This window comes from Mesoplodon bidens, assembly GCF_964165515.1.
Source record: "Mesoplodon bidens genome assembly, contig: HAP1_SCAFFOLD_822, whole genome shotgun sequence".
Classification (NCBI taxonomy): domain Eukaryota; kingdom Metazoa; phylum Chordata; class Mammalia; order Artiodactyla; family Ziphiidae; genus Mesoplodon; species Mesoplodon bidens.
Genome location: NW_027671532.1, coordinates 68492 through 140580, shown reverse-complemented (window position 1 = coordinate 140580; position 72089 = coordinate 68492). Strand labels below are relative to the sequence as shown.

The window sequence follows — 72089 nt, the reverse complement described above, 5'->3', positions numbered from 1 at the left end:
AAGCCAAATTGTTTTGCAATGTTAAGAAAAAAATTGGTTTATGCTTATAAAAATGGCTGAAGTTATCTAAATGATCCATTGAGTGCCCATTTTAATTACATAGATGGAAGGATTACAAGAGGACAGTATTTTATGTCTACCCGCTGCTTACTGTGAGGTCAATTCTTCAAATTTTTATTACTAGAATCTTCCATAAACCTTTTGAGTTAAATTTCATTTCCAAATATACAAAGGGAAGTTTGTGGGCCATGGTCGTCTTTATTCACTGTGCATTTGTTTTCTTTTCTGTTGTGTTTTTGTTTCGCTTTCTTTGCGTTGTGTTTTTGTTTTGTTTTATTTACCTTCGAAAGAGAATGTCTGTCTGTATGCCACAGTGTATGTATGGCTATATATACACACCACATATATCTCTACATACGTATGGCTTTACGAATAAAGAGTGTGTGACTAGTTACACATAGACACTCTTACGTTTTATCGTTCAATTTTAAAATATCTCAGTTGTATCATAAATTGTGGTTGGTTTTGGGCAAACTTTTCTTTGAAGATACTTTCCTTTAAGGTAAGGGCAGTGAAATAGCTTTGGTGGTAAGGTGTGTCTTTTTTCCATCTCCGTTCTCTTTGTAGCGTGCAGTGATGCGCTTCTCAGAGTTGGAGATGAAAGAGCGAGAAGGTGGCCACCCCACGACCAAAGACTCCGAGGTGCGCAAATTCAGCCCCGCTGACTGGGAAAGGCTGAAAGGAAGTCAGGACAAAAAGCCAAAGTCGGTCACCCCGGAGGAGGCCATTGCCGACCAGAACGACAGTGAGAGATGTAAGTGAACCCAGGCGGCTCGCGTGTGGTACCACGTCGGTGGGAACGGGGCGGTTCCGCTCCCAGTGCCGAGGGAGGTGAGAGGAAGCTGTGTGCTTCCGACGGCCCAGCGTCTGGGTGCTGGCTGTTCGGAGAACGGGCTGCTCTGGCCACCCTTCCCAGCTGTGGATTGCAAGGCTGGCTGTCCTTTTGAGCGTTGCGGCATCCAGGAGTGAAGCACCTATGAAATGCTGTTCCCTGGCACGCGTCTCCTTTTTCCGGAGCAATGCTAGTCCTGTAGTTAGTAATAGTCTGATACAGTAGAGCAGAGGAATGGCAGTGCAGGACCTCCGGCGTAGCAGGTATGTGTTCTGTTTTGTAGCAGGTACGGACACGGGTTTTTGGTAGCAGTGGAATGGCACTTGCAGCCAGAGCCAGACCCTCCAGAGTGACAGTCTCCTGTGGGAGGGAGTGGAGGGTACTCGGATTCTCCCTCCAGAGGCAGAGGTTTCGTTCACGTGCGATGAGGGCTGATGAAGGCCCCAGAGAGATGAGCATCATTGTGTTCTGTGGAGGCTCGTTTGCAGTCAGGAGGAGCTGACACCACGCTCCGAGGCCGTGGGATCAACGAGGCCGTTCTTCCCACCAGACGGGTGTGTTCTGTTCTGGAGGCCGAACTGGAGAGAAAGCTAGTGTTGGCCTCGAGTCACACTCTGCGGTCCCATCAGCTGCTTCCCCACTGGGGTTGACTTCAGGCTTGGCCCTCGAGACTTCCTGGGCTAATGAGATGCGTTGGCAGCAAGTGGAGGTCTTTCTCCCGCTTTCTTCTGTGTGCGTGCTTGTGGCCTGCAGCCTGCTCTGGACCCCAGAAATCTCACCGGTGAAGGTGAGTGAGGGCACCTCGGTGAACGTCGAGGACAGGGTGGGCATGCAATCCTCCTGAGACGGGACAGTCGGGGGTGGTGGGCACGTTTGGGAGGCCCAGGCCCTTGGACCCAGTCGTAGGGTCGGCGTTCGCCCGCACGCTTAGGTCATGGGTGCCTGATGCAGTTCGGGCAAATTGTGGTCAGCAGCAGCGTGTGCTTCTCTCTGCTGCTTGGAGCACTGCCCTCCCCCAGCTCATCTTTGGGGTCAGAGAAAGGCCTGTGGCCAGGGTTCTGGGTAAGCCACACCGGGACCGGTTTGTCCTACGTGGCTCCCGTAGAAGGGGATTTCTGGGGCTAGTCAGTGGCGGCCTTACCCGAGGGATGGGGCTCTTGATGTGCCTGGAGTAGACGATTCCGAGCTCCTCCCCCTCGGGATTGGAATGAAAAACGGAGGGTCCAGGCCACCCTGGAGCGAAGCAGCAAGAAGGCCTCCCTCCTTGCCTGTGCTCACAGCTGACACGCAGCCCTTACCCTCCTGAGTGGCCTCATAACTCAGCTCCTGGGGAAGTTTCTCAGAGAGATGTGGTAAAAGTGGGCAAGGCCAAGTTCACGGGGATGCACTTTTCTGAGGAGGGGATCTGCCTGTTGGGGGTGGACGGTGTGGGAGGCTGGAGGAAGGCAGCGGGCAGTTAACCGGCCTCGAGTCTTCTCGCCCTTTTCTCCAGCAACGTGGCCAAACCCAGGGTGGCCGCTGCCCTTCATGTCTCAGTGGCCTCACCCGCCCTTCTTCCCAGAGACGTTAGTGTGCGTCCTTCCCAGTCTTTCCTGCTGAGCGTGGAGACGAGAACTCGGTGTGGCTGATGGGGAGCAGGGCCTGAGCCCCAGATGATTCCAAAAGCCCCCTCCCCCCACCGCCTGCCTCCAATCTCAGACCGACCGACGGGTCTCTTCCTGGAGCACCCGGGACGTGGCCCAGTGAGCCATGAATCGCCACCATGGGAGGGCAGGAGAAGGGTTGGGGAAGGTGAGGGGCTCCGTTTGAAAGGTTGGGGCAATGGAGGTGGGTTCCCCACCCACCCTCTGTCTTGTAGAGACGTGGGGTTTGTAAATAGCTGGTCAGGAAAGGTCACCTGAAGGGGCCACTGTTCTTACTGCGGCCTCCACGTCCAAGGCCCAGCAGGTGTTCATTCCATTCAGCTGGATATGAACGGGCCTTCTTGTTCTTGGGCCATCACGTCTTCAGCTGATATGGGCTCAGGCCCTTCTCATGGGTGTCGGTGTGGCCGAGAGCCGAGCTGTGAGCACATGGGAGCTGGGGCGGGGATTTGGGGCGGGCAGGGGTCCCAGAGAGGGTCCAGGACGCCTTCAAGATGCCTTCCCCCTTCTGAGGCAGCCCCTACCCATGGAGGGCCCAGGAGCTTCTAAGGTGGTGGGTGCTGTTTGCACGGCCCTGGTTGTCCTGGTGCGGGTGCATCTTGTTGCTAGGGGTTGTTTCAAAAAAGGAATTAACTTGAAAACACAGTGGCCGAGATACTCATTTATTCTTTATGATCACATGGGTGGCTGAGTGAAATTTTTATTTTGGAAGTTCACCAAATGAGTTTGGAGGTTCCTCAGACTTGGAAGTTCATCACTAGGAACCCTCAGTGGCATTTGAAGATGGGGCGGGGCAAGGAGGCATTGGTCCCTTCCTTCTCAAACTTGGAGTAACCATCTCCCTTGTGAACCACTTGGCTGGGACAGGCCTAGGTCCTGCTCAGTGGCAGTGCCTGGCCAGGAGCTGGAGGAAGGCTCAGTCAAGGGGCTTCATGAAACTTCTTTGCTCAGGGAACTTCTCTTCCAGCTGAGCACTTGCACGTTTGTAAACTACTTTGGAACAGAGATCCCCTGCACTCCTTGTGTAGCGGGTGTAACTTTGAACAAGGTTAGCCCTGACTGGAGGTGCTATTATAGTTAAGCTACAGAGAAGGGGATTTTAATCCTGGGGAGCCTTGCAGCGACTCAGAACCCTCTCACCTTGTTTAGGCCTCACTGGGCATGGCTCAACAGTGGTGAGGGTGCTTTGTTGCCACAGTGACTTGTAAATGTTGCTGTGGTGATGCTTCTGTGAGGTGATGCTATGGTACAACCATAATGAATTTGGGATATATGTGCTGTGAGTCATAGGACCATGCTGCAGGGACCACGTTCACATCTTGCTTAGACTGGGTGACCAAGGGCACATGGCTTCCCACTTTTAGAAGGGCCAAAAGTAGCAATGATGGCAAAGCCTGATGGTTAGGATCCCCGTGCATCTATTTATCTCCCCATCTCCTTTGCCCTCAAGGGTCATCCTCCTGTGGGTCGTGGTTAGAACAGTCTTTGAGAAGCTCCAAGTGACACGGAGCCTCTACCCCATAGCTGGTGGCCATGGGCATCTTGGGCAGTCGGGGTGGGTGTCCTTCAGGGTTATTACTGGCCTGGGTAAGGTCACACTAGCGTAAGGTCTTGGGGGGCCTTAGCTGAGGGGAATTGAGATCTTTGCCCTAAAAGGCTCCGGGGTTGGGGGAAGGGTGGATGGACCTAGTTTGGAAAAAGAAACTTTCAACTTGGACATGGGGGTTCTTAAGGTAGCCCTTCCATTCCTCCATGGATCCCCTCCCACGGAGCTTTTAGGGAAGGCTGATTGGACCAGAGAAGTCCAATGGTGTAACCAGCAGGGCTCACCTCTTAAAATTTCCTACATTTCAGGCCTGAGATTCAGGCTGGTCTGAAAGTCTTGGCATCTTTTGGTTAAAGGGATTTTTCCAGCCTTTCTCTGTGCTGAGCCCGGCCCGTGATTATGAAGCCCACCCTGGAGGGAGGCTAGCAGTAACATTCCCACTTTACAAGTGAAGGGGGCCGAGTTGTAAAGCGGCGCCATTCCTGCCCGAGTGTTTAAGAGGGTCACAGAGCAGCCCGAGTGAGAGTTGCAGCACGCCGTCTTCACCGGGCCTGTGGTAGCCTGGGCTGCATCACCTGTAAGCACAGGCCAGGAGTTTGGGGTTTCTCCTGCTGCCATGACAGGAGACCCTCGCGGTTGGGGTGATTCCACCATTCCGGCAAGAGTAGATGGGGATCTCTCCCACCTTGGGATACCCTTGGAGAAAAGCTAAGTGTGTTCCACCATTGAGAACACAGGTCAGGCTAGCCCAGGCCAGGGTGAGGTTCATCCCCACAACTGGCTGCCATTAAATGCTGGGAATGCCCCCCAAGAGAGGCTGATCAGGGGACCAGCCGGCTGGGCAGAAGTGGGAGTGATACTTGAAGTGGTCTAGGGAGAGGAGGAGGAATGTGAGCAGCATGTGAGGGGTGTGTCCATGATTTCATCTAGAAAAATGGGCTGTGGGAGCTTAGCTCAGGTGTTAATGAAATACCAAACTCATACACCCACCCCCACCCCCGGCCGGTGATGGACACAGGGTCATCTTCGGGGAACTCTTTAACAGCACAGTGATCATTATGGAATTATTTGTGTGTTAGAAACAATGTGACTAGCAAAGCAGTTGAACTGTTTCTTTGGCTAGAGCAAAAGTGAGGAGTGTTGTTAGGCTGGGGTGATTGGAGGAAAAGCCCCAAGTGGATGCTAGATTGAGCAGGGGGGCAGGAGCAACACAGGCGGAGCTGGGGTGTGAGCAGTTCAGCCCTGCCCGCCACCCCCCCACCCCCCACCCCCCACCCCCAACCCCCCATGAAGGGGGTTGGAGTCTTGTCTTTGAAATGTCCTTAGATGCTTGTTGCCTGGGAAGGAAGGCGTGGAGACGTGCCAGGTGGGTGACTGGTGTCACTGAGGGCCTTCTTCCTAGACAGGAAATAGGAGCAGCCCCTCGATGGCAGTGAAATGCTTTTCCCCCCACGGGTGTGGAAAGAGGACAGACGGACTTGTAGCAATCTGGTTGAGTTCTTTGAAATTGCCCTTGACCCTTGTGTGTGCACCAGGAAGCCTTTCCTTTCCCTTTGCCAGGCTCCTCTTGCCTTGGTCTCCCCAGCTTCCCAGCTTCCCAGCCTCCCACCATTCTTTCCCTACCCTTTTTCTTCACCCTCGCCCCTGCTGACCCAAGTGAACATTGGTGCTATGTCTGTGTAGATGGCAGTTGGGGGCTATTTGGTCTCTTGATGACATCAGCCTTTTTTGTTGACTAGCAGCTGTTTCCATAGTCATTTGTAGCTCTGCCCTGATTGGTTGGATCTTACTGTGAGGTCACTCACCCCCCGTTGTAGCTCTGCCCTGATTGGTTGGATCTTACTGTGAGGTCACTCACCCCCCCTTTAAAAGTAAGCCACCTTGGAGAGTTAAGCAGTTAGGGAGTGATCTCACATGCCTATAGACGGATGGTGTAGATGCCTCACCTTGACCCTTGAAGGATGGATTGTGAGTGGGCTACGCGCCTCATTTTCTGCTTTCTTTGCTGGTTGTGTTCAGCTGTCCTTCCTTTGGGACGTCTTTCTGAGGGTTTTGTGCTTCCGGCGTGTGAGGCCCCTGGTCTCCAAAGGGGGGTGGTCTGTTGGTAGCAGATTGCCTTGGGCGTGGGGGTCCTGCCTGCTCCTGGTGACCTTTGTTCCCTCCTTTCCGGGTTGTCTCCCCTCCCCTAGGGGAGTGTTATGATGGAAGCAAACCTGACCGCTTTGAAGCCCCAGAAGACAGTGATCTTCCTGAGGACATGGACACGGAGCCCCCCAGAGAGTCCCCCGCCGACCAGGCGGCCCCGGACGCGTCACGCAGCCCCACCCTCCGGCTGAACAGAAAGCGCCAGGTGTCTGGCAATAGGAACCACACTGAGACCACTGTGCTCCCGGAGGACTCTCTGCTGAAAGCCAAGCGGAGACGGGTCTCCAAAGGTGAGCTCGGTTTGGCTTCGGGCCCGCAGGGCACCCTACGGAAGTCCTGGAGCGGAGCAGTGGAAAGTTCCAGTCCCACCCTGGATCCCTGGGGGGAGCCACTCACACCTCCCCACCCCCCAACCCCATCCCACTCCCCACCCCCACAAAGCCAGGTGGCGGGGCTGGAGCCCAAAGGTGGCCAAAGGCAAATAGGCCCCCTCCCGAGACTTGGTGACAAGTTCCAGCCAACACAGTGACCACACCCCTCCCCTCCCCCACCCCTGTTAGTGATGTGTAAGACAGTTTGTTCCCCCCCACCGCCCTGGGGGGCTTCTTCATTAATTTGTAGTTATTTCTCCATTAGCTGACTGGCCTGAGAGGGAAATGACAAACAGTTCCTCTAACCACTTAGAAGAGCCACATTATAGTGAGCTGACCAACCTGAGGTGTGCATTGAATTAACAGGGCTCCATCCCAGAAAGCAGCGCCGCTTGCTGCACCTTAGAGAACGGCGGGAGCAGAGAGCAAACCTGGCCGGCAGGGCAGGAAGGAAGTGACCCAGGCGGTTCAGCCTGCGGTCACCGCCCAGGGCAATAGCATCTCCGAAGAGAAACCTGGCAGGAAAAGGGCAGAGGCCAAAAGCAACAGCAGCTGGTTGGAGGAGTCCCTTAAATGCAGTGACAATGAACAAGGCACGCACGGGGCGGGGGGCGCTCCTGGAGGGTGGATCACCCGCCCTCTGTGGGAAACGGCCCTGGAGGGGACCTGAGCGCCATCCAAGTTGACAAGAGTAGCGTGTGGCGAGCGGGGAGTTTTCTTCCTGAGGTCCTTTCAGCCTGCACACTTCCTTATGGAATGGACAGTGAGGCGGGAGCTCGACTTCCTGGGCTGCTCCTCATCACCCAGCCCGCGGCTGGGCAGGAAGGGAAGTCTTGGGTGACCCCGGGCGCTTGTCAGTGCCCTCATTCCAGCCTCAGGCTGTCCGCAGTCGCCCTGTCCCGAGCACCCAGGCCCCCCACGGGTGGGGACGGGAGCGCACGAAGGGCTGGCTTCTGCCCTGTCTTGCGGCCCTTTGAAGCGACTTGCCATTTGGCGTTTCGTGGGTTAGCCTATTTGCCGGTTGAATGTGGGATGATTAACATATTAGCGCTTTGAAAACATAATTGGTATATCTTTAAAAACTGAAGCTGCTCCAACGATCAGTGCTAACAATGGGCTTTTCTTTCCTCACCGGCTACAACTGTGTAACGCCCGCTGCTTCTCCCCCTGACAGATGTGCTGTGCATGGACGAAGAAATGGATCGGCAGCCTTCGCCCCTGCCGCAGCAATACACCGACAACAGCGAGAAACCATCCGGGAAGCGACCGTGCAAAACCAAGCATTTGATCCCTCAGGAGCCCAGGCGGGGCTTGCCGCTGCCAGGGGACTCCTAGGTGGACAATGCGGATGGCAAGGTACCTCTTGCCCCTGGCTCTCCCCCGCCCCCCGGGCCCGTGCAGGCACATCCCGCCTGCCTGCTTCTCTGCTTCTGGGGACAAAGCTTTCCTTTTCCTGAACCCCTCCCCCCAAAACGTCCCTGCCCCTTCCTAGGGGACGTGTCTCCTGGGTGGTGGTGAAGTTTCCAGCTAGTAAAAATGCAACCCCTTCCTCGCGCCCCGTCTCCCCCAGACTGAGAGGAGGAAAAGTGCTTTCCTCCACTCAGGTTTGTAACTCAGGGAGGAGGCGAACCAGGCGGGTGGAGGAAGGACAGCCTGAAATGTGTGCGCTGCCTGGTTTCGTGATAGGTGACCGTCCGGAGATTTTGAAAGCGGCCTGAGCCCAGTTCCGGCTATGATCTTTCGCCGGCCAAGCAGGACCAGAAGCCCTTGGACCGTTTGCAGCAATTGTTACCAGCTTCCCAGGCCTCGCAGCTGACATGGTCAAGCTCCCCTCCAGAGACCACCCAGTCCCGCCCGATGCCACCGGAAGCGCGGAGACTTATTGTCAATAAGAACGCGGGCGAGACCCTCCTACAGCAGGCCTCCCGGCTTGGCTACGAGGTGAGCATCCTTGTGGGTGCCCCGGATCAGGATCCACCGGCTGCTGCTCCTTGGGTGGGGGACACACTGGCTGGGGATGGGGGGCGTGTCTCAGAGCCCAGCCCCCTCCACGTGGCGGGCTGGGCTGGGTGTTCCAGCAGGGTGTTTGCGTTGGCTCCCGCTCACACTGCGGGCTCTTTGGTGGCTTGTTCAGTCGTGGTGTGAAAAGAAAGGCAGGCCTCTCTGATGTTCCGTTCCCGTTCAGGCAGGCAGGCTGCTTCGGCCAGTCTGGCTCACTTATCTCTGATATAAAATCTGACCTAACCCAGGGCTTGGCGACCAGGGGAATTTTAATGAGCCCTTTTGGATTCTGAATAGCAAGAAGGAGAGTAGGAGAGTAGTTATTAGCTCTACTAACTTGTGCTGTTTGGGGCAGAGTGATGCCCCTGTGGGGTAGCGGGTGGGAAGTGTCTGTGCAGAGTAGGGGTGGGAGTGGGGCAGACCTGAGCAGTCTCTTTCTGAGAGGGCACGGGAGCCGAGGGCTGATGGGCGGGGAGCAGGGCTTGAGCCTTGCACAAAACTCCCTGTCCACACTGCTGTATCCCAACCCAGCACGGCTGATGACAGTGATGGCCTCTATTGCTAGAGCAACATAGAAAGATAGCTGATATCTGCCTAAGCCCGTGTGATCTGTAGTAACTCCTTTCACCCTGTTAACATCTTCACTTGGGAGTAACGCGTACTAGCCCACTCTCGGATGAGGAAACTGAGCCTCAGAGGGGTTAGCTGATACCCGTACAGGTAGCAATCCAGCAGTGCTCCACAGCCCACCACGCTCCTCAGCAAGACTGGCTCACACTGGAATTGCCCTTTTTACAGTTCAAAACCTCTGTGAGACAGATGACTCTCCATGCCCTGTGCAGTTCCCCCACCATACTTGTCAGTAGCAATTGTGATGTAATAGCCCACAGGGCAAAGGCATTTTTCTGTGCTGGCATCAGCCCTCTGGGAGTTGAATGGTGACAGTAAAACGCGGTGCAGCAGGCTGAGCGTGGAGGTGTGGATGAGCACTGGGGTGGCAGGACCCAGGCTGGCCCGGAGCCCTGGCGCCCACACCCTCAGCCAGCTCTGTGCCCCTGTCCCCCGTCTCCCGTCGTGTCCCCCCACCCCGGTCCATAGTGCCGTGAGCCCTTGGAAGTGTGCCTGCCTTGGCCTTAAGGCATGACTGTGGGTGGGAAGTTGGAAGCACTAGGGCTATGCTTAGTTTGGGGTGTTTTGTTGTTGTTGTTGTGGGTTGAATGTGCTGTTGTTTATATCTACACGTCTCTTGGAGACCTCTCCATTAGCTAGAGAGCACTTTCTGGTAGTTAGCGCAGTTACTTGCAGGTGAAGTCCAAGGAGCACCCAGTTGGTTTCCCAAGAGCTGAGAGCGGGCGCCTAGGAGGACAGAGCAGATGTTGCACATAGTGTTGAGCTAGACCCCCCCGTGGTTGAGAAGATAGTCTCCTTGCTTCCAGCAAACGCTGGAGGTGGGGGGGAGACCCCTAACCCCAACTTTTGGGTTAGGGTTGAGAAAGTAGACTCCCGCTTCCAGCAAATGCTGGAGATGGGGGGGCGGGGTGCTGCTGCACCCGCCGTGGAGGGCGGGGCTCCGAGCCCCACCTGTGAACTTGGCATCATTTCCAGCAGCCTCCCTTTGGGACCAGAGAGGTCAAAAGACCCTCGTTGGTCCTCTAAGACAGTTTCCATTTTGGTTTGGTGGCTCTGAGGCCTGGACCAAGGGGCACTTGATCCATCCTTTTTTAGGCTACCTGGCCTTTGATTGCACAGGAAGCCTTGGGAATGTTTAGGGTCGGATTTGTTTTTTTCTTCAAATGTAAATTTCAATATGTAGATTCCACACATCACCAGTGTTGATGCTGAACATTGTGACAAGTAGATGAACGCTTTCAACTTTGAATCCAACTTTCTGGGATTTCTCTGGGCAGAATTTTAAATGTTGGGATGATGGCCCAGTTGGGAGATGTGGCAGCTTCAACCTTTTCAAATTGAAGGACAGTTTGCTTAAGCAGATAAGGGTGTGGTTTGGGAGGGTTTTCCTGAAGTTTTGTCTTCAGCATTCTTGGTTATTTTCTTCTGCTTAGCCAAAGATACCATGTGCAGTATAAAGGCTGTCTGAGCTTTATGTCATGATAATGTGGTTCTGGAAGTTTAGAAACACACTCTGGCTTCAGATCCGTGTTAAATAGATCACTTGCGTGGCCAAAGACCTCAAACCTTTCCCTCCTGGGAAAAAGGCTTCTATTTCTTAGGCTAAAACGCTAGTGTGCAACCACATGCTTGTGCCTTTAGCGGTGATGGTTAAATTTTCTATGAATTGAATAAGTCATGTTTTTAAAAAAGTTAATGAGGCATTTAATTAACTAACAACGTCGGGCTTATGGCCTTTATGGTTACATTTTGCGGGTAGTGGCATTCGGCTTATAGCCGCTGAACAGAGAGCTGTCTGACAAAAGCAGTTTGACTTTGCTCTGGAATGGCTGGGCTGCCCTTTAGACACTCCCGTTTATTTCTAGCGGAGAAAATAAACCAAGGAATGTGTTGCGTAGACAGACTCGCCCCGCCTCTTCACCTTTCAGTTAGAGAAAGTGCTGGTGGCGACGGTTGCCATCCATTTAGAGGCCATCACCCTCTTAGCTAGGAGAGTGTAGTTAGCCCACTTGACCCCCAACAGAGAAGGCCTGTGGGGTGCTCGTCACAGCTGGATTGCATCCCTCTAACTGGGGCCCTCTTGGGCCTTTTGAATCTTCCCAGCTGACCAGGTACCAAAGACCTGAGTTTTAGGTCTAGTACTTCATGTTAATTGAACTTGGGGTTTAATATCTCTGGGCCTCAGTTTCCAAGTGTTGAATGAGGATAGTACTACCTTCCTTTCCTGGTAGCTCCTGGGTTCCTGTGGGTGACAGAAGACGTCCTCATCTGGGGAAATGAGAAGCACTGTGTAAACAGTGGGATCAACGTGGTTGAGTTAGGACAGCCCGTGGCAAAAAGTCTGACCTGGCCGTGGGGCTACTGCTGCCTTTGCTGCCATCTTCCAGGAGAAGAGAGTTGACTTACCCACCAGCTTGGACGGCCTTTCATTTCTAGGTACCCTTGAATCTGCCCTAGTAGTGATGAAGGTTTCCAGGTGAAGGCCATGATTGTCACAGCAAATAAACCCTGGGTTGAGTAAATTGATGTGTGCACAGCAGTTGGTGGCGTTCAGACCTGATCCCAGAGCCACGTGACAGGGCCTCTCCGTGGCTGGCGCACACAACTCATTAGCTTGCAGCCGTCCACTCAAGTCTGGCTAGTGAGGGCCTGCTAAAAGAGCAGCAGCTTCATGCGGTATCCTGGATACCAGGGCTCGGGGCAGGTGGCCTGGGAGCCCAGAGGATTGTGGGCTTTCTGGCAGGTTGGGATGTAAACGGAGAAACGCATTCGTGGGCGTGCCTTTTCTCTTCCTCCTCTTGTTTTGGAAGGGAGCTGCTGCAGTGACCTGAAGTAACAGGGCACCAATGGCCAGGTTTACCAGCATGCCCCATTAGGTTCACGTGGTAAGCAAATGGAACATTCTAGTTCGCTCCCAAGTGAGTGGTCACCTTTGATTGGCGTGTCCTCCAAAGGGCATAAAAGGTCTTACAGAACCCATCTCGCACTTATGGGCGGCTAGAATGACCCCCGTTTTAGGTTTAACAGATGAGTTACCTGAGAGATGTCACAAGGAGGCCTGTTCTGACCCCATCCCATCCCCCCTTACCCAGCAGACCATGTGTTGGGCCACATGCACGTTCTGCCTACTCCCAGCTCTCAGAACCTGACGGCTCTCTGCTGGGCACGACTTACCTAGTATAAATAGTATAATGTGTTTTCTGGTGGCAAATGCTTTCGATGTGTCTGAAAACTTTCTTAAGGTAATAAAACATTGAATAAGTTCCTGCTCTGCTTACTGGGAGTGGTTCATATTAATATTTTAACAAGCCAAAGAAATAAGGTTAATAACAGTGATTCTAATGCACAGTGTTGACACAGAACATCTCCGGGGGCGGGGGTGAATGTTTTATTTGATTCTTGAAATGTGGAGGTTGCAGCCTGTGGTGTATCAGGTTCCTGTCATTAACTTGAGTAAATATGAGAATATTAGACTGATTCTGCCCCGAGAGGGTGGAGTGAGGCAAAATAGAGGGTGGGGTTATTGGAGGCATTTTGTGTCATTCCTCGAGGATGGAGGGAGAGAGCTTCTCTTTAACTCTACTTAACGTACAGACAAGAGCATCTGAGGCCCAGGTTCTGATTTGGGGTCTTAACAGGGGGCGCGAGGATGTAGCTGACCTGGGTGTCCCTGCTTCTCTAAGCTGGGGAATGTTCTCTGGCTGATTGAAGCTCTCTTTAAGTGTTGGTCATCCATACTTTTATCTAAACTTGTGTTATCGTCCACTGCCACTGACTGAACAGACCCATCAAGTGAGAATGGTCTGTGCTTGGCAATGTGTCATCTAAGATGTTAGCAGCCGTGACACCTCTGTACTGGTCACGTCGGCCCCTGGGCTGAGGGCTTTCATCGCTATCCGAATGCGTCCTCTCAGCAGCCCTGTGGAAGCTTGGAGAAGTTCAAGGGTAACTTGCCCATGGCCAGGCCACTGGTGCAGCAGAGCCTTAGACAACACTGTCTGCATCTCCAAGCCCTTCTCACGCACTCTCGCCCACCACCAGGGTGCCTGCCGCCTGCCCGCGCCATGGTGGGCTTTTGGCCCCAAGGATGTATGCCTTTGAAAGTGGGCACCGCCAAGCTATGGGGAGGTCACCCTTACAAGGTTCACTGTATGGTTGTCTGATGGTATCTCCTCTCCTCTCCTCTCCTCTCCTCTCCCCGTAGGAAGCGGTCTTGTACTGCCTGGAGAACAAGATTTGTGATGTGAACCACCGCGACAATGCGGGTTACTGTGCCCTGCACGAGGCTTGTGCAAGAGGTTGGCTCAACATCGTACGACACCTCCTTGAATATGGCGCCGATGTCAACTGCAGTGCCCAGGATGGAACCGGGTCAGTGGCGGTCTTGCTCTTGGCCTGGCCCTGCTGGGGCATAGGCAGTGGTTCTCATGGTGTGCGGGGAACCCCAGAAGGAAAGATGGAGAGTGAGTGCCATGTAAGCACACTGGTGGTGGAGTCCTCTAGAATGGAATCGGACAGATCTTTCTGGCAAATTTACATAGAACTTTAAAACTCTGTGACACTCTTATGGACAGAGGTCCCTGAAAATGTTGAGCCTGCATGAATAATCAGGGGTGTTCTCTTTTAAGACCCTGGACTCTTCACCAGCGTCTGTTGAATCTCACTCTTGAACATATATGTGAGTTGAAAGTTGCAGGAGTACAGACAGGTCCAGTGGCAACTGGCTTGATAGGACCTGCCGTGTCCACCCACATCCCCGGGCCTGGCCCCCACTCTGTCCTTGACCTCGGTTTATTGGCCAGAGGCCCAGGTCTGAGTCAGCCCAAGCATCTTCCTGGTTGGACCTGGGATGCCACCACGAGGCAGGGCACTGGGGCTTTCCTGACGGTCATAACATTAGCAAAACTGTAAGGTATTTGGTGGTTCGTGGTTTCCAAATCGCATCCTTTCTGGATGGGACTGCGGACAGTGTTCCTGACCCCAGCGGACACGGGCAGGAGGACTCTGTATCCTCCTGAGAACTCGCCCTGCCTGTCGACTGCTTCTGGGCGAGAGGGTTGATCACTCATCTCCAAGTTGGTTTCAGGAGAGGTTCCACTTTGCCCCCAGTTTCTTTGACAAACTGCACTTTTTGGGTTTTGTTTGTAATGGTATAACAATGGCTTGTCGTATGTGCTTCCGTGATGCTGGGATTCTTCCCCCCACCCCTCCGTACGTTACCTTCTTACAGTCTGTCACTATTTAAGTTCATTGGAAACGTTTTCATCTAGGCCTGAGTTCCTCCTTGGGCCATGCATTAAGAGAGATTTGCATTGAAGAATTAGGCCTGAGATGGTCCCTTCACCTGTCCCGTAAAGGGTTATGTGTTGAAATAACAGAGTGATTTGTCGCAGCGACCGTACACTCACCTCCTCGGTGAAATAGCGCGCCTACGAGGCTTGGCCGCACACGCTCGATTTTGCCCCGTGTCCTTAGAAGCAAGCGTCGCGTGCACGGGTGTAATCCCCCGCACCTCTCCTAGGCCTCTCCACGATGCTGTCAAGAATGATCATCTCGAAATTGTCCGCTTGCTCCTCTCCTACGGTGCTGTTCCTACCCTGGCTACATACTCAGGTAGAACCATCAAGAAAGTGAACCACAGCGAACTTCTGGAGAAGTTCTTAACAGGTACGGCAGAGGTCAAGACACGGTCTTGTTCAAGCATCTAGACGGTGACTTCACAGCCTTTCACCTGGGTTCCCCCTACCCCCACCCCCCCGTTTACTCTAAGTGACCCTTTACTGGGAAAAGCGGCCCAACGTTAGTCTGTCCAAGAAGAGATACATACTTTGAGTTTTGCGAGGTGGGGGGCTGGAAAACTCTTAGCTAGCCAGGCTAGCTTTTGTTTGGCAGGCTGGGGCGGTGAGGCGGGCAGTCCCTCAGGAAGGCGGGTGGACGCGTGGGGAGGTTTCAGTCAGATACCTGGAGGCGTGTGCAGTGGGACTTGTCAGGAGGTGACACCAGCCCCAGCGTGAGATGTTCCCGAACTCCAGCAGCATTTGCCTCTTACCAGCAGGCGTTATCTTGTTTCTCTCTCTCTCTCTCTCTCTCCCCCTCTCTCTCCACACTGTTGAAATAACCTGCAGGCTCCTGACGACGGTAACCCCGGTTGCTCTTCGGAGTTCTCTGGCAGCTGTGTGTGTGGTGAGCAGCCTTGTTCGTTTCAGTTGGGCTTGTGGGGGTGGGGGTGGGGGTGGGGGTGGTGCTGTGAGCAGGGCTTGCTTGGGAAAGAATTTTTCCAGGGTCCTTTTTGGAGAACAGCTGGAATCTTGCTCCAGCTTACTGACCTCTCTCTTGTTTGCCCCCCCGGTTAGAACCAGATGATGAAAGTGGTTACGATGTTTTAGCAAATCCCCCAGGACCGGAGGACCAGGATGACAGCAACGAGGCCTATGGTGACCTATTGGAATCTGAATTTTCCGAAGACCCCGTTTTGCCGTGTTATAACGTCCAGGTGTCCGTCGCTCAGGGGTGAGCGTGGCCAGCGTGTGGTCGAGAGCCAGCCCAGCTGCTCTGTGGGGTGGCAGGAGTTAGAAATCCCCTTCAGCAGATGAGGGTGGATGGGTTGGGGGGTGAGTGAATTCCTCACCAAGTGTCCACCGACCTCACATAATGCAGTGGAACTTTTCCAGAAAAGTTTGGGGGGTGGGAGGGCTCCCCAGCCAACTGCCCTCATTGGAACACACCCCTAGAGCCCAAAGGACACGGGAGTCAGCGACTGCAATTGCACAGTTTCAGTCACTAAACTCTTGGGGAAGGGATCCTCCCCAAACGGCTACCATAGGGGCCTTCCAAGGCGCGTGAGGTCCACGGGACAATACTGATGTGTACCCTCTTCTCGTATAAGATTAGAGAAAGCCGTATGTGGCACCTGGGATCTTATGTGTCTTCAGATTTGCTTAGATCGAGTCTTGTCCCCACAGTCGGGCCACTGTGCCCCATGACCAACCCTTCGGAGTGAACACATCAGGAAACCTTGCTCTGCTGTGTGTTGACCCCGGTGCTTAAGGAGTAGCATCCTCCTTGGACTCTGAGGCTGGGACCGTGTCTGCCTTTGTGGTGACATTGTATTCGGGATAGAGATGATAAAGCGTGGCAGGGTATCAGGAAGGATTGTACCACCTCCCTTCTCGAAAAAGCCTCACTCCCGGCAGCATTGAGGGGCGGGTTGGAGGTGTGGGAAAGGCAAGGAAAGCCAGGTGACCTCGAGTGTTTCTCATGCTCTCTCCGTGAGGGCCGGAGGAGAGGAGAGGTCAAAGAGGTGTTTGCCATCTCCCTTGGGTTGGCATACAGACTGGTTTTCCCCAGTGACTAGAACGGGGTGCACTTACTTGGAGAGGGGTGACCTGAGTTGTGGCCAGAGCCAAGGCAGCACTGGGGTGGCCTGCAACGAGGCTGGTTCAGGGGCGCTGCTCCTGCTTTTGTCTAAGTTGGCTGATCTGCCCTAGGTGGTCTCTTAACACATGCACATGAGTCCAGAGTTCCCCCGCTAGAAGTAGATCTTCCGGGCTTCCCTGGTGGCACAGTGGTTAAGAATCCGCCTGCCATTTCAGGGGACACAGGTTCGAGCCCTGGTCCGGGAAGATCCCACATGCCACGGAGCAACTAAGCCCGTGCGCCACAGCTAATGAGCCTGCACTCTAGAGCCCGCGAGCCACAACTAGAGAAAGCCCGTGCACAGCAACAGGCCCAATGCAGCCAAAAATAAATAAATAAATTAAATTAAAAAAAAAAAAGTAGTAGATCTTCTAAGGACAGTGAGAAGTGGGGTGGGGGTGGGGTAATCAAAGTGGAAGTAGCAGGCCCTTTCACCGCCAGGAGACGGGTAGTTTATAGTTGGGAGCGCCTCTAATTTTGCCGGAAACTCAAACCACTGTCCTTTCTCTGGTGTAGGCCTCGTAACTGGCTGTTGCTCTCAGACCTGCTCAAGAAACTGCAAATGTCCTCCTGCATATTCCGCTGCAATTTTCCAAATGTGGAAATTGTCACCATCGCGGAGGCCGAGTTCTACCGGCAAGTGTCAGCAAGTCTCTTATTCTCTTGCCCCAAAGACCTGGAGTCCTTTAATCCGGAAAGTAAGGAGCTCTTAGATGTGGTGGAGTTCACGAACGAGCTTCAGACTCTGCTGGGCTCATCCGTGGAGTGGATCCTCCCCAGAGACCTGGACTCAGACGACGCCTGGTGAGCTCGCCGGGGCCCGCCGTGTACAGTGTGTCATGGTGTTAATCCTTGTGCATATGTGTCCTAATACGACTATTTCTGTAAAGAAAGGACACGATGAGACACGACTCCAGTCGGAAGGACTTTGAAACATGTTTCTTTCTTTTTAAAATTTTAAGTCAGTTTTTATGAAGTTGTTAATAAAGTTTCTTTACTTTTCAATGTACACATGCTTCGGAATATGTTTGTTTTTACTCGGAACAATTGTTTCTTTTCTTTTTTAAGGAGAAAAAAAAAAAGGCAAAGGAGCTCCACACTTTGACTTAATTTCATACAAAGCTCCGACGACAGAGGCCATAACTGTTGAGAGTTGCTTTGGGGGCAAATTAAACCAGTAAAATTTTAAACTCTTCCTCCATATTAAAGGGATTGAATAAATTGGCCACTTTGGTGCACCTGTGTCCTGCGAATTGTCCAGTTGGAGATGGAGGTTTAGGAAGTGAGTTTCAGTCTTGTTTAAGTCTCTTCCTATCAGACTGGTCTCGTGATTTCCTACACACCATGTTACTTCCTGTCTACCTTTCCTTGGTGTTGTTCATGCCTGGATTGTCTCCTGTACCTGCTCAAACCTTGGTCCATTCTCATTTGTACCATGGAAGTTTGTCATGCTGGATACTGTCAGAACTAATTTTACTTAAGTTTGTGTTAAGGTGCAAAGCACACGTTTTGTATATTTTCTGTTTTTTGTGTTTGTCTATATTTTATGGTTTCGCTTCAAGAAATATTATGGGAAGGGAAATAGCAAGATGTAAAGAGCAAAAAAGTCATCATTCTCTTTCAATTGTTAGAACATCTATCTGCAATCATAATTATGATGCACTGTGGTATGTGTTAAAATAGTAAATACATGTAACGTCCCGTAGGAGCAGCAAACTCTGGTGTTGGTGAGGGTGTGTCATGGAAGTAATCACAAAGCAGGTGACTGTTGGTTGGGGTCCTGAAACATTAGTGTGCCTTCCCTGTGTCCAGTAGTGGTCTGGAGGGGTCAGGAAGCCTGCCTTTGAATTTGAGGGAACAGAGGGTTTGAGGTCCTCTCTCTTCTATTGCTCTAGTACACTGCATAGCAGCAGTATACTGGGTTTACAGTGGACGTTTAAATCGCTGATTGATCATTAAGATTGGGATGTATCTTTGGAAATGAACATAGGAAGAATCGTATGCTTTTTCTTTTTTTTCTTTTTTTTCCTATATCTGAAAAGGTATGTAGTACTTTGCTGAGTGGTTGGGAATAAAGTTTGCAGTATTCAGTGTATTCAGTTTTAGTATCTAAATAGAATTAAACTGTTGCTGTAAAGTGGAATAGCACTTTGTTACTGACAAGTTTTAGAATGCATCTGTTCGTCAATTACCTGTTTGGGAAGATTGTAGTTAATGATTTTGAGAATGTGGCTATAAACCTCCAACTGACTCAAGAAAAGCAAATAAGTCAAGATTGACAAATGTATAGGCTCTTCATCTTTTGTGTGTGTGGGTTTTTTTTTTCCTTTTAGTTATTTGTCAAGGTATAAAGAATTCTATCACACTTAAGACAAGTTAAGTAAACGTCACGGGGTGTATTCTGACATGGCATGGAGCAGATCACATGGCCTAGATCTTAAAGGTGATTTTATGTTTAAACTTTCATGAAAACATATGTGATTGAAACACATTAATATATTGATACAGAGGGCAGTTAATTTTTGTCTTTTTTTGTGTGTGTGTGTGGTACTGTTGTGGCCTCTCCCGTTGCGGAGCACAGGCTCTGGACGCGCAGGCTCAGCGGCCATGGCTCACGGACCTAGCCGCTCCGTGGCATGTGGGATCTTCCCGGACCGGGGCACGAACCCATGTCCCCTGCATTGGCAGGTGGACTCTCAACCAATGCGCCACCAGGGAAGCCCTAATTTTTGCCTTTTGATACATGTGAGCGCAGCTTTCATTTTGCTGAAAGAATATGACGAGTTTTCAGTTTGGGATTCTACCATTTAGGAAAGATAGTCCACTTAATTTTAGAAATAAGAGATTTAATATATAATACCTAATAATACTTTTATGTATTTTTTTACTGAAAACATTTATTGTAATACTGTGAAGAAACTATGCCATTCTAGTCTTCAAGACTTAAATGAATCAAGTGTTTATTAGCTGTTGTAGTTTTTAAACTAATAAAAGTCAGTACATCAGCAATTTGTAAATACAGTTTTTGAAATAATGCCTTAACAACTTTACAGTGGTTATAATGACTGTATTTAGGCCTAAAGTTAGTTAATAATTTGACATGAAGGCTTTTTAATAGTTTGATGGTGCAGATCAGGGATAGGTAAACTCTGGCTGGTGGGCCAGATCCAGCCCGTCGCCTGGCTTTGTAAAGGAAGTTTTTCTGGAACATAGTCGCACCCATTGTTTACGTGGTAGTTATGGCTCCTTTCACCCTACACCAGTGGGGCCGAGTAGTTGCAACAGAAACTGTATAGCCCACAAATCTGGAAATGTTTAAATTTAGATTTTAAAAATTGAAAACTTCTTTGAGCTTATACAGGGCAAGTCCATTGACCCCTGAGGTAGAAAACAGTCAGGAACTTGGGTGCGGAAGCCAAATGGCCTAGGTTCAAATCCCCTTTCTCCCATTTCATAGCTAGTGACCATGGGCAAATCACTTAACCTCTATGCCTCATTATGAGGTTTAAATGCACTTATTTGTATAAATAGTGCCTGGCACATACTAAGCGCTGTGTAAGTGATTGCTGTTGTTTCTGCTTGGAGCTTTAATAAGTTATTGTTAATAGAAAAATGACACTAATGATTTTCCTTATAGAGTAACAAAGGCACTTTGAGTCTTTTACATTTTCAGGAATGTAATAAGACTTTTTTCATTGACAGTCAGTGTTCCCTGTTACCAAAATTTACTTTATGAATATAAAGAATTGAATATCTTCAAGACAGTACTTTTGCTTAAATGTCAAACCATTATTTTCCCAAGGCACATCAAACTGGCTCTGCATAGTCCAGGCCTCTAAAGCTTGTGTGCACACCCTAAGTAGCATGTGAGATACATTTTGTAAATATAGTTTTTAAAATAATGCTTGAGACTTCCCTGGCGGTCCAGCAGTTAACACTATGTGCTCCCAATGTAGGGGGCTTGGGTTCGATCCCTGCTCAAGGAACTAGATCCCACATGCCTGCCATAACTAAGAGCCCACATGCCACAACTAAAAGATCCGGCATGCTGCAACTAAAGACCCGGCACAGCCAAACAAACAAACAAGCAAATAAATAAATAAATCTTTATAAAAAAATAAGTAAAATAAAATAATGCCTTAGAGTTAGGAAAAGAAAATATTAGAACATTTTTACCTTTGTATTATTTTTAAAAATCTGTGTAGTTTATCATGTACATAAATTATATGTATGGAACTTTGTGTATATAATGTGTTAATAAATAAGATGCATATTAGAAAGTTTTTTTATGGTTTGCCCAGTCAGGTGTTTGGAGGCCATTGGAGGACAGGATGATGAAATATAGGGCCTCAGCAAAGATAGAATTTAGAACCAATTCCCTGACTTAGAAGATAAGGAAAATAATTCATAGACTGTAATTGAGTTGTCCAACTTTGCATAAGTGTTCAGAAACAGGAAATGCAGTGGCTAGAATCCAATCACTGACCGAGCAGAATCTGGGTCACTGGACTCGTAAACCAGAAGTGACTGTTGAATTTCTCAGGTTGATGCTCCTGGCATATATGCTTGATCTGTGTGTGTGTGTAACTCTCTGACAGAATAAGCCATACTCAGGCACACCCTGTTTCCTTATTCAAGCATCTTAATTTCATCCCATTAAATCTTTGAAGTATCCGACTACCAGAAGGCATGAAGAAACCTGGGCTGAGAGTCTTCATTCCAGGAGACGTGATCTTGACTGCATGGCTGGTTTGAGGCGCATCACTCTGAACTGCAACCCGCTCATTGGTGACCTGGGTGCAAGTGCTTTGGCAGAATCTCTTAGTGAGGATTTATGGCTTAGAGGGAAATTCTAAAATTGAAAATATTGAATTTTTAATATGAAATATGCTTAGCTTTTGGCATGATACTATTGTGATAGGATGTTTTAAAGCCTCATTTTACTGATAGCTTTTATTTTGCTTTTCAATTTTCTCTAAGAGTTGCATATATCCTTTACAGAAAATACAGAGTTACAAGAGAACCTATAATTTTAATACCCAGATATAATCACTGTTCATTTTGGCGTATATACTTTCAGTCTTTTTTTCTTCTACAAATATATATGTACACTTAGGGATTCCAAAAATAGAATTGTAGTATACTTGCTATTTCACATTCCTGCTTTTTTCACTTAAAGATGTATCATGTAGTATTGCGTCGTATTGATGTCCCATAGTTTAATCAATTCTTTGCAATTCTATTTAGACAGTTTGTTTGCTTTTCCCTGTCAGAAACAATGTGAATACGTTGTATATACATCTCTGTGTCCATCGGGATTACTTCTGTAGAATAAGGTACTACAAGTGGAATGACTAAGTGTGACCTATTTTTAAGACATTTGATACACATGGCCAAATTACCACCCAGAAAGGCTATGCCAATTTGTAGTCCACCCCAACAGTAGATGGGAAGCCTGCCTCTCACAAACACTGGCCTGTAGCACTTGTAAAAAAATGTGAAACTACAAAAATGAGTACCTCTCCATTTTCTATGCAAGTGGGATTACTCCAAATTTTATAACTTTTTTCAATTAATTTAGTATGAGCATTTTAGCAAGTCAGTAAATTTGCATCTCCTACATCATTTTTTGTGATTGTTCAGTATTCCATTATATGAATATGCCACAGTGCACATAGCTTATCCATTCTTGTATATAAGCTTTGTCCAGTTTTTCAGTTACAAATAGTACTCTGATATATATCCTTACCTATATCTCTGACTATTTCTTTTGGTTAAATTCTTAGAAAGAGAGTTGTTGGATCCAAAGGGTATAGACATTATTTAAAGGCTTTTCTTACAGAATCTTGGCTTCATCTGATAGGACAATAACCACATTTTGTTTTATTTTGTATTCATTTGATTGACTGGTGAGGTTTACTGGCTGTTTGTATTACTTTGGCTATTTGGTTAATTATACCCTGTGTCCATTCTTCTGTAGTGAGAGTTTGTAAGGGTTGTATCATATCCTGTCAGATCCGTATGTCTGACTTGCTATTTCTATGTGTCATGGGGGTGTTGAAAGACTCCAGTTATTTTAATGTGATGGTCCACACAACACTTAAACAAAAGACTCATGATAGTTTCCTTTCATGTAATATTTTTTAATACCTGTGCTTTAGTGATGATCCCTTTGGTTTAAATGAGTAGGTTGTTCAGCCCCAGAACTACTAGAATTCATGATCAGTTTTTCTGGGTTTTGTCTGACCTTTTACTGCGAGGGTTCTTGACCATCCTACTTTCATGATAGGTTTTCAGTATGTATTCTCTATTCACACATTGTTGAAAGTTTTTATTATTTGTATCCTCTTAGATTTGTCTTTTTTTCCTCTAAAACTAACAGTTATTACATTTCTTCTATTTTGTTTTCCCCTTTGAACTAGTTTCAAGTGTGATTTGGAGCTGAAGATCATGATCAAAAGAATGCAGTGCATTTCTGAGCTCCACCAGGTTTTGCTTGTGAGGTTTACATGCCCCTGCCGCCCTTGCTAATTATGAACTGAGATTCATTTTGTGATGCTTTTTGCTCATAGGTTATATACAGTTATTTTTCAGTTCTGTAATTGTAAAATACGTTGTATGATTTATTGGTACTAAAGCCAGGGTTATCACTGCACATCCAAGAAGAGGTTTTTAAATTGGATTATGCATTATGTGTGTGCGTATATGTTTCTGTTTTTTTCCATACCCAAAATTACAAACCTGCCATGACTTGTCTTGTGCAGGACTCTTCCACACGTGAGAAAATGAGAGTTGTCTATATGTTAAATCTGTAGAGTTAGCAAGTGACCTTTTGTCTTTCATCGAAAGCACTTGACCTGCAGCAGTGCGGCCTCACCAGTGAAGGAGCAAAGGCTTTACTAAAGGCCCCTGAAACCAACAGAACTCTGCTCGTTCTGGATATAAGAAAAAATCTGCTTGTTGGTATGTGGTCACTTTTTTAAAATTGATGAACACATAGCAAAACAAAAAGAATTTGTTCAGGTATTGACAGTTTTTTAAAACTTAATGTGTTTAACTTTCCTCATCATATCCAGTTGGCCCGTGAACAACGTGGGGTTAGGGGTGTCGACCCCTACACAGTTCAAGATCTGGGTATAAGTTTATAGTCAGTGGTTCCACATCTGTGGATTCAACCAACCTTGGATCATGTAGGACGATAGTACATATGTATTGAAAACTATGCGTGTGTCAGTGGACCCGCGAGGTTCAAACCCATGTTGTTCAAGCTTCAACTGTACTTTTCTAGTGTTGCACTTCCCTTATGTTTTTAGCAGCTACTGTACTAACTAAAGTGAATTATACTTGTCAATTTTTCTTATCTCTACTCTGAATAGAGGTGAACCTAGATACTAAGCCTGCTTCCACCAAGAGCATTCTTTCTTTCCTGTGCAGCCTCTGAATTCTTGCCAGGAGTACTTTATTCATTTGTCAGATTCACAAGTAATTTTGTAATCATCTTCTGTGTGCCAGATACGGGTTTAGGGACTAGGGATAAAGCAGTGAACCAGACAGACAAAAGTCTTGCCCTCATGGAACTTACATTCTAGTGAAGGACATCAGATAGAAATGAGTAAACAGATAAGTCATATAATTTTAGAGAGTAGGAAGTGCAAAAATATCTTAATGTAAGGAGAGTGAGGGAGAGCAGGTAGGACTCCATTGGATAGGTTTGTTAGGGGACAGCTTCACTGGAGAAGTGGCATTTGAACGGAGACCTGAATGAAGAGAGGAGCAAGCCATGGAAGATGTGGAGTAAGCACATTCCAGGACAAGGAGGCAATGAGTATGTAGGCATGTAGGTGGGTGAAGTATTTAAGGAAAAGCAAGGAGGCCAATCTGGGCAGAGTACTGAGTGAAGAAGAGTGTGGTATGACATGAGGTCAAGGAGCTAGCCAGGGGTCTGCTCTTGTAAAGTCTTGAAGGCCAGAGTAAAGATGTGGATTATTCTAAATGAGTAGAGGGGTTTGAACTGGAAAAAGGCATGATCCAAATCGTATCTGAATAAGGTGACCTGGTATAGAGAAGGGACTTGGGAGGATAAAGAAGAGGAACAGGGGGCTTCCCTGGTGCCGCAGTGGTTGAGAATCCGCCTGCCGATGCAGGGGACGCGGGTTCGTGCCCCGGTCCGGGAAGATCCCACATGCCGCGGAGCGACTGGGCCCATGAGCCATGGCCGCTGAGCCTGCGCGTCCGGAGCCTGTGCTCCGCAACGAGAGAGGCCACAACAGTGAGAGGCCCGTGTACAGCAAAAAAAAAAAAAAAAAAGAGGAACAGGGAGACCAGTTAGGAGACTATCACAGTGCTCCAAATAAGAGATGTTTATGGCCTAGGTTAGGTTGGAAGTTTGCAGCAAATGAAAAGTGGTTGAATTCAGGTTGTGTTTTGAGGGTGTAGCTCTCAAGACCTGCAGATAGATGAGGTATGAAGGAAATAGTAACAAGGAGACAAGTCGTTGATGATTATGTGTGCAACTGGGTAGTATCACTTAGAAGAAGGGAGCTGATGGGAGGAGCAGCTTTTGAGGGAATATCAGGACTTGGTTTGTTATCTTGGATGTCCTGGTTTGATATCTTAGATGCTCTTTAGGTATCTAAGCGTCTGGACGGTGCTCAGACTGTACTTTGTATCCAAAGGTATCCAAAGCCACTTCAGATGCAAAATGTTTCAAGTTGACCTTTGCTGCTGCCAAAATAGTAGCCACTGTGGGCAGTCTGCAAGATGGCATCTTAGGTTTCTGAGGAAGAAATTAGAATACACAAAGGGGGAAATAAGTGTATAATTATATAATGTAGATTTCATATTTAAATGTCTGGGAAAAGCAATAATTAGTTGGCTTTTGGTTTTAAATGGAAATAGCCACTCATTGGAAAATAATTACTCTAATTTCAATTCATTTTACTTTAGATCATTCTGTGATGAAAACAGTTACCAAACAAGTTCTCCAGATAGAAGGAGTGCCAAGTCAGAGGTATATAGCATGTTTCAGTTCTCTTGGAAGAATTTCTCTTTAATGGCTTGGTTTTCTTTCTTTCTTAAAAGAAAATTATCAAGGTACTTTCTGCCATCTTAAAACTAAGATTTTAGTCAAATCAAATGGCTTTTCTGTTTTTGAAAATGTTGTGTGATGCTTTAATTTAGGTTCCCAGATATGCAGATTGAAAACCTTTTAACTTTTTATTTTCTGTAACATATTATCGTTAGTCACAAATAGTCTTTTTTTTTTTGGTGATAAGAATGAATAGCAAGAGCAGCATTTGTGAAACCAAATCTAATATGAAACTGACTCTTTCTTGTGAGTAAATTTGAATATTGAAACAGCAAAACAATAAGGTTTAATAAAAAGCAAAATAAATTTTTTATGTTTATGATCTGCCAATTTCCCAGAAAGGGTTTTGTGGTGACTTCAGTTATATACCAGATACATTAAAATCACCAGTGGACAACACATCTTTTATTCAGGTGCCCTCTGAAAGTTTTAAAAATTTGTTGACTTCATATCAATGAACGGTCCACTTTAAAATGGTTAAAATTATAAATTTTCTGTTTTGTGTCGTTTACCACAATTTTTAAAAAATGTGTTGTTTGAAGATTTTGGGGATTTATAAAGGTATTAGCATAAAAATGAAAAATTTAAAAGACCACCTCTAATCCCATTATCCTATCAAGCAATATTTACATTTTAATTTTCTCTTCCTGCTGTCTATAAACATAATTCCACATAGCTTCAATATAATTTGCCATTCTTATCTTTTCATACTAAATTTAAATTCTGTGATCATAGTTATACTTTTTAACATTGCATTCACAAGGTTTCATTGAGTAGGTCAATTTTTTAAATTGGTGAAAAATTGGAAATAACCTCAAATAAACTATTGTAAACATCTTCATAAATACAGCTTTTTTTTTTCTACTTCAAGTTGTATGTTTTTGATTCTCTATTAATCAACTTGCTTGGACAATAGTGTATTAAATAAGTTGTTAAGAGTGTTTATGAAGTCAAAAAAAAGCTTATGATCGTCTGCCAATTGTTATTTCAAGAGTGATATTTTATTTTATTTTTTTAAGGTGAAAATTACTTGCTTTTATTTATTGTTAAAACAACTTTATGAAATGATTTGCAATGCAAAATGTGGAAAACTGCTTTGAATAACTGGGAAATAGCTACAGCATGGGAAAATGTATGTAAACAAACTTCACTGCCACCAAACTAGAATCTACTAATTTATCTCAGATGGCATCACAGAGTAGCAATGGCAGCTTCTGGTAAACGGAGAAACAGCAGCAAAGTCCTGCAGAGAAGCTGTGATTAATTACCAAACTGAACTGTTCACTCCACTAATCCTACAACTTCCCTACATTTATCTGTCTATACATTCCTACTTACTACAGGACAAACACCCACCGAAGTGGTTCCAAAAAACAAATGAGATAGAAATTCACAATTATAAAACAAATCCAATAGAAGGCAGTGGAGGAAACTGGGAACTACTGCAAAGTTTTACTATCTAGTCCAGGTGATGAAAACAAAGTTTTTCTTTCAAGGCTGACCACTGTCAGGAATGAAATTAAGTATCAAAACTCTCCTCACTTCTCTAGGAGTGATTCTAGCTCTTCTTGCAAAGAGCTGAGCTGCTCCTTTTCTCGGTCTTCCTTTTGTTTCAGTTCATCCAGCACAGCCTGAAATCTGTTCTTGAGAGCCAGGTTCTCCACTTTCATGATGAGATCCTCCTGTCGCTTTGCCCTGTCCTGGGTCTCTTGGAGCTTGCCTTTCATGTTATCAATCTGTTTCTGAATTCCCATAACCAGCTGATTAGTTCCCTCGTTTTCTTGGTGGTGTTCATCTGACTCATTTAGCTTGTGCTGTAGCTGCCTTTCCAGATCTTCCTCAGTGTCAATGATGTTTATATCTTCTTCATCTTGATGCTGTGTCTCATCTTCATCTTCACTGCTGCTGCTGAGGTCATTGAATATCTCCCGAAGCTCATCATGTTCTAATGAGTCATGGCCCTGCCTGTGGCCAGACATTCCTGGGGAAGAGATATCAAGGCCTTGACTTTCTGCTTCTTTTGTTTCATCTTCAGCAATTATTTCCCAACGGGTACTGACAGCTTCAGCATCTGTGCTCAGCAACCGCTTTACTTCTTTTTCCACATCTGGAGACTCAATATATTTCTTCTTTGCTGTCTTACGGAACCTTCTCTTTCTGACATTTTTTAGAGGCAGAGTAATTCCATGGTTCCATATAAACTTTTTCTCTTTGTCCTTATCCTTTTTCTTGCTTGCTTTGGGATCAGCAGTGGCAACTGGTTCCTCAACAGGAGGATAGAGATCACCATCAGCTGTACAGACAAGCATCTGAGAGATATCAGCTGTCTTGTAAAAGGTTTTTTTATCAATGGTTTTCAAACTTTCCATAACACATGGCAGATCTACCAATTTTGACGCCAATGGGACCTGGTCCACTCTGACAATTCCATGACGCCCATCAGGGTGTAACTCAATTGTCAGTCTGTCCTTCAGGTTGACATGACCAGACTGTATCGCCCGCCTCACAGTAGAGGCATACTCCGGAGGTAGGCGTAAGATAAACTGGCTCTCTACTTCGTGAGGAGCATCATCTTTGCTCTTACTCATCTTTACTTCTTTGTGACTCAGTTTTTCTCTAATAACCACTTGTTGCACTAAAAAATTTCAGCTATTTCAACAGAAAGACCAGTTCTTTATAAATTGACGTCTTTAATTACAAAGAGTTCTAGGTAGAAGAGCAACTAAGCGTCTATTCGGAATTAAGTTCCAAGTCTTTCTAAATATGCTGTGACAATACCAGTCGTTAATGACGCATTGCCTTACTCAGGTCCATTTAAATCTGTTAGCTGCAATGCCAAGTTCCAACCTCTAGATAAGAGGTTGTCCTGCCGCTGCAGGACAACGCAGGGAAAGCAAATGGCGGCTCCTACGGAATGATTTTCGGCACAGAAAGTAAGGCTCAGCAGATACTCCCAATCCACAAACTCTCCCGGAACAAAGATACGCAAAAAGCGGGGCGTAGTGAGCTCTCTTCGCCTCGGGTACTTACAATCCAGTGACGATTATAAGTCCAGTTTCTCCGGACAGGCGCGAGCGGGAAACGAAGCCACTCAGAGAAAGGCGGCCGGGAGCCGAGAGTCTCCTTCCGAATTCCTTTGTTCTTCCCGGCACTTGGCAAAGCGATCCGCTGATTATCAGTGAAACGGCTGAGGACGGGCAACGCGAAATCTCGCCAAGAACCGCAGCTCCGAACGCCAGATTCTGCAACTCCGCAGCTCAGGCGGCCTCCGTCCGTTACAGCAGACCTAGCCGAGAAAAAACAGCTGCGTCAACACGCGAGACCGGCAGCTGCTGTGAGTCGCAACACGCCTCGGGCGGAAGTGCGAGCTGCCCCAGCGCGCGCAGGCACAACGTGCGATTAAGCTATCCGGCGTCTTGTCGTCTCGCGAGAACTTAGCCTTAAAGGGATGAAGACTTTCGCCAAGAGCTGTTGGTTTAAAAGTATTTAGAGGAAACGGTTCTAAGAAGGACATGGATTCTCCCGCGCGCCTCCGCTACCCCCTCCGCTAAAGAGAGTGATATTTTAATAATCAAATAGTACATTCAAAGAAGTTAAGATTTGTGATATCACACTAATTAGATATTATTATTAAAAATTTATATCCTATGTAAAGCATTCTTAAAATAGCTACATTGACTTTTGCTATGATGTTAGAAATGGAAGGATATATAAATAAAACATGTATATGTACAACATATTTGGAATTCTGTAAAATTAGTACAGAATAATAGGGCATCATGGAATGAGAACAGTTAAACATTTTTTTTTAGTTAGCATGATTAAACAAAGTGGAAATGTAACTGAAGTATACAAGCTCATTGAGCTCTTTTAAGAGTAATTTTATTTCTTGGGCTTTTTTTTTTGTATTTGCCTCAGTTATTTGGAGACATAGAGGTAAGCCAAATCAGTATCTGGGTATATACCTAGATCCAGGGGAGTATAGGGGTGAAATAATGGTGTGAATTGTGTCACATTTATATTGTACTTATGTATGCCTAATAAAAGATGGGAACTTTTATTAGAAATTTTTTAATCTCCTAACAAGAAAAGTGTAATTTTAAAAAATTTTAATACATATATATATATATATATATATATATATATATATATATTTGTGTGTGTGTGTGTGCGTGTGTGGTACGCGGGCCTCTCACTTTTGTGGCCTCTCCCGTTGCGGAGCACAGGCTCAGCGGCCATGGCTCACGGGCCCAGTTTCTCCGCAGCATGTGGGATCTTCCTGGACCGGGGCACGAACCCGTGTCCCCTGCATCGGCAGGTGGACTCTCAACCACTGCGCCACCAGGGAAGCCCTCCTATATATTTTTAAGAGGCATGTAAATCACAGAGGATCGTGTGGTGATTATCAATAAGCTACACTCTATGAAATATTTGTCCTATATTACCGAATACACTCCATTTTACCCTGCATCCTAATGCTGCTAAAATATAGTAGAAAGCAGCAGCATAGCACAGGGAGATCAGCTTGGTGCTTTGCGATGACCTAGAGGGGTGGGATAGGGAGGGTGGGAGGGAGGCTCAAGAGGGTGGGATATGGGGACATGTGTATGCATATGGCTGATTCGCTTTGTTGTGTAACAGAAACTAACACAGAATTGTGAAGCAATTATACTCCAATCAAGATCTATTAAAATAAATAAATAAAATAACATAAAATATAGTAGCTTTGAAGGATAAATATAACCATTTTAACCTATGATGTTTGTTTTCAGTAAATTCAAATTAAATATTTAAATGTGAATTTTAATATATGGCTTGTTCTAAGTAAAATATTAACACGTAGGTCTAGTTTTTGCAACCAAATGTTTCATATAAAGATACTTGCCTCTTTACTACTGAAATATAGGGTAAGTCTCCACATTTCACTCTTTCATCCAGTGGGTTTCATTTGTTTTTTTGTGCGTTTTCTATATGAAATCAAAGGAGCAGTGAAGGTTGACAGGCTTATAGGAGGGTAAAATTGACTCACCTACCCCCCAGCAACTTGCAGCCTTATAACTTGTATTGTTTTTCCATAGAAAAATTCATCTTAAATTTAACTTTTGGTCTACTTCTGAAGATTCTGTTTGGCAGAAGTCATGGGTGTATCTGTGTTTCTGTGTCCTTGAGATTCAGAAATGCCAAAGGTGTTCTAAGATTCAGGAAACTTGAGTGTTTCTGCATGATACATAAAATGTATCATACTTTGGGATTTTTTTTAAACTTTTATTTTTGCATTTCTGCACATCTCAATACTTTTGTTTTAGTTAAAATAACTTGTTACTGTAGAGAACTTATGTTTTTTAAAAATGCTGGCTTATGGAAAACCTTTGTACAAAACCGATCCTCTTTTTAATGGGCTTGGCATCGTTGTCAAGTGCCTTTTTGATTCCTTTCGACGTGTGCACGTGTGACATTTGCTCTGTAGACCTTTGGTGCATCTTGATTCCTTCTTTTCATGCTTTGTCAAACGTAGTCTTGGCCGCAAAGAAGCCTGTAAGTAATGGAAGGAAATACTCTGCTGGTAAAGAATGTTACCCTCCTGAAGCGCTACCACCTGGAGTGTCTGGTTTCCGGCCATTGTGTCCTGCAGAAAGTGCAAAAAGCAACAGGTAACCTGTTTGCATTCCCTGTCTTTTTCAGTCATTTAGAGTTCTTTATTTTGGAACTTGTATTATGTGGGTGGTCTCTGGTGCTTTGTGTAGAGGAAAAAAGGTAACTCACACATGGCTTCTGCCTAATGAGCCCTCTAAGGAAGAAAAATTAAAAGTAATTGGGAGTTTCAAGTTGTTTCTCAAGTGTCACAACAGAGGTAACTCCGTGGGAGTCTTGAGGAGACTAAAATGATCACCAATTGTGCATGTGAGAGAAGTTTGATTAAAGGCAGGTGTAGTTGAGCGAAGCCCTACAGCACAGAAGTAGGAATTTGGATACGTATGAATGGGAAAAAAGACATTTTAGGCATGGGAAATAGTTTAATGCAGAATGGATGAAAAATGTGCATTAGACCTATTCTAAATCAACTGGCTTATTAACTCAGTAAATCAGATTTAGTGAGTCAAACTAGCATTACCTGATTTCTTATCCAGGGGATAGCTGTTCATAGTAATTTTTGTCACAGAACAGTAAATAAAATGGTTGAATTATAGCTTTAGGCTTGCTAAGTGAAATAGATGGCTCTAGATGATCTTCAGGTGACTTACTTGGTAGTAATCAGGAAATTGGGGATTAACAATTGCTTAAGAAAACAAAGAGAATTGATTTTAAATAGTACTTGAAGTAGTTCCTGTGTAAAATATCTGTTCAGTTGCTCATGTTAAATGGATGTTTCTAATCCCCACTGGACAACCGACTACTTTTTTGCAAATGGTAATGTGAATTGCTGTTGCATAAACTATAGTGTTGAATCCCCAGTGTTTGCACTTGAGTTTCACAGCTCTGTGGTTTCCTGTCTTCTTCCTGAGACACTTAATCGCAGGTCCATCCTCCTCACACAGGGGGGTAAATTAGAGAACGATTAATATCACCATTTAAAGAAGTGAGACTGAAATCTCAACCATCCTGAACATAGGAGCTGAAGGGGCCTCTCAGCAGTTCAGAGAGTGATTACCAAGCCAGTAGGCTGAATTCTGTTGTGTTTTCTCCGTAGCAGAGCCCTCCAGGTCCTTGTTTTGAGCTTATTTATTTTTATACACAATTCTGTATGGATACTGTTCATACTACTAAATAGTTGTATTAACTGGGTTTAACTGGTGATGTATTTACATGAAGATCTAACTTCGTTTTGTTGCTATCTTTTTAGGGGCTTTCTATTCATCAAAGCTCGTGATGTATGTAACCAGTTGGTGGTGTGTAGCTATCATATTTATGATATATAGGGCTTGAATTGGGAAAGGTGGATGGTCATTCTTCTTGCTTTTTAAACTGACAGAGCCTTACATGAAGCATTTCCCTCTCTGAAATAAATCCATATAAAACATGTTTGGTCGCTCTCCCAATGCAACTGTGTATTTGTGTGGATTTAGCGCACACCTGGCAGCCTTGTGGTTATGTCTGTAAACAAGGAAGCCTGTTTTCCAGTCCGCAAATCAGCTGTTACCCAGTGAAACGAACTTGACTGCCATTTCTGACCCCTCACATGGAGCTGTCATACTCAAGAATGTTCACGTTTTCAAGAAACGTTGTTTGCAGGCTATATGTACAAATTCCTGATCTGAAAGCCAATATAAAGCAACATCTCCCAAACCTCTGCTCTCTCACCAAGACCACACACATTCCCTCGCTTATGGCCTCGTGGCAAGCTAATACTGTCAGTATCAGACTCTCCTTCCCAGTGGTCTTGGGAGACTGCATAGTTGCTCTGTGAAAGGCACCACTGCTGAGGTTGAGAGAAGAGCATCTTGGGTGTCAGTCCTGGCCTTGCATTCCCAGAGAGAGGGGTGTGCACCTCGTTCTCCTGTTAGGGTTTTCCTATGCTGCAGGGTTTGCTGCTTGTTGTCAAAATGATGTCCTAGTGACTTGTCTTCTGCGTGGTTTATAATCCCAGCACAGTTCTTTATGATCTGTAGACTTTTATGGGGTTGTGGCCAGGTCAGTTTTTAAATGTTTGGAAATGTCCTATTGAACAACATTGCAGTGGCAGTGAAGCTTGCTGGGAGAATTGTTGCCCTAGTTTTGGCTTAAGGGTGGTGAGAAGATGAAATTTTTGATGGGTCAGTTTTAGTTGTGTATGTGTATGTGATTTATTTTTTTAAATTCTAATGTCTATTATTCACAGCTTAGATATGTTGACTTCCTGATTATTCATCAGTCCCTTTACTGATGTATTTTCCTCTGAAAAACTACATTTTCTTCCAGACTGTTTTTGTCTGATGGTGAAGAATAAATTTTTCATTTGCAGTATAAAGTTGATCTGAGAAAAAATGTTTACCTTGGATCTTCACTTGGCTTCTGTGAAAGAAACTTAATAAAATAATATGGGCAATTCCCATTACTAATCCTAACCACGTACAACAGAGGTCTGTACAGTAACATAGCAAAAATAAGTTCCTGTACTTTTACTTAGTCATTGCCTGTTTTACACTAAAGAGCAGTGAGAGACATTTATAAAGAATGATACCTCAGATCACTTTTGTTAAATGTCCTCTAATATTTGGATATTTGGTATCTGGCTTGTGTTGTCTTTTATACAATCTTGTCTTCTTTCTTTGCACTTTAGTGTAAGAACTCTGTGGTTTCCTATCTTCTTCTTGTGACACTCAGGTCCATCAGAATTTCCTGTGACGGTGACAGTAGAGAGTCCTTCCTCCTCAGAAATCGAAGAGGTCGATGATTCCTCAGAACGTGTTCAGGAGGAGCCAGAGAAAATCCGTTTGAAACAAGAAGCATTGCAGGTACAAAGTTATCACTTTAAAGCTATAGAGAAGATTATTTTTCAAACGGAAGGCTGATTGCAACACAGCACAGCTTGTGTGAGGTTTCTGTTTTCTCCTCCCATCTGCGTTGTATCCTCTTGAATGGTTCCTTAAGCTTAGACCAAGGTGAATGGTGGACATTTGAACTCTAAGAAACTAAAATCAAAACATGTCGTTAGTAATATATTTTCCTTTGCTTAGAAGCTTAGTATTTTAGATTTAGGGAGAAGCTTAGTGATCATAAGATAAGGAAATTGAGTTCTGAATGAATACAGTCAGCTGATTCAGTGCTCTTGTTTTACAGATGAGAAAATAGACGGTTCTAGTTGAACTCTCTTTTTATAAGAGGAAAATATGGCCTCATTTTAAATAAAAGTAAAGTTGAAAAAAGTTTTGATGTTGATATTCTCCTTTCCTAAAATCAAAAATATCAAGAAGCTACATTCTATTACCAAATAAACCTGACCTCTAATGTCATTCCATACTTTTGTTTGTATGGACAGAAAACAAAAATTGATTTTTATAAGAAATTTTTGCACCTCAAAATTAATATATTTATTTTATTTCAACTTTAATGCAGAGCTGAACATTTCTAGTAAATAAAGGAACACCATTTGGGGGGGACCTTGTCTTTGTGCTACAAAGTCCATGTTTAATTTTTTCAAATTATTTAATATGATTTTCTCTTCGTATGAGACATGACACTTGACAGGTTTCAGAACTAATTATCCCATTATTGTAGGACTACGGGAACTACTCTTTGATTTTCAAAAGAGAAAGTTAGATTTTTATTTTTTAATTAAAATTAATGATAATATAGAGAAATTTTAAGAAAAGAACTTAGAAAATTATGAAATGTTAGAGTAGGAGAAATCTATAGTTCATGTAGAGTTACTCCCTTTCGTTTTATAAAATGCGCACCTACAATTTGTAGAACGTAAGTGGTTTATTAGTAAATGGCAGAGTATGACTAGACCCTAGAGCATGTAACCCGCATTCCTTGTTATTTTAGATGTGGTGTATTCATTTCCTTCACGAATAGACCATGAGATTGTATTTGTAAAAGCAGTAATAGACAGTGGGGAAGTCCAAGAAGTTTAAACACTGGGACCACAGAATAGCAGATTCAGAATGCACTGAGAACCCTTTTAGCTCTTCTCTGTTTTGACAAGACACTACAATGATGGTATCAAAGTGTTTAAGTATATATGCACACAACTATCAAGACATTTCAACATAGTTTTGAAAGAAGACAGGTGGAAAAGTGTGAAACTGAAGCAGTAGAACAGAGGAAAAGCATCACCTAGAATATGCACAGGGACCACGTGCAACTGAGGAGGATTCTGACCCCACCTGAAAAAGTAGCCCCATGCTCAGGTGCGCATATAGGAGAGAGGGTGGAGTTAGTTAAAAGTGTGACCAATAGGGGAGCTCATTGAAGGGATGTGTTTGGAGGAGTGGACTCCCTGCCCCGCCCTAACCCTCCTGAAATGAGATGATTTCATTTTGAAGACAGTGAAACTGGCGAGAACTGGGGCAGCTACTGTGAGTTTTTACACCCTAGAAAACTGTTTTTGGGGGAGATCCTGTTACAGTTACTCCCCGCTTCTTCCTGCATAAGAAGCCAATCAATCGTTGACTTCAGGGAGCTTTCTGCGCTCATTCTTAAATAGAAAATAAGTGTCATTTGCCTGTTAGTTGAGTAAAGCTTACAACATGAGAGAGGGGGAAAGAGTGCAAACATATCCTAGTAGGACCAGGGACAATTTAGGGCACAGAATAATTTAAGAAAAAACCCTAATTAGCATCCTGAGAGAGGTTTAAAAAGAGCTAGCAACTATAAAATAAGACTAGGGTATTAATGAAAAGGAGAATGGTCAGAAAGCAAGAGAGGTCTCCTGGAAATGAAAATATGGTTGCTGAAATAAATTCAGTAGGAATTTAAAAAATTTCTCAGTATATAAAAAAGAAAGACACAATGGAAAATGTGATAGAAATATGTTAGAGAGGCTGCATCTGGGAGATCCCACATGTTACTATTAGAAAGTCCAGACCCAGAAAAAAAATGGAGGGAAGCTGTCAAAGGGCAACAAAATTCCCCACAGCTGAAAGTAGACATCAGGCCTCAGATTGAAAATAGTTATGCAAGATGAGTAAGAATAGACTCATACCTAGGCACCCTTCATTGTGAAACTTTCAAATACTTAAAAAACTAAATTAAAATAGAATAAAATACTGAGAGGATACATCCATTCCAGAGAGAAAAATACTGGTCACCTAAAAAAAAAGGTTACAATCTGACTTTATCATACTTGTCATGAGCACCATGGATCCTGGAAGGCATTAGAAAGATACCTCCAAAGTTTTTCAGGCACATAATTTTCACCCTAGGGGTTTGTATCCAGCCAAACTATCAGTCATAAGTGGAGGCTGAAGAAGATATTTTGTACCCAAAGAAATTTGAAAAATTGACCTCCTGTGCTACACCTTAAGCTATTTATAGACATAATCCAGCAAAATGAGGCAATAAACCAAGAAGGAAGGTAATAGGGGATTCAGTACAGATTGCAGCTAGTCTAGAGTGGAGAAGCTTCTATTGATTGTGTGATTGAGAGCTTAGAAACACCTTGAGGCATATCGTACTTACTAGGTGTTAGGCACTGTTGGAAGGGAGGAGGGAGAGGAAGAGGAGAAGGAACTTGAACTCCAGAGGAGAAAAGGCTATACGGACATAAAGCTGAAGCACACTGAACTATGGTTGATTTTTAACCTACTATTGGTGAGGAAGGGAAGAATCCACTTCAACTTGACACTATAGATGTCCCCCTTTTCAGTGACACACAGGGGTAATGACCACCTATCTAATTTGTTGTCCAAACCGGAACTTGTCCAAACTCCTTACACTTCAATAGTGTAAGGAGGCATTCTAATGCTGTAACATCAGGACAACAGGTATAAACTGGAACAGCCCAAGGCGGCTTGGGGTATGTGGTCACCCTGCACAAGGGCAGTGACACTGGCACAGTATGGAACGAGGTATAGTCTATACACAGAGACACAGTACATATGCAGTGGGCAATATTAATTTCATTGTAATAATGGCAATACTGTCTTGGTTTGCAGCTTTTATTGCCAACTTGCATGTAATCACAAATAACTAAAGTAAACTATACTTAGTATGTATTAGTATTAACTTGGTATGTACTGAAATGTATTGTGTACTAGTATGTACTTAGCATATATTAGGCTCTAAGTGTTTTTGCATATATTAACTCATTTAATCCTCTGAATAGCCTTATGAGGTTGGTGCTAATATCATTCCCACTTTTGAGAGCAGGAAGCTAAGTCAGGGAAGGAACTTGCCCAGGCTGTACCTAATTTAAGGTTGGATCGAGGCTTTGAGTTTAGGCTCTCTGCCTGTTCTCTTAAACCTTACTCCGTACTGACTCTCAAGTAACAGAAGACTTAACTGCACATAGAACAGAATATAAATTTCAACTTTGACAACGTAACAGCTGGGTTTGGAAGGTAGACAGGAGGTAGAAAAAAGGGAAGATGGTAAGAATGTCCTCATTTTACAAAGCGTGACATTGAGAGAGCTTCTAGTTGATCAACAATGTAGGTTTTTAAGTATATGACTACAAGTCAAAGAGATCATGAGCAGTGGAATAACTCATGATGACATAACTTTACTGAGCAGTGTGGACATAGGAAAGAGTGTAGAGGAACTAAACCCTTACTTATTAGTAAGTTAGAAAGTGAACTGATAACGCCTCCAATTTAGTGAGAAAATAGTCATGTAAGAGTATTACTTGGACATGGAGAAGAATTCAAAATAACAATAGTTGGACCTCCCTGATGGCGCAGTGGTTAAGAAACTGCCTGCCAAGGCAGGGGACACGGGTTCGAGCCCTGGTCCGGGAAGATCCCACATGCCACGGAGCAGCGAAGCCCGTGCACCAGAACTACGGAGCCTGTGCTCTAGAGCCCGTGAGCCACAACTACTGAGCCCACGTGCCACAACTACTGAAGCCTGCGCGCCTAGATCCTGTGCTTCATAACAAGAGAAGCCACCGCAATGAAGAGTAGCCCCCGCTCGCCGCAACTAGAGAAAACCTGCACGCAGCAACGAAGACCCAATACAGCCAAAAGTAAATAATAATAATAAAATAATAAAAAATAACAATATTTGATGTAAACCTCATAAAAAAGGAAATCCATACAGCCAGTAAACACAGAAAAGTGTACGACTTCATGAAGTAATAAGTGAAAAGTGAGTCAAAACCAAGGAAACTACATGTCAATCAGATTGACAAATACATAAATAAAAAGTCTGGTAGTATCAGGTATTGTAGACCTGAAGTACTATGGGAATCTTCTACCCTGTTTATACTGGAGTATAAATCGACACAACTACTTTGGAAAGCATTTAGCACTCTCCATCAACTGAAGGTATATAAATAGCCTGTGAGCCAGCAGCCCTCACCCCCGCCCTGTGTAAATGCACCAGAATAACGGGTACAGCAGGATTCCTGTCCATGATTTGCATTAGCACAAACTGAAAACAAACCAAATGTCCATTAAGAGTCAAAAATTAAATAAATGATGTGTATTTGTACAGTGGGAAAACTATCCAGCAATAAAATTGAATGAACTAGAGCTACAGGCAGCAATGTGGATGAATTTTTTAAACCAACGTTGAGAGAAAGAAATAAGATAGAAAAGACTTCATATACTATGATCCTGTACATAAAGTTAGATGTTGACACAACTAAACTCTTTTGTTAGGGATGCATGCAGGTTAAAGGAAATGACTGTCAAGAAGTGAGGTTGGTGTTTAACCGGGAAGAGGGAAGGAGCTTGTGATGAGAAAAGGATATGGGGGGTTTTTGCGATGCTGACAAGTATCAATACTTTCAGCTTCGAGTAGTGCTTATGTAAGTATTCTCTTTTTATTTGTCACATTGACAGTTTTGTTCTGTGCACTTCTCAGTACACATATCGTATTTTACAATTAAAAACTGCATAAAGAATCGGTCGCTTCTTGAGTGCTGGATGTGGGAGTGGGATGAGACCGTTTCATTTGAAGCCCTTCACTACTGTTTGCATTCACATGTTCATTCATTCAGCATTAATTGCACATATTCTATGTACCAAGCACTCTTCTAATTTTATATGTGTTTTAACTCATGTAATTCTCACAAGAGCTCTGTAATATGGGAGCTTATCTCCATTTTATAGATGAGGAAGTTGAGGCCTAGAGTTATAGAACTTGTCCAAGGTTATGTAGCTAATGGGTAGTGCCAGGCCCATTTGCCTCAGAGAATCTGAATATTTACAATATAATCTAAAAGAGAAATTTAATGACTAATTATAAGCAAAAAAATTGCACATTAAAGAAGATGACAAGTTTTCATCTATCCTGTTAGAGAAAAACACACAGTCTGTCTTTCACACACGTACATCTTATATGTACGTGTGTGGCAGGGATTTTCCTTATTAAGCAATTATTTATTGACCGTCTACGTTGTGCTAGGCACAGGTGCTGGGGATAAACACTTAATAAAATACACCCCCTATCTTCAAATAACTTGCACTCTAAGTGAGGAAGTAAGCCAACAGTTATAGTAGAGGTTATATACCAAGTGATACATCGCTGATGGCAGTGTAAAATCTCAGAAATCTTTTGGAAAGAAGTCTGGAGATAGGTAGCTCAGAGCCTTAAAAATGTTCATTTGCTTTGATCTCAAACTCATTTTTATGGATTTATTGTAAGAATGTTATTCTCAATATGGAAAAAAGCCTTCATGCATAAAAACGGTTATTTTGTCTGATAATACTGAAAAGTTGGAAAGAATTTAAATGTGTAAAATGGTTAACCAGTAAACCCACTCAGTGGAATATTTTGTAGCCCGCACAAAAAAATCAAGGTTATGAATCCCCTGATTATATGAGAAATGATTGATTTCAATGTTAAATGGAGAAAAGTTGAACATAAAATTTGATATCCAATATGATGGGAGCTTTGCCCCAGAAAAATCACCCTAGCCGGTGTACAGAAGGGTGGAATGGAGAGCAGATGGAAGGAAGGAAAATTATTCCAAAGCCTTATCATTAGTCTTACTTAAGTAATAGAATATCAAGCAATTTTACTTTCTAACTTTTTTGGTTCCGTATTTCCATGTAAGGGACATGAATTCTGAATATTTTGTAGGAGGAGGGTACACTTTTTCACAAAAATTGAACACTGTGTTCTAATTCCCTCCATTAGAGGGAGAAACTGTTGCATGTAATTGCACTTTGATGTGCTATTTAGAACCAGTCAGGAATTTTAGTCTACTTTCCTCTGACCGTGCTGAGGGTTTTTTGTTTTTTTGTTTATTTGTTTAGAATTTCTTTGAAATCAGTTTTAGAAGATTGACTAAACCATTATATTAAAAGTAGAGGAATTTTGCAATTTTTTTCCCCTTTTTCCCCATTGAAAACTTGACTGGCTTTAGTAATGAAACATTAAAGAATTTGAAGTTCTTAGACTGTCAATTTTTTAAACATGTTCTGAATATAAAAATATATGTTCATTGAGCAAATGTTTGAAAACAATGAATAACTTCTTGAAGGAAATAAAAGCCACCTCTGCATGTACACACACCTAATCTGATCTTTTGTCTTAAAAAAGTATCAGAGGGCCTCCCTGATGGTGCAGTGGTTGAGAGTCCGCCTGCCGATGCAGGGGATGCGGGTTCGTGCCCCGGTCTGGGAGGATCCCATATGCCGCGGAGCGGCTGGGCCCGTGAGCCATGGCTGCTGAGCCTGCGCGTCCGGAGCCTGTGCTCCGCAACGGGAGAGGCCACAGCGGTGAGAGGCCCGCGTACCACACAAAAAAAAAAAAAAAAAAAAAAAGTATCAGAAATATTTTGCCATGTCACTAACTACTCTTCTACATCAGAGAATTTGATTAAGCTTATGCATCATCTCCCAGGAAAAACGCACAGATATATTTTGAATGTAGCACTCCTGAAGCCCATTCATGAACTCTGGTTGAGACCTCTTGTCATTCTTAGTGGCTTCATAGAGCATTCCTTCAGACGATGAGCTGTTTTTATTTAAACCAGTCCCAATTCGGAGGCTCTTAGCTTTCTTCTAGGGTTTGGTTATCAACAATCTTATGACATCATGTTGGTAGATAAATCTTTGCCCACATCTTTGATTTCCTTAGGGTAAACTCCTGATGTAGGATTGTTGTTAGGTACCAAAAGCTACTCTCCAGAAAGTGATACCAGCTCCTCTCCCAATGATGGCAGGTAATAGAGTTCCTCATTCTTTAAGTGATTGTTCAAAGCAGTTAACATGTATAAATATACCTTACTGTTTTCATAAGTATAGGTATTATGATTGTTTATCACTGCATAAGAAACCACCCCAAAACAGTGGCCTATAACAATGACAATCATTTATTTTGTTCACGAACCTGGAGGTTGAGTAGAATATTAATTCTTTTACTACACTCTTACTGACTGAAAACAATACCTATTTGACTAGCTCAGAGTTCTGTAGGTCAGAAGTCCAGGCACAGCGTGACTGGGCTTCCTGCTCAGATACACACGGGAACATGTGGGTTCCCTCCTGAGAGTGTTAAAGCACGTGAAATTTAAGTGTAAGATATTGAGCCCCAAACGTTGGATGTTCACCATAGTTTGTGTGGGCCACAGAGCTGAAATCAAGATGTCAGTCTGGCTGTGTTAGCGTCCAGAGGCTCTGGGAAAGAATGCCTACAGGCTTCTTCCGGCTTGTTGGCATAATTCAGATTCTGGAGTTGCAGGACAGAGGTCCCCATTTCCTTGCTGGCTGTCAGTCGGGGGAGAGTTTCAGCTCCTAGAGGCCTCTCGCTTGCCTTCTCTGCCGCAGCATTGGACTTCTTCAGAGCCAGCAATGGAGAGTCTCCCTCTTGTCCATTTTGTACTTCAATCCAGGAAGAGTTCAGGTCCTTTTCGTGGGGTGCCTGAGTAGGCCACATCCACCTAAAGTAATCTCCCTATCTTAAAAGATCAACTGATTTTGAACCTTAATTCCATGTGCAAAATCCCTTCACTACAGCACCTACATTTAGAGTTTGATTGGATAAGTGGAAGGTTTGTGTACTTCAGTAAGTGGTCATCTTGGAGGCTCTGTCAGAATTCTGCCTATTGCAAGCAGTGTCCCCACTTCAAGGACCGAAGTGTCTTAGCTCCTAAAACTCCTAAGATAGTTTATCAGTGTTCATTTTATTTCAGTGACCTTGGTGAAGGGAAGACTACCACCGCCGTGAGCAGGAATGGCAGCCAGCTTCCTGAGTCCACAGTGTGGCTCTGCTACTTAGTGGTGTGACCTTGGCTGTGCTGCTCTACTTACTCTACTTCTCTGCCTCTGTTTCCCTCATCTGTAAAATAACATGGAGTTAGTGATCGTTCTTTCCTCGTAGGGTTTTTTGTTTTATAAATTTATTTTTGGCCGCGTTGGGTCTTCGTTGCTGCTCGCCAGCTTTCTCCAGTTGCGTCGAGCGGGGGGCTACTCTTCGTTGCGGTGCGGTGGCTTCTCTTATTGCGGAGCACAGGCTCTAGGCGCGCAGGCTTCAGGAGTTGTGGCACGTGGGTTCTAGAGCGTAGGCTCGGTAGTCGTGACGCACAGGCTTAGTTGCTCTGCGGCATGTGGGTTCTTCCTGGACTAGGGCTCGAACCCGTGTCCCCTGCACTGGCAGGCGGATTCTTAACCACTGTGCCAGTAGGGAAGCCCCCTCTTAGGGTTTTGATGATTCGATTATTTAATACCCAGGGAACTCCAGGAACAGTGCTTGACTGTAAATTGCTTTAAAAGTGATTACTTTTTTAAAACATGCTTTTGAATCTGCAATTATGCAATTCAGGTATGCTAAGCAGGTTCGTTAATAGGACTTCCTGCTATAAAGAGACCCACAAATAAAAATAGAATTTTTCTTTCTTGGTCGTAACTTCTTATTTCTGACTTACTATGTTATATGCATATGCCTTTTATGGTGGGCTGCCACAAATTTATGTTGGAAAGAGTGGAATTTAAATAAATCTTTGCAAATTTGATAGATTTTGATCATTCATTTCACTGGCATGGTATAATATGACCAGTAGCAGACTAAAATCTGAGTTCACTTCTGGCTCTGCCCCTAAATCCTGATGAGACCAATAGCTGGAAAGGCTTTTGGATATTATACTATGAATTACTTATAATATTGACTCTGTTTGTTTAGGAAACCCTGGAGGAGTGCCTAAAGCAGTTAAAGGAGGAAAGAGTAATAAGACTGAAGGCTGATAGACGAGTCAGTGAGGTAAACACGTTTCATCTGCTTTTGAGAGTGTTTTGGTTTTATTTTGATTTGATTTTAAGCCATATACACATATTTTGTAAGCTTTAAAACTGTAATATGTTGCAAATCGGTGGTATCATATGGACTTTTGCATTTACTGGTATTTAGTGATCATATGATCTATATTCCAGAAAGCATGTTTTTAAAGATGTGAAAATCTGGTTTTGTGTATGTGTGTGTGTGTGTGTGCTTTTATATGACATTAGCTTATTTCCTGTTCATGATTCTTTGATTCAAGAAGGCACTTTCTGTGCATGTATTGTATATACAGTAACATAAAAGACATGATGAGACTCTCCTGGCAATGAATTAGGAAAGTGAATCATTTAAATAAATTTAAGATATTGGAAAACTTCTAAGAATGCAATGAAAGATAAAAATATATACTATGAGAATTACATTAGGTAATGTGCATGAAAGCAGGGCATAATCTAAAAAGTTCTATCTAAATATAATTTATCACAGGGTGAGTGTAGGGAGGAATTTTTAAAAGTGCATCCAGTGGATTGGCAGACACTCATTCAATAAATGTTGAGTACCTGCTCATGTAAGGCAAAAGGGGCATCATGAACATTAACGGCCTTTCTGAGAAATACGAGAGTTGAGCTTACAGGGGGTTTTAAGTGCGTAGATGCTGAGCGGAAGGGGAAGAGTGCACGGGGGTGAATATGTTCAAGAAGCCAAAGAAAATATTGGTGATCGTACATTTAATAAATTGGGTTGGGTATGATTTAGGACTTTTAAACGTAAGCATTAGATATTTTACTCACTAAAGTTAATTCTTAACATTCATCAGAGTTGTAATATGTTTTGTTCAAATCAGATTCTATAATTCACTTTCTAATTTAAGGGAAACTTAAAGCAGGTCATTTTCTAATGTGGAATGAGGCTCCATTATGAATTGAACCAGTTAGAAATGTGATCTTTTGTGAAAGATCATTAATAAAACGGTAACTTGGGTTTATTTATATACCACCTAAGTGTTATATAGGAAACTTTGTTGGGTGCCTGTGGGCTTTGGTTATTATGTGATATGGTCTCTGTCTTTACTGGCGGAGGGTTACATTAATTATAAAATAATTACATTTTGAGTGTTTTAGTTTTGTTCCTTGAAACTAGGCAAGACTACTTTTTCTTTGTTTGTTGTTTTTGGGGTTTTTTTTGCGGTATGTGAGCCTCTTACTGTTGTGGCCTCTCCCGTTGCGGAGCTCAGACTCCGGACGCACAGGCTCAGCGGCCATGGCTCACGGGCCCAGCCGCTACGCAGCATGTGGGATCTTCCCAGAGTGGGGCACGAACCCGTGTCCCCTGCATCGGCAGGCGGACTCGCAACCACTGCGCCACCAGGGAAGCCCAAGGCAAGACTACTTTTGATGACAATGAGAAAAAATCATGTCAGACGTTTTCAGTCTTCTTGTATAGCTGGAACATGAAAATGCCCAGTTAAGAAACACAACTTTCTCTTTGTCTGAAGCCCTTCATGCCCACTCATTGACAAGCATGATCCTGGATGATGAAGGTGTTTGGGGCAGCACTGAGAATTCTTTTCAGAAGTTCCATGCTTTCCTGGTTCTCCTTAAAGATGCTGGGTTAGTTCATTTCTCTTCATGGCATTCTTCTCTTTGCGACTCTAATGGTAGTTTGCTGAGGAACTGGAGCAATTTTCATCACTTACGTGGCTATATTTAGCCAAATTTAGTGTAATTATAGGTAATATAGTTGACATTTTAAAATGAGGAATTAAATTTTTTAAGAAATGCAAATAGGGAAGCCTGCTTTGGTAGAGTGGGGAGCCCATTATAAAAGAGTAACCTGTAGACAGAGTAATTAGTAGGTATAGTTGTTTTGTAAAGACTAAATTAAAGGCAGTTTTCATTGAAAATAGTCGGGAATGCATAAGAATTTTCCTATCTTTCACTTCTTTTGCTTGTTTGATAAGTTTGAATTAAAGTTATCTTTGCCTTAGACATAAAAATGATTATTAATCTGCAGGGGAGATATAGGTCAGTGGTTCTCAACCGGGAGCAATTTTGCTGAAAGAGGGAAGTGGAGATTGATAGTTGATGGAGTGGTGTTTTGTCAGTGAATGAATTGGTGTTGGTGTTGGGAAGGAAGGAACAAACACATTCTTGGAAACTGGAGGAAAGGTGGTAAAGAAGTGTAGGAATGGAGGTGTGACAGGCAGTGGACAGGGTGCATGGAACATATTGAAGCTTCTAGTGAGACAGTGGGATGTCTCCTAGAGGATGAATCTGGAAATGGCTGAGGATTTGGGGGAGAGAGAGGCTTGTAGTCTGGAGTAGGATGTTAGCTTTTAAGATTTTAGAAGTAGGGCTTCCCTGGTGGCGGGGTGGTTGAGAGTCCGCCTGCCGATGCAGGGGCTATGGTTTGTGCCCAGGTCTGGGAGGATCCCGCATGGCGCGGAGCGGCTGGGCCCGTGACCATAGCCGCTGAGCCTGCGCGTCCGGAGCCTGTGCTCCGCAATGGGAGAGGCCACAGGAGTGAGAGGCCCGTGTACCGCAAAAAAAAAAAAAAAAAAAAAAAAAGATTTTAGAAGTATTTCATGATTGTAAGTCTGGGGAAATCTAAACTGCTCTTCTGTGATTATAATAACCTTTGTCTTTTCTCCTTTCCTCCTCTCGTCTAGGCTTGGGCAGTTGGCCACAATGGCTGGTATAGATCAGTCAGATTTTCATTTACTAGGTCGTCCCCAGATGAATTCTCCTGTTAGTAGTCCACCTAAAGAAGAAAAGAAGGCACTTGAAGAAGGAAAATCAGAATCAAAACAGGGTGCCCCATAACAAATGCAAAATAGCCAAGTAAATGGACAGAACAGCACTTAATGATTCTAAGAGTGATTAGCAAAAAGGAAATGACCAAGTCAGGGAGAAAACAATAACAATCAGTCTCTAATAGTTCACATGCCCGGGAGCTAGAAGACTCTGGAATCCTTTCGAAATCTGAGATTAGTAAATGTGGGCCCATTTCATGATACTGTACTTTTGTAAATAAGGAGACTGGAAGTTCTTGAGAAAATTTATGAGTTAACGCAAACTATCCTTAATGAAGAAAGAAGACATTAGAGAAAATATTCCAGATTTTAAATTGTATAAATGTCTATTCTGTTCATATTTTATCTAGGTTTCTATTTGTATGCAGTCAGCTTACAATGAAGGAACACTAATGAAGGTACACATACTGATATAATTTTTAAAATAAGTAATCCAGACATAGCTAATAGGTAACATATTAGAGTGAATCACCTGGTTATGGGAATGGGAGGGGAAAACCTGTCAGCTTTTCCTCCAGCCTCACTTGGAGCCCCCATCAGCCAATCTCAGGGTGGTCTTGGGAACTGACAGCTTGAGAACACAGTCTGGTCACAAACTATATACGGTTTACATGTGCCTGGAGGATAGAAAAGAAATTAATTATCCTACAGGATAGGGTTTTATTTTTAGTGAGGGAAAGGAAATGGGTAATAACTACCCCAATCACCAAAGTCTGAAAACGTAGCGGACATAGCCTTGGTTATAGCTAGGTTAAGCTGAGAATCACTTGGCAAGATATAATTACAAAAAAAACTGGCTCTGAAATCTTCTGATTAATCAATTGACTGTGTTAATAATAAGATTACAGAGTAACATTGAAGTTTTGAACTCTACTTTTTAATGGTTGGCTTTGTTCATCACTGAATTTTTGTCTTGTCTTTTGTCTTCCCCTCCACTTTCAGAAAATTACAGGTGATGCTAGGATTCCTTTGCCTCTCGACTCCTTCCGTGTCCCAGCGTCTACTCAGGAGGCCTTAGAAACTTCCAAAGACAACCTGGGGGTCCCAGTCACAGAGCAGCGGCAGGAGTCTTGTGAAGATTTCATTGCTAGAACATATTCTCCTTCAGCAGACGTCATTTCTGGAACTGGAAGTCAAAAAAAAGAAGAAGAATTATCTAGAAATAGCAGGTCTTCTTCAGAGAAAATGAGCAAAGCAGGTGAATAGACCAAAAACTACTCTGCTAAGAAACAACCTGGGAAGGATCTGCATTCCTGCTCTGACTCACCTGTAAAGCAGAAAAGCAAAGGAATTGGGCAAAATAATTCTTTGGTTAATAAACCAATTAAAAGTGAGTCTTCGAAAAAACACATTTTTGTTAAGAAAGAGAGTAGAATAATGACTGTTTCATCAAAGACAACTAAAAGTAAACTCAGTGTACTAGAACAGTCTGAAAGTGATACTCTTGGATCTGATTGTGAATTTCAAGAAAGCATCCATACTCTATCACGCCTAACATAGGTCTAAATCTTTTAAAATTATGTTTTTGCCTTCAAATTTTCATAAATTACTTATGTTTTTATTATAGCATATGGTGTTTTCAGTTACTTGACTGGAAGCCATTAGAGAAAGATTTTTTTATCTATACTTTTTTATTATAATGAAAGTTTGGGTGTACTTTTCCTTGTAACACTTTGCACCATTCATTCAGCTAGTGTTTACTGAGGGCTTCATATGTACAGTACTTTTCTGGGTGCTGTTGCTTTCAGCAGTGAACAAAATAAAGCCTTTACTCTCCTGGAACTAGCACTCTGTGGTGGGAGAAAACATAAACAACAAAGCAGGCTAAGGGTTAAAAAGAGATGGGAATAATAAATGGAATAGTTTTACCATTTGGTTAAACATCAAACTATTATAAATCACACGGCCAGAAGCCATTGACATATTTTAATTCATAATAACCAGAGAGCCTCAAACATTTACCAAGGCACTTAACCGTGTTTATGGATTACAGCAACGCTCTGAGGTAGGGAACTCTTACCATCCCCATTTTATAGATGAACAGTCTGAGGAGGCATTATGTGAGTTGCCCAGAATTACACAGCTATAAGTAAGTGGGAAGTTGCAATGTGACCCGAACCCATGCTCTTTTTTTTTTTTTTAATGTATGGACTTTATTATCTTTCATTTGTTTCTGATTTATGTGAATTTTTTCTTTAAAGATTTTTTCTGATGTCAACCATTTTTAAAGTGTTTATTGCATTTGTTACAGTATTGCTTCTGTTTTATATTTTGGTTTTTTGGCCTCAAGGCATGTGGGATCTTAGCTCCCCGACCAGGGATTGAACCCTCACCCCCTCCACTGGAAGGCAAAGTCTTAACCACTGGACCACCAGGGAAGTTCCCCTTATGTGACTATTTTTCTGGCAATTTTTTTAAATTTTATTTTTTATTGACATACACTTGAATTACAGTGTTGTGTTAATTACTGCTGTACAGGAAAGTGACCCAGTTACACATTTATGTACATTCTTTTTCATATTCTTTTCCATTACGGTTTATCACAGGATATAGGATATAGTTCCCTGTGCTCTACAGTAGGACCTTTTTGGGTTTTTTTTAAATACATGCACTTTTTAAAAATAAATGTATGTATGTATGTAGTTTTGGCTGTGTTTGGCCTTTGTTGCTGCACGCGGGCTTCCTCTAGTTGAGGTGCACATGCTTCTCATTGTGGTGGCTTCTCTTGTTGCAGAGCACGGGCTCTAGGTGCCTGGACTTCAGGAGTTGTGACATCCGGCTTAGTTGCTCTCTGGCATGTGGGATCTTCCCGGACCAGGGCTTGAACCCATGTCCCCTGCATTGGCAGGCGTATTCTTAACCACTGCGCCACCAGGGAAGTCCCACGTAGGACCTTTTTGTTTATGCATCGTGTATATATACACCAGTTTGCATCTGCTAATCGCAAACTCCCAATCCAACCCTCTCCCACCCCCTCCTCCTTGGCAACCGCCAGTCTATTCTCTATGTCCTTGGTTATGTTTCTGTTCACACATAGGCTGTAACCAGGCTCTTAATTACTTTGTTATCCTGTTTCCTTGTTAAGAGAAGAAGGGTTTAAGGAAGGCACTGAGAGAAGCCAGTGACCACTAGAAGTGCAAAAACAGTGGGGCTGTCAGAAAGCACACCTGTCTCCTTCCCCCATCGTGAGCAGAATTTTTAAATGGCAGAGTATGTAAGAGTATGTGATGACATCTCTGGATTAAATTATGTCTCCCTGGTAAAACATGTACAGATAAGTCTTTAGTTCAATCAGAGTGAAAGGTGAGATCAGAGAAAAGCTGGAGTGTCAGATTTCTTGTAGAAGGTCCTGCCTGATTGTTACTAAGAGGGCTACTACAGTACTAGTTAGTTCATTAGTCATGGGTTGAGTGTTAGAGGAGTGAAACAATGAGCAAGATGTAGTGTTGGCCCTTTAGCAGTGGAGTCAGAGGGGAAGACGCACAGCAGATGTCTCATCCTGCACGTGACCTGCTGTGACGGGCATATTCAGGGCGTTTAGTCAGTGTTTGTGGAAGAAGAGGGGGAGCCGTGAGGCAAAGAAAAGTCATCAAAAGGGGCAGTCCCTAAGCTAAGTCTTAAAGGACTCGTGAGAAACTGGTGAGTCAGCCGGTGAAAGGCAAGGATACTCAAGGCAGAGTGGACAGCGGAAGTCCAGAGCCTTGAGTGTGCGAGGGGTGTGTTACAGAGCCACAGGCACAGGCTCTGGAGGATCAGTGCAGTGTCCCCAGGCAGCGGCAAGTGCCCCTAAAGGAGGCAGCGAGGAGGAGGAGAGCAGGTCTTAACCATCCATGTGCGTGGAGCTGGTTTCCTCAGAAAATAGCTAAGAATGGAAAGGACAAGTTCGGGTGGCATTTTAGACCACTGACGTCAGTATGGATGAGGAATCTGAAGAAGCCTGGAGATAATTATGCCCCACTCTTCTGAGGAGCAGTGCTTTATATTTTCAAGTGGGATTTTCACGCTGCCACCTCCTCTCCTGTCCCTACTGAAAGGTTTATAGGCCGGCAGAAGGGAGAACCTGGCTTAAGTAAAGTTAATCAGGTTCCTTTACTGTACAGCTTCTCGGGGCTGCTGTAGGCTAATGTTCATTCTGGATCGTCACAGCAGGCGTATGGTACACAGCCATCCTCAAAGCTATTTGACCCTAGAGTCCTTTTTTAATAGAATGTCTAACAACTGGTTCCACCGAACAGCAATTTCGTAACTTCTAGACCAGGTAATAGCAAGAAGAAAGGGGTCTGAAATAAGGTATAGATGAAGGGAGGAAATAAGTTCTAATTGTATTTAGGAAATTACCAGCAAGACTTGACCTTGGGAAGTAAGGAAGAAGTAGGAGGCGGAGGCTGAACCCCCATCTGTGTGACTAAGGTTGGGTGGTGGTATCATTGAGTTTGGAAATAGGGGATAAAGAACTGAAGTGGGGAAAAGACTTTAGTTCTGGACATGTAGAATTTTGAAGCACCTGTAGAATTCAGAAGACAAACTGGTAGATAACTGGACATGCACGTGAAGACATGGAAAGATAAAAATTTGAATGTCCTCAGCACATATCAGCAGTCATTAAAATCATGAAAATGGATGAGATGTCAGAGAATTGTGAGTCCTGACAACGTTTCAGTGATAAGCAGAGAAAGAATTCTGGGAAGGAGAGAGGTGACAGAGATTCCAGAAGGAGGAAGGAGATGCCAGCGTCGTCCTTCAGAGACTGTGAGTGTCCATTGGATTTGGGCAGTTAGGTCCCCAGTGACCTGAGAGCAGTGCAGGGAACTGGTGGACAAAAAGCCAGATGGCAATAAACTGAGGGCGTAGGGCTGCCTGTCGGGGCCAGGCGGGGCTAGTGAGGACAGTGGGAATAGGCTGCTCTCAAGGAGTTTGGATGAAAAGAGAAAATGATGAGCAAAAAAGAATTTTTTAGAATGAGAAGGACTTCTATTTTATATGTTGAAATGAAGGAACCAATAAAGGAGATCCTGAAGATGTGGATAATAATTTAGAGAATTGGGGAAACATGGACATATGAATAAGAAAAAAACCTTGCACAGTATATAAAAATCACTTGTATCCTTCGAGCTGGATGGATACTGGTAAGTTTGGGAGGAAATAAAGGTAAGAAGAGATAGAAGTTAAATAAGTTTATACTGATAGCCTCAGTTTTCTTTGACACAGATTTTTCAGAGACACATATATACACATACATAATTACCGTTTGAAAATTCTTTCATAGTTACATGTTTTATTAATCACGTCTGAGAAAAGTCACTGATTTTCATTTTGTACAGCATTATCTTGTAAGGACAAGATACAGTGACAACTTCCATGCTTTTTGCATATCAGAGCGGACACTGAAAGTATCTGCATAATTGAATTTTCACTTCTTATTTGTAATAAGTTTATCCTTAGGAGGATACTTTCATAGTGTTTGATCACAGATGAGTTTGGGCATTGCTATCACTCAATAATGTGAAGCATCTGTCAGGTTCTCTCCTATATTATATATTCATATTTTGTCCGTTAAGCAAATATTTATTGGCGGCCTGTGGGAATAAGATACACCTAGGTCCTCTTTCCTTGGTATATTCACAAAAGCCTCTGAAACTAAATTTCCAAGTCAGGCCATACTAAGGCCTGGCATAATAAGTTTTCATTGTTAACAGTTTTTTTGTGTTTGTGGGGGTTTTTTGTTTTTATTTTTTTGAAGCAAGGATAAGACACTGTCTTAACTCAGTAGTTGTCCATTCATTAATAAGTCAAAGAAGACATTGATGAAGCATGGTATTTTGAATATCCTTTCCACAGAATAGGTAATGGGCCATCCTGAAACTCTGGTGAGATGCTTATCATTTTTAGATTTTGGAGTGGCTGAGAAAACCCTATTACACCTTGAATTATCACTAGAAACATGAATTCAGCCAAATAAAAACAGTGCCTCTGCCTACTGAGGTGGTCAATTTCCATCTCAACAAAAGTGTCCATTTCTCCTTTAGATTAAAATCAAGAAAATCCCCTCTGTCCAGGATGCAATAATGGGGTGCACGAAAGAGGAAAACTGAAGCTATTCCCTCTTTACACCTGAACAGTGAATTCATTCTGATATCAAATATTTGTTATGATTCTGTTATGACCAGGTGCTTTATTGTTTAGAGATCAAGTTACTGTTCATTCTTGGTAAGTAAGAAAAATCCACGTTTTAGGACTCTGAATAGTAACTTTATATATATTATATATATATATTAAAAATAAATATGTATATTATATGTAATATATATTCCACCTATTCAACAAAATTGTAACTTTCATCATCTCTTACGAATGATGAACTGTATTCACTCTTTGGAAAGGGCTTATAGGGAATTAAAGTCTCCATATACTTTTTATAGAAGACCGTGGAAACCAAATTCTCAACTGGGAGCAAACTTAGGTTTTGCTATGAAGGTTTATGCTTGCCTGGCCTTAGAGTGGTAGGCCAGGAACTCAAGTTTTTTTCCTCTATGTTACTTTCATTGATGCCACCCTGAAAAAATTTGGAGGGAGTATTTTTGAAATAGCTTTATCTCAGTAACCCTTTAAAAATGCTTCAGGGTATGGGGAACATAACTGTCAAAATGTTCAAGCAACTCTTGTTGATTTAAGTGTAATGGATCAGGAGCAATACAGGAAGGAGCTGGGTACAAAAGACAAAAGGCGTGAGGCTATTTCATGTATTGTTTTTGGCTTATTGTACAAAACAGAGAAAGTCTCATACACTCGCGCAGCCAAGGTCCCCTACTGTTCTCTCCTTTTAGTAGAAATAAAAGAGAGCTCGTTTCTCAATAGCAGCATTCTATCCTTAAGTGGGTACACAGTGATATTCTGATGGTCTCTGGAGCAGAGAATAATTCCGTGGCAGCTCTGACCTCCAGTCACCGGGTTCTCTGTAACTTAGTCTTTCATGGCCAAGGACTATAATCATTATTTCGATTTATATTTAGCATCTCAAAATGGAAAGGATTCCATGGACAACAAAACAGGAAGTGATTTCATGAAGTGTTTTAGTATGGATAAAACAATAAACTATAAAAATATAAATCATCAGTAAAGCTTTTTCTTTCCGGAGAACTATATTCAGAAATTAATGTAAGCCTCTAAGGTGCGCATGTGTGTTTTTTCACCCATGATCATGTTTGTATGTGTGCGCATTCCACTGCTACAGGAGACATGCAAAATGATATCAGATTTGCTACTATATGCAGTACTGGTTTCTCCCAAGAACTGTGTGCTCGCAGGGTTCGTTCAGGAAGGTGAGTGTCCTACCACCTCATCACAGTCATATCTCATCACCTTCGGCAGGAATACTTGACACTTTAACCTCACATGCAGGCTTATTAAATTAGTATTACTCATCAGAACTTGCTTACTAATAAAACAAGCTGAATTAGCCACTGCAGAATCATATTTGGAAATTCAATGAAAATTTTACCTTTTTAATAAAGGCCCAGAAATATTATTTCAGAGCAGGTGGTACAGAAAACTGTGGTCAAATTTGACATTCATTCATCATTGAAGTGTGGAACGTGACAGGTGAAAATTGATATTGATTTCTTTCCTCTAATATTTGGAAGAGTTCTAAAAGGTAAATCAAATGAGATAACAAGACATATCAAGTCTCACTCATTTCTATGATCACATCCTCCCCACATATCACTCCTTCACCTGCCATGTTTTGAATAATTCAATGCCCGTAGTCTTTCCAGTCCAGTGTATTATAAGACACACTCAAGCTGGGTTTCAATAATATTAGACTGAAAGCTGAACATTTTAGGAAGGATTATTTAAAACCAAATGCGTCTTGAGCCCAACAGCCTTTGAAACCAAACAATCCTGGGAGTTCAGTTGGATTCAGAAAATTCAGTAATCCTATTTGATGTATGTTAACCGTATCAATATTAACAACCTTCTGCTGGATTTCAGCACTGATTTGAGAGCTGAGTTACTACTGGTCTTGTATTTTACCTAGTTGTGAAAGCACTGAGAGAGTTGTTCTTGGGTTGGACTTGACCTGCCTCTGGGAATGCTCTCTGTTCTATCCATCTTGAAAAACTTTATTCAAGTGCCATTTCTCTGCCTGCCTTCTCTTCACTTGCACCCCTTGGGAAAACGAAAGATGCTCAAATATAGATGTTAACACTGCAGGTGCTCTGCTTGGCAATGGTGTCTTTCAGCTTCCCAATAAAAAATTATATTGCTGACCACCCATTTGACTGAAAAGTGACTCATTTTACTGACAGATATCTGGATTGAGATGCCAAAAGAAATAGGTCATTTCAAATTTCCTTTTTAAGTCATAGCTTTGTGTTGCAACACTACTTGTTCAAAACTTAGATCATGAAGGTTCCTTCCTATGACCTCCAAATAATTTAAATGTTCTTCAATACGCTATATAAAAAGCAAGCAGAGGGGCTTCCCTGGTGGCACAGTGGTTGGGAGTCTGCCTGCCGATGCAGGAGAGACGGGCTCGTGCCCAGGAGGATCCCACATGCCGCGGAGCGGCTGGGCCCGTGAGCCATGGCCGCTGGGCCTGCGCGTCCGGAGCCTGTGCTCCGCAACGGGAGAGGCCGCAGCAGTGAGAAGCCCGCGTACCGCAACAAAAAAATAAATAAATAAATAAAATGAAGCAAGCAGAATATTCCTAATTATCAATCTTTCTCTTGAGTCATATAGTTCTTGTAATTTCAAGGAAGAGAAACTCAAATGTAAAGTGTTACAATAGCCAAGCATACCAGCACTATTATCTAACCATTCAGCAATTTTCTCTGCCAAGTCACTCTGAACCTTAGACTACTGAGGATGTCTTCTTAATTAATTTTTAAGGTTCTCCTCTTTTGAATTAAAAAATGGTCACAATTTTATAAGTAAAATTAAAGAAAAATACCAAAGAGAACATCTGAGATGTTTCCATTAGGCATTATATATATATATACATAAATTTAATAGATATACATATATACATGCACTGGGATAAATCTCCATCTTCTGTGTCAGTCGGACATAGGTCCATTTTCTCAGGAATAGGGAACTCCTTTCACAGTGGAAGTGAGGAAATTGGTTGGACCATCCTTCTTGAAAATAATTCTGTGAAGCCGCCATTCCTTCTAGCAATCTACTACTCCAACAGTGTGTAGTTCATCAAATTCAGGTCTTCTGAAGCCAGGCTAGAAATACAAAGTGAGGTGGACGACTAAGGTAACTGACCAAAAAGGAGGAAAGGAAGAGGAGCAAAACAATTTCCCAATTTCATTCTTTCCCATATTCTCTGTGCTTGACAAGGGAAAAAATATTCGGGTCTGAGTGCCTCTCATTCTTAGCCATTGTTAGTTCAAAGTCTGAGAAAAAAAAAAAAGGTAAAAACGAAAATATGGAGTCCAGAATTCCCTTAGCTCTCTTGCATGCAATATCACAACTTAAAAGGCCTTCCAAAATGGAGGGATAAACTTTTAAAAATATAGCCCAATCTTTTCAATCTAAACAAGTAAACACTAAAAATATATTTTAGAAATCCAGCAAACACACTAACCACAGTCAAAGCAAAGGAAGGCTTATGGCTTACCAAATGACAGTGGCTGTCTACAAGAGAGAGAAAGAGAATAGTCCAAAATTCTATCTGACCTGGCAGAGCTAGGAGGGTGCCCTGGTTAGGGTCTTTCATATACAGTTATTCAAGCTCAGACTTGATCATCTGTCAGGGATGCTACAGTAGGGAGAGATTTGCCATAACTGTGAGACTCAGCAAGATCACTTCCAACTCTAAAACCTACAACTTTAATTTAATCACCAACACCAGCCATCATTAAGAGCGACCTCAAATAACTCCAAATCTCTTCATCTACTCACATATTCTTTACACAGTCAGCAGACCTCGAGTGATTACTACATGCCAGACACAGTTCTAAGACCCAGAATAAGGGATAAGAAAGGTAGCAACCTCTGTCACTGTGGGGCTTGAGTTCTTTGGGAAGAAGTTCATCTAAATACAAAGAGACACCAAAGATAATATTTGGTTTGATTATTATTCTGTGAAAGAAGTAAGGTAATCTGTTAAATTGGGACTGAATTAGGCTAGTAGGACAATCAAGGAAAAAATATCTTTAAGAGATGAGTGCCAAAGAATAGAAAGGAATCAGTTATGGAAAATTTTTCTGGAAATAATATTTCCAAAACATGGGAACAGGGAATACAAAATCCCTGAGGCAAGATGAAGCTTAACTACAATCAAGGAGCAAAAAGAAGCTAAAAGGTTAGGTCAGGAGATAACCACACAGATTTACACCAGCTGGTCCCTAACTTCAAGTCTACGTGGGTATATTCTTCAGGTGAGTTACATATATATCATCCAAAAAACACACAAAAAATGGACTTCAAAATTACCCTGGAAATTCTGAGTGAGATTCTTTACAAAGGCACAACCATATTAAAGATCACAGCCATCATTCTCCAAACTCCACTCTGGGCATCACTTGCAGGCATTTAACGGGGGTGTTTCATATCCTCTCTAAAATATTGGGCAGGGAGAACAAACACCCTAGCATGTCTGCACTGTGCACCTAGTGTCTCACAATTGAAAAGTAGCCGGAGCTCACCCTGCTGATGGCTTTGCTGGGTTTTTTTAACCATTTATTAAGAGTCCCACCTCTTTTAAGAACTGGGATATATTTTTTGAGGAAATAAACTACAGGAAAATTCAACTGACAGAGATCATACTGTAGTTGACTTTTCTGTTCTTTGTTACATTTATTCGTTGAGACAAACGTCTGTTCTTAGTCTTTTTTTAATGGCTCTCTTAAATAGAATGGACACAGTACACTGCACATACTTAAAAACACAATTTAAATTCTGAAATATGCATATACCCATGGAACTGCCAACACAATCAAGAAAAGGAACATATCCATCACTTGCAAGTGTTTATGCCTCATTCATAAAGCCCCTTTTTTCCCCTCACATTCCAGCCCTCCACATCCCCAAGTGAGCACTGATATGCTTTCTTTCATTAGAGACGTGTTTGCATTTTTCTAGAAATTTAGATAAAGGGATTCACACACTGAGGACTCTTTTATCTGGCTTCACTCAATGTAATTATTTGGAGAGTAATTCATATTCTGGTGGGTGTCAATAGTTTATCACTTTGTTTTGCTGAATAGTGTTTCACTGTATGGGTATACCACAGTATATTTCTTCATTCTCTTGTTGATGGGTGCTCGAGGTTGTTTCAATTCTGTCTATTAGAAATAAAGATGCTATGATGATCCATGTACAAGTCTTTGTGTGAACATATGCTTTCATTTTTCTTGCGTAAATATCCAGGTGCAGAAAGGCTGGGTCATACGGTAGGTGTACGTTCAACTTATGAAGAAACAGCCAAACTGCGGACTGAAGTGACTGCACTCTTGCCCTCCCACTAGCATGTAAAAGCCGCGCAGTTCCTACACTGCCTCACCAGTACTTGGTGTGGTTGGACTTTTCTAATTTTAGCCATTCAGTAGGTGTGTAGCGGTATCTCCTGGGGCGTTCATTTCCATAGAGCTAATAATGGATTACACTGAGCAACTTCATGTCCTTATTTGCATCCGTACTCCTCCTTGGCAGGATCTCTTTTTAAATATTCTTACCCATATTGTTAATTAAAAAATGTTTTTCTAATTACTGAGTTTTGAGAGTTCTCTACGTGTTAGAGACACAAGTCTTTTCAGGTATATAATTTGTAAATATTTTCTTCCAACCTGTGGCTTTTCTTTTATTAATAATGGCTTCCAAAGATGAAACCCAATTTATTAGTTTTTTTCTTTTATGGATCTTAGTTTTGGTGTCATCTCTAGGAAATCTTTGCTTAACCCAAGGTCAAAAAGATTGTGTCCAAATTTTAGAGATTTATGTTTTGATCTACATTTAGGTAATTCTTTATATGGTGTGAAGTAGGGATCAAAGGTCATACTTTTGCATACGGCTACCTAGGCACTATATCCATGTACTACATGCTTCCAGCACCATTTGTCAAGAAGACTATCCTTTCTCCTCAAAATTGGCTTTGCACCTCTGTTGAAAAATCAATTGTCCTTATATGTGTGGATATGTTCCTGGGATCTACATCCTATTTGATTGACCTATTATATCTGACTCTTGGTTATAATATATTCTTTCACTGATTTCTTTTCACTTGCGCATGTAAATAGTCTCCCAGTGATATAGCCTTACCATTTGACTGGACATACCTAGGTATACCTGAAATGCATTTGATAAATCGATGGAACTTGCACTCAAACTAGGGTTACTTTCCAAAAACTCTTAAAATGTTGAGGTGTAAAAACGATGTACTCTACAGCCTTCCTGCCTCAACCAAGTGTATGTTAACACATCCCCACACAAGCTATTTTGCATGTGTATGGGGCTGTAGAGTCTGGGGAGTATGAGAGTGGTATGTGCTGTCTATCCCAAAAGATCATCATAGGAGGCAAAGGAAACATTAAGGAAGTAGATAAGAATAGTCAAATGCCGAATGTTAACATATTTCTCATGCGTTTTTAATATTTACATTGAGATAAATAAGTAAATTATTATAAAATAAAATACAAAACTTTAGAGAATATTTCAAAATGCTCTTTTTTGCCAGATGCAACAAGATACTAGGAATAGAGGGATTTTCTGGAACCGGCTTATCTCTCCTTTTTTTATCACCATCGAGTGATGGGCTTGTATTTTATTCAGTGTATTGTACATGTGGGTGTGAATAAGATGGAAGTTGTCTCAAAAAGAGAAATGAGCAAAGAATATATGTCATCAACTTGTCTAAAACATTTTTTCATGTTCTGACTCATTTTTCTTTGTATTGGCATTTCAAGGCATTTTGCTTTTTATTGACTATTAAAAAACCTTGATAATTTCAGTGAAATCCCATGAAGATAATATAAACAACAGTCATGGAAAATGAAAAGATGATAATAGCAACCAGCACTGTGCTATTTCTTGTCAGTGTTCTTTACTATTTAGAATAGTAACAAATCCCATATTAATTTGACTTTTTGAACTTCGGCCTTTACTTTGGTGGAAGAAATTCCTTACACTTTGCTTATTATCTGTTTGCAATTAAAAACAATTAATGACCATACTTTGATATGATCATCTTAGAGTTGTATAGAGGGAGGATAGTTATGCAACTATTTATATATCTATGGGTTCAAGGAAGTTTAAAGGCTTGACATTTGAATCCTGTGGAAAGTAGCCTCCTTTCCCAGAGGGAAATGAAGATATACTTGTACTTAATGTAGTTTAAACTAAAGCAACACCTGTTCGTAGAGGCACCTTCTATTCCAGGTATGTTTAGGTATAGGGAAGGGGAACAAGAGCTATAAAACATAATTCTTGTGTATAAGAAGTTTACAGGGGCTTCCCTGGTGGCACAGTGGTTGAGAGTCCGCCTGCTGATGCAGGGGACACGGGTTTGTGCCCCGGTCCGGGAGGATCCCACATGCCGCGGAGCGGCTGGGCCCGCGAGCCATGGCCGCTGAGCCTGCATGTCTGGAACCTCTGCTGCGCGTCTGGAGCCTGTGCTCCACAACAGGAGAGGCCACAACAGTGAGAGGCCCGCGTACCACAAAAAAGAAAAAGAAAAAAAAAAGTTTACAGTTTAGGGGGGTTGAGGGCACTCAATGACTCAATGCAGATGAGCCTGATGCAGGTTATGAAAAGGTCACCCTTGAATAAACTCTGCTTTAGGAAAGACCAGCCTACTCTTATTCTGTTAAACTCTTTAATGTGGTGCTCAATATACCTGAATATCAATGTCAAAGGCCACTTTAGAAATGTTTCCAGGGGTGCTAACAGCCAACAAGTTAATATGATTCCTATACACTTGACACAACTCACCAGAGGTCTTGAATTCGGTGAGCATATTGGCCTCCTTTAAGAAAGATCACCCGTGAAACTTCGAATGCTAAGTGCTAAGAGAATGAAGTAAGTAATAAGTGATATTCAGGTTCAGAGGCGGAAGAGAAAAGACGTCTCACCTTGAGTAGAACATTTTGTTGGATTCTCCAAAGTGGCAAACAATAAGGAGAACACTAAATAACTAAGACTGAATAAGTTGAGAAATAAGATGAAAGCCTAAGATGGGGGTCAAAATGGCCCCTAGATTTAAGGATACATTTAGGCTGAAAGGGAAACTATTGAAAAAGATGTAGAAAGTGCTAAATATTTCACAAAAAAATTATTAGAACAAAAAATGTATTAGAATAAACTTAGCAAAGTTTGTTTGCAGAATATGAAATCAACATACACACATCACTTGCATTTCTGTACATTAACAATGAACAATCTGAAAAAGAAATTAGGAGAACAATTCCATTTACAATACCATCTAAAAGGATAAAATACTTAGCAATAAGCTTAACCAAAGACATGAAACACTTGTACACTGAAAACTACAGCAGTATTGAGAGAAATTAAGGAAGACATAAATAAATGGAAAGACATCCCATGTTCATGAACTATTGTTAAAATGTCCATGTTACACAAAGCTATCTACAGATTTAATGCAATGCCTATCAAAATCCCCTGTTTTTGCAGAAATAGAAGAAACCACTCCAAAGTTGATATGTAACCACAAAGGACCCTCAATAATGAAAGCAAACTTGAAGACCTCACACTTTCTTTTGAAATGAAGTTTTCTTGTTATTGTGGGTTAAAAATCCAAAGTCCTAAGTGTCCATAAATTATCCTCCTAAATTTATATTTTGGTTCATTCTCAGTGACAGGGCTTTCAGTGCCTGAGCGGTATTGAGGGCCCCTTCAATATCTGTAGCTTGGACTCCTATCACTGACATGGTGTGGGTATCTCACAGCCTTGGCTGTTTTACCAGTTTATCAAGTCCCAGATGAACCATGCTCAGAAGGGCCCCCCACACTTGCTTGGTTTCATGCTCTGATATTGCTGTCTTAATATTCTTAATGATTTTATCTTTGAACTTACGTTCTGTAAGTAAAGTTTATGGGACAATAAAATATACGCATGAGCAGAGGAGACATGTGCAATATGTGTGTCTGCCACCATTCCTGCTGCCCCATTCACATCTAGTTTTCACCCTGCTTATGGTGTGCTTTCCATGACATGCTTATTTGGTACCCATTTGGAGTCTTGCTGTGTTCCACCAGAATTCTGTGCTACTGGTCACATCCAAGACTAAGTGAAGGTGTTAACAGATGCGGAGGCCATGCTTTCCATTTGAGTCTGAACTTACTTCTGACACAGAAAGAAAGCGTTGTTTTTTAAGAAACAAGAATGTCCAAGGAATCTTATCATATCCTTTCTTACTCGTGTTACTTCCCAATATTAGCCAAACAGTCTGCTGAAAAAGATGACATGTATGAAAAAGAGAAGAGAGAACAACCCACAGAACCCATTTAGGGCTCATCCTAATCTAGTATGATGTCATCTTATCTCGATTCTATCTGAAAAAAGAATTTACTTGGGCACATTCACAGGTTCCAGGTGAACATGAATTTGGGGAGGACACTATGCACCCCAGTACAAATACTTTCAACAAGACTTTTTCTTTGCAGTTTGAACAAGAGGCACTATATTTTCATTTTGCACTGGAGCCCACACATTATGTCACTTGTTACCGTTAGAGCCCATGTTGGAAAATGGGGCTTCATGACATAGCCAAGTGAGTCTGTCAACTGAATTCTAGAATTATCCAGACTTACCCACTTTGTTGCAGCAAGTTGGTTCCAGGCAAACCCAGGTGAGAGGGGCATGTCCACAGTGGAGCAGAGAACTTCTGTCTCTCTATCACCAGACTCACTCCCAAGATGAAGGAAAGGAGAGCTTAGCGAAGCATGGCCAGTTATTCTTCCCAACTTTGCCCGTCAGGTAGGTCACCTCACCTAGCCAGTGTCAGTGAACATAAGAGCAGGGAGGTTAAAAGTTATACTAATCAAATTCCCTTCACATGCTGGTACCCGTAAGAATGAGAAGGGAAACTGTCACTAATGCTCCCCTGGTGTTTTCAATCTCTTAACCCACTCAACGATGCTTTTAAGCCTATAATTAATGGAATATGGCTCTCCCTTCAGGAAAAAGAATAGACCTTTATCAGGACAGTCCTGCTCACACTTTTATGGGGCTACTCGTTTGAGTGGCCTCCAGGAACTGCTGGTGGATGCCTTAGAGTTTCATCCCAGAAGTCTCTGATATGGGTGAGAAATTGCATTAATTCAAATGAACTCCAAGGCTACTCATATCCAATGATCAGAAACAACTTTTTGTTCTACCAGCCATCCACAACATAGCTAACCATAGACATTTGATGAGGTCAAATGACAAACTAAGATTAAATACATAAAAGCATCCAGTAATACAATTCAGAAATCATAGAAATGTTGCAAATTTGTAAGTACACCTTTGCCAGTATCAAATTCTTCACAGACAAATTAAAAGGGCACACATGACACGCTCTTATGAATTAAGGTTCCAAAGTATTAAATCCCAATTTTGAAATCAAGTTTCCTTGTTACTGTGGGTTAAAAATCCAAAGTCCTAAATGTCCATAAACAATCCTCCCAAATGTACATTTGGTTCATTCTCAGTGACAGGGCTTTCATTGCCTGAATGGGACTGAGGGCTCCTTCAGTATCTGTAGCTTGGACTTCTGTCACTGACACGGGTGTGGGTCTCTCAGGGCCTTGGCTGTTTTATCAGTTTATCAACCCTCTCATGAACCATGCTTTTAAAGAATCTAAAGAGTTACTAAGATACAATTTGATTTTACAGCACTATCCCCAAAATTTAAAAACAATCTCAAAAGCAAGCCAATCCCCCACTCTTAGAAGAGTGAAACTAGGCACATTTTTGTTCCCGGAATCCAGTAAAGACTTTGATCAAAGAACATAGCGGAAACTCAATGGCATTTGAGAGAAAGAGAAAGTCTCTTTGGTTTTAGCCTCACTAGAATGTCCATTAGTCTATGCCATTTAACTGAAATTTCTGACCTGCGAACTTCGAACCAGGAGGAAACTTTTAGCTTGACATTGATTTGTCACTATGAATTTGCCATGTGCAGTGCACAGCCCTGAGCATCTGTCACACATGGACTCTTGAGTTATCCTTCCTCTCTGATGACCTTGTTGTTTACACTGCAGTACTGAACTGTTTATGGGTTCTGTCGAGTGACATTACACCTCCAGGTCTGAGGCCTAGATTTGACAGTCCTATGCCACCATGGCCATTTTCACTGCCTCCTGCTATGGAACTACATAGACCAAAGGCGGCTGCCTTTAGGACAACATTTCTTTCTCCAATATAATTGACAAATCCAGTGTCAGCTTGGGTCCACATGTAAAGGGCGTCACTTGAGCCTACGGTAGAACTTACATGTCAATGCCGACAAGTTCTATAAAACATGTTTTCCTTATAATTGAGTCTTTGTCTCAGTCAAGCCTGCTTGGGAAAAACTGTACCTGAAGAGTAAGGCAAGATGGACGGCTGCCTGAGACTTTCCTGCCCTGTAAACTCCTGCACGCTCTCAAGTCAAGTGCCAGGTAAAGGTCTCTGTATACTAAAGACCCTCCAGGTGCCTTATTCATTCCACTCCAGGTATTGCTCAGTCACCTGCAACTCCCTAATGCCCCTTTTCTTTATGGCAGACCTTTACTTAAGTGGCTCGAAAGAAACAGCCACTTTCCCACACCATAAGCTGCAGCCATCAGCCAAAATCAAAGTATCTTATGGCTGGTGTAGTGGGTTGGATGGTGGCCCCCAAAAGGATATATCCATGTCCTAATCCTTGACTGTTAACTCATTTGAAAAAAAAAGGTTTTGCAAATATCATTAAAGATCTTGAGATGGGATTTCCATCCTGTATTAGCTGGATGGGTCCTAAATACAATGACAATTGTCCTTAATATACAAGAAGGGCAGAGGGACATTTGAGACACACAAAAGAGAAGATACAGACACAGAAAGGGGGTGATGTGAAGACACAGACCAAAACTGAGTGACGTGGCCTCAAGCCAAGGAAGCTGGCAACCACCAGAAGCTGAAAGAGGCAAGGGATAGAATCTCCCCTAGAGCATCAGTAGGGAGAGCAGCCTTGCTGACACCTTGACAGCACACTTCTGGCCTCTACAACTGTGAGATCGTAAATTTCTATTGTGTTCAGCCTCCAAGTTTATTAGTCTCCCAGCAAGCACGGCACATTTATACAGCATGCATTAAACGTTTTCTAACCTTTAGCAGTTTACTGCACAAACCTAAATATTTTCAAACAGTCAAAGGTCTCAACATCCCACCATACATTAAAGACCAAGGCAGTAGACTACCTTCCTTGGCAGTAACAAAAGATTTTCCACATGGACATTTTCCTCTCCAAAATGTCTGCTCCTTTCTTTTTATTTCTCAGTGTTCCCAGGTAATGCAGCAAGTGTTAGGGACTTCTAATTACCTTTCAGCAAGTACAATGCCTTAATTCCATTTGGTTTGGAATAAATTAGGAAATAAGATAAAAGAGAAAAGATGGAGGGCCGAATATTCCTGTTACTGTTGATAACCCTGGCTTGAGAATCCAGTTTGAATGAAATGATCACATAACTGAACCCCAGAATGGGGCAGATTTACTAACTAGTAATACACAGAATGAGAGAAACAGAAGACACTCCCTCACACTCTCAAGGGAGAGAACAGAATTAGTCAAGGTAAGCATGCACGCTTAATTCTTTTCAAGCTTTCTATATAAGTCACTTGATCACCCTGGGTCAGAGTCAGTAAAGAAGCAGCGCTGATAGGACCCTACGAGCTCTCTTGACAGGACTGAAACATCAGGAGCAGGAAAGGAACATTCCCTCACTCCCCACCACCGCCACCCCCAGCAGTAAAAATATGATCATCCACATTGACAATGTAAAAGAAATCAGAAACTACGCTAACTCTGATTCACTCTTAGTATACCAACAGCTAATCGGGAGCCTTGTGAAAAAACATCTTGATTACTTGCTAATAAAACTCCTTAGGGGCCTGGGGGAAGATGGCGGAAGAGTAAGACGCGGAGATCACCTTCCTCCCCACAGATACACCAGAAATTCATCTACACGTGGAACAACTCCTACAGAACACCTACTGAACGCTGGCAGAAGACCTCAGACCCCCCAAAAGGCAAGAAACTCCCCATGCACTCTGGGTAGGGCAAAAGAAAAAAGAATAAACAGAGACAAAAGGATAGGGACGGGACCTGCACCAGTGGGAGGGAGCTGTGAGGCAGGAAAGGTTTCCACACACTAGGAGCCCCTTCGAGGGCAGAGACTGCGGGTGGCGGAGGGGGAAAGCTTGGGAGTAGCGGAGGAGAGCACAGCAACAGGGGTGCAGAGGGCAAAGCGGAGAGATTCCCGCACAGAGGATGGGTGCCGACCGGCAGTCACCAGCCCGGGAGGCTTGTCTGATCGGCCACCGGCACGGGCGGGGCTGTGAGCTGAGGCTCAGGTTTCAGGTTTCTGTCGGGAGCACAGGGAGAGGACTGGGGTTGGCAGCCTGAACACAGCCTGAAGGGGTAAGTGCACCACGGCTGGCCGGGAGGGAGTCCGGGAAAAAGTCTGGACCTGCCGAAGAGGCAAGAGACTTTTTCTTCCCTCTTTGTTTCCTGGTGCGCGAGGAGAGGGGATTAAGAGTGCTGCTTAAAGGAGCTGCAGAGACGGGCACGAGCCGTGGCTAAAAGCGCGGACCCCAGAGATGGGCGTGGGACGCTGGGGCTGCTGCTGCCACCGCCAAGAGGCCTGTGTGCGAGCGCAGGTCACTGTCCATGCCCCCTTTCCGGGGAGCCTGTGCAGCCCGCCACTGCCGGGGTCCCGGGATCCAGGGACGGCTTCCCCGGGAGAGTGCACGGCACACCTCGGGCTGGTGCAACATCACGCCGGCCTCTGCCGCTGCAGGCTCGCCCCGGACTCCGTACCCCTCCCTCCCCCAGGCCTGAGTGAGTCAGAGTCCCCAAAGCAGCTGTTCCTTTAACCCCGTCCTGTCTGAGCGAAGAACAGACGCCCTCCGGCGACCTACATGCAGAGGCGGGGCCAAATCCAAAGCTGAGCCCCGGGAGCTGTGCGAACAAAGAAGAGAAAGGAAAATCCCTCCCAGCAGCCTCAGAAGCAGCGGATTAAAGCTCCACAATCAACTTGTACCCTGCATCTGTGGAATACATGAATAGACAAGGAATCATCCCAACTTGAGGAGGTGGACTTTGAGAGCAAGATTTATGATTTTCTCCTCTTTTCCTCTTTTTGAACAACACAATAAGTGAAATGAAAAATACTCTAGATTGGATCAATAGCAGAATAACTGAGGCAGAAGAACGGATAAGTGACCTGGAAGATAAAATAGTGGAAATAACTACTGCAGAGCAGAAGAAAGAAAAAAGAATGAAAAGAACTGAGGACAGTCTCAGAGACCCCTGGGACAACATTAAACACACCAACATTCGAATTATAGGGGTTCCAGAAGAAGAAGAGAAAAAGAAAGGGACTGAGAAAATATTTGAAGAGATTATAGTTGAAAACTTCCCTAATATGGGAAAGGAAATAGTTAATCAAGTCCAGGAAGCACAGAGCGTCCCATACAGGAAAAATCCAAGGAGAAACACGTCAAGACACATATTAATCAAACTGTCAAAAATTAAATACAGGGCCTCCCTGGTGGCGCAGTGGTTGAGAGTCCGCCTGCCGATGCAGGGGATACGGGTTCGTGCCCCGGTCCGGGAGGATCCCATATGCCGCGGAGCGGCTGGGCCTGTGAGCCATGGCCGCTGAGCCTGCGCATCCGGAGCCTGTGCTCCGCAACGGGAGAGGCCACAACAGTGAGAGGCCCGCATACCGCAAAAAAATAAAAATTAAAAAAAAAAAAAAAAAATTAAATACAAAGAAAACCTATTAAAAGCAGCAAGGGAAAAACAACAAATAACACACAAGGGAATCCCCATCAGGTTAACAGCTGATCTCTCAGCAGAAACTCTGCAAGCAAGAGGGGACTGGCAGGACATATTTAAAATGATGAAGGAGAAAAACCTACAACCAAGATTACTCTACCCAGCAAGGAGCTCATTCAGATTTGATGGAGAAATTAAAACCTTTACAGACAAGCAAAAGCTGAGAGGGTTCAGGACCACCAAACCAGCTTTACAACAGATGCTAAAGGAATTTCTCTAAGCAAGAAACACAAGAGAAGAAAAAGAACTACAATAACGAACCCAAAACAATTAAGAAAATGGGAATAGGAACACACATATCGATAATTACCTTAAATGTAAATGGACTAAATGCTCCCACCAAAAGACACAGATTGGCTGAATGGATACAAAAACAAGACCCATATATATGATGTCTACAAGAGACCCACTTCAGATCTAGAGACACATACAGACTGAAAGTAAGGGGATGGAAAAAGATATTCCATGCAAATGGAAACCAAAAGAAAGCTGGAGTAGCAATTCTCATATCAGACAATATAGACTTTAAAATAAAGACCACTAGAAGAGACAAAGAAGGACACTACATAATGATCAAGGGATCGATCCAAGAAGGAGATATAACAATTGTAAATATTTAGGCACCCAACATAGGAGCACCTCAATACATAAGGCAAATACTAACAGCCATAAAAGGGGAAATCGACAGTAGCACATTCATAGTAGGGGACTTTAACACCCCACTTTCACCAATGGACAGATCATCCAAAATGAAAATAAATAAGGAAACACAAGCTTTAAATGATACATTAAACAAGATGGACTTAATTGATATTTATAGGACATTCCATCCAAAAACAACAGAATACACATTTTTCTCAAGTGCTCATGGAACATTCTCCAGGATAGATCATATCTTGGGTCACAAATCAAGCCTTGGTAAATTTAAGAAAATTGAAATTGTATCAAGTATCTTTTCTGACCACAATGCTATGAGACTAGATATCAATTACAGGAAAAGAGCTGTAAAAAATACAAACACATGGAGGCTAAACAATACACTACTGAATAACGAAGTGATCACTGAAGAAATCAAAGAGGAAATAAAAAAATACCTAGAAACAAATGACAATGGAGACACGACGACCCAAAACCTATGGGATGCAGCAAAAGCAGTTCTAAGAGGGAAGTTTATAGCAATACAATCCCACCTTAAGAAACAGGAAACATGTCGAATAAACAACCTAACCTTGCACCTAAAGCAATTAGAGAAAGAAGAACAAAAACATCCCAAAGTTAGCAGAAGGAAAGAAATCATAAAAATCAGATCAGAAATAAATGAAAAAGAAATGAAGGAAACGATAGCAAAGATCAATAAAACTAAAAGCTGGTTCTTTGAGAAGATAAACAAAATTGATAAACCATTAGCCAGACTCATCAAGAAAAAAAGGGAGAAGACTCAAATCAATAGAATTAGAAATGAAAAAGGAGAAGTAACAACTGACACTGCAGAAATACAAAAGATCATGGGAGATTACTACAAGAAACTCTATACTAATAAAATGGACAACCTGGAAGAAATGGACAAATTCTTAGAAATGCACAACCTGCAAAGACTGAATCAGGAAGAAATAGAAAATATGAATAGAACAATCACAAGCACTGAAATTGAAACTGTGATAAAAAATCTTCCAACAAACAAAAGCCCAGGACCAGATGGCTTCACAGGCGAATTCTATCAAGCATTTAGAGAAGAGCTAACACCCATCCTTCTCAAACTCTTCCAAAATATAGCAGAGGGAGGAACACTCCCAAACTCATTCTACGAGGCCACCATCACCTTGATACCAAAACCAGACAAGGATGTCACAAAGAAAGAAAACTACAGGCCAATATCACTGATGAACATAGATGCAAAAATCCTCAACAAAATACTAGCAAACAGAATCCAACAGCACATTAAAAGGATCATACACCATGATCAAGTGGGGTTTATTCCAGGAATGCAAGGATTCTTCAATATATGCAAAAATCAATCAACGTGATACACCATATTAACAAATTGAAGGAGAAAAACCATATGATCATCTCAATAGATGCAGAGAAAGCTTTCGACAAAATTCAACACCCATTTATGATAAAAACCCTGCAGAAAGTAGGCATAGAGGGAACTTTCCTCAACATAATAAAGGCCATATATGACAAACCCACAGCCAGCATCGTCCTCAATGGTGAAAAAATGAAACCATTTCCACTAAGATCAGGAACGAGACAAGGTTGCCCACTCTCACCACTCTTATTCAACCTAGTTTTGGAAGTTTTAGCCACAGCAGTCAGAGAAGAAAAGGAAATAAAAGGAATCCAAATTGGAAAAGAAGAAGTAAAGCTGTCACTGTTTGCAGATGACATGATACTATACATAGAGAATCCTAAAGATGCTACCAGAAAACTACTAGAGCTAATCAATGAATTTGGTAAAGTTGCAGGATACAAAATTAATGCACAGAAATCTCTGGCATTCCTATATACTAATGATGAAAAATCTGAAAGTGAAATCAAGAAAACACTCCCATTTACCACTGCAACAAAAAGAATAAAATTTCTAGGAATAAACCTACCTAAGGAGACAAAAGACCTGTATGCAGAAAATTATAAGACACTGATGAAAGAAATTAAAGATGATACAAATAGACGGAGAGATGTACCATGTTCTTGGATGGCAAGAATCAACATTGTGGAAATGACTCTACTACCCAAAGCAATCTACAGATTCAATGCAATCCCTATCAAACTACCACTGGCATTTTTCACAGAACTAGAACAAAAAATTTCACAATTTGTATGGAAACACAAAAGACCCCGAATAGCCAAAGCAATCTTGAGAACGTAAAACGGAGCTGGAGGAATCAGGCTCCCTGACTTCAGACTATACTACAAAGCTACAGTAATCAAGACAGTATGGTACTGGCACAAAAACAGAAAGATAGATCAATGGAACAGGATAGAAAGTCCAGAGATAAACCCACGCACATATAGTCACCTTATCTTTGATAAAGGAGGCAGGAATGTACAATGGAGAAAGGACAGTCTCTTCAATAAGTGGTGCTGGGAAAACTGGACAGGGACATGTAAAAGTATGAGATTAGATCACTCCCTAACACCATACACAAAAATAAGCTCAAAATGGATTAAAGACCTAAATGTAAGGCCAGAAACTATCAAACTCTTAGAGGAAAACATAGGCAGAACACTCTATGACATAAATCACAGCAAGATCCTTTTTGACCCACCTCCTAAAGAAATGGAAATCAAAACAAAAATAAACACATGGGACCTAATGAAACTTAAAAGCTTTTGCACAGCAAAGGAAACCATAAACAAGAACAAAAGACAACCCTCAGAATGGGAGAAAATATTTGCAAATGAAGCAACTGACAAAGGATTAATCTCCAAAATTTATAAGCAGCTCATGCAGCTCAATAACAAAAAAACAAACAACCCAATCCAAAAATGGGCAGAAGACCTAAATAGACATTTCTCCAAAGAAGATATACAGACTGCCAACAAACACATGAAAGGATGCTCAACATCTTTACTCATTAGAGAAATGCAAATCAAAACTACAATGAGATATCATCTCACACCAGTCAGAATGGCCATCATCAAAAAATCTAGAAACAATAAATGCTGGAGAGGGTGTGGAAAAAAGGGAACACTCTTGCACTGCTGGTGGGAATGTGAATTGGTACAGCCACTATGGAGAACGGTATGGAGGTTCCTTAAAAAACTACAAATAGAACTACCATATGACCCAGCAATCCCACTACTGGGCATATACCCTGAGAAAACCATAATTCAAAAAGAGACATGTAGCAAAATGTTCATAGCAGCCCTATTTACAGTAGCCCAGAGATGGAAACAACCTAAGTGTCCATCATCGGATGAATGGGTAAAGAAGATGTGGCACATATATACAATGGAATATTACTCAGCCATAAAAAGAAATGAAATTGAGCTATTTGTAATGAGGTGGATGGACCTAGAGTCTGTCATACAGAGTGAAGTAAGTCAGAAAGAGAAAGACAAATACTGTATGCTGACACACATATATGGAATTTAAGAAAAAAAATGTGATGAAGAACCTAGGGGTAAGACAGGAATAAAGACACAGACCTACTAGAGAATGGACTTGAGGATATGGGGAGGGGGAAGGGTAAGATGTGACAAAGTGAAAGAGCGGCATGGACATATATACACTACCAAATGTAAGGTAGATAGCTAGTGGGAAGCAGCCGCATAGCACAGGGAGATCAGCTCGGTGCTTTGGGACCACCTGGAGGGGTGGGAAAGGGAGGGTGGGAGGGAGACGCAAAAGGGAGGGGATATGGGAACATATGTATATGTATAACTGATTTAATAAAAAAAAATAGATTTAAAAAAAAAAGAAATGAAGAGTGGGAAAGACTTCTGATGCAAGGGAGACATGATAAAGATTTGATTTTGAATCAGTAATTTATAATAAAGGTTTGATTTTGAATCAATAATTTATGTCATTGCAAACTAGCTCCCTGGTAAACGTCCACTCTTTGGTCATCTTTTAGTCCAGAAATCAACAATCAAACTGTGCAGTGCTCTTCTTCATTTTCTAAACACAAACCTAGATCTAGAGGAGAAGAGAAGTCATTTCATCACTCAGGCTCTGGACTTATGACTCCAAGTCCTGTCTTCTTTC

The 72089-nt window shown here is 43.0% G+C and overlaps 1 protein-coding gene and 2 pseudogenes across 3 annotated transcripts in view; 2 read left to right on the top strand and 1 right to left on the bottom strand.

Moving 5' to 3' along the window:
- Positions 1 to 15062, top strand: part of LOC308611267 (BCL-6 corepressor-like) — a 15740-nt pseudogene extending 678 nt beyond the window's left edge. The window contains exons 2-8 of the transcript in view: positions 628 to 814; positions 6271 to 6516; positions 6863 to 7239; positions 7702 to 7953; positions 8284 to 8538; positions 13433 to 13599; positions 14750 to 15062. The product of the transcript in view is annotated as a BCL-6 corepressor-like (transcript). The remainder of the gene's footprint in view (positions 1 to 627; positions 815 to 6270; positions 6517 to 6862; positions 7240 to 7701; positions 7954 to 8283; positions 8539 to 13432; positions 13600 to 14749) is intronic.
- A 2755-nt stretch (positions 15063 to 17817) lies between these two features.
- On the top strand, positions 17818 to 48394 carry LOC308611266 (centrosomal protein of 78 kDa-like; annotated as a pseudogene). The gene is made up of 14 exons: positions 17818 to 17926; positions 18978 to 19087; positions 21315 to 21489; positions 23494 to 23607; positions 25591 to 25654; positions 28611 to 28665; positions 28770 to 29125; positions 31314 to 31383; positions 34034 to 34164; positions 43442 to 43519; positions 44981 to 45147; positions 46206 to 46377; positions 46700 to 46747; positions 47286 to 48394. The product of its transcript is annotated as a centrosomal protein of 78 kDa-like (transcript).
- Positions 26732 to 28491, bottom strand: LOC308611265 (transcription initiation factor TFIID subunit 7-like). Its single transcript, XM_081260115.1, has one exon. The coding sequence runs from the start codon at positions 28318 to 28320 to the stop codon at positions 27271 to 27273; it is 1050 nt and encodes a 349-aa protein (XP_081116241.1). The 5' UTR covers positions 28321 to 28491; the 3' UTR covers positions 26732 to 27270.
- Positions 48395 to 72089: the final 23695 nt, after the last annotated feature.

What these genes read in the sequence shown, in the direction of transcription:
- LOC308611265 (XM_081260115.1), bottom strand. Translation starts at nt 28,320, where the DNA reads ATGAGTAAGAGCAAAGATGATGCTCCTCACGAAGTAGAGAGCCAGTTT.